General features: G+C 46.5%; 1 protein-coding gene across 3 annotated transcripts; it reads right to left on the bottom strand.

The window, feature by feature from the left end:
- Positions 1-28829: 28829 nt before the first annotated feature.
- LOC103189459 (SH3 and cysteine-rich domain-containing protein 2) lies at positions 28830-71532 on the bottom strand. 3 transcript variants are annotated; one of them, XM_007909868.2, is made up of 11 exons: positions 71296-71532; positions 48544-48847; positions 44334-44431; positions 41342-41423; positions 39652-39764; positions 39059-39134; positions 38808-38869; positions 38111-38208; positions 37593-37644; positions 34984-35121; positions 28830-30383 (listed from the first exon to the last, which is right to left on the bottom strand). In XM_007909868.2, exons 1-11 carry the CDS (start codon positions 71491-71493, stop codon positions 30285-30287), a joined length of 1320 nt encoding a protein of 439 aa, XP_007908059.2. In that variant the 5' UTR covers positions 71494-71532; the 3' UTR covers positions 28830-30284. The 3 variants fall into 3 exon arrangements, with proteins under 3 accessions (XP_007908059.2, XP_007908060.2, XP_042199364.1); XM_007909869.2 differs by lacking the exon at positions 34984-35121; XM_042343430.1 differs by lacking the exon at positions 37593-37644 and having other exon boundaries at positions 30324-30383.
- Positions 71533-72089: the final 557 nt, after the last annotated feature.

Raw genomic sequence — 72089 nt, 5'->3', positions numbered from 1 at the left:
AATTAACGAACACCGTCCTTGAGGACTTAACTTTGCTTACAGACACATTGTACCTGTCGCCCCACATGAGCAGTTAACCCAGGAATTTCTTCTACAGAGACAATTCTGGCCAATAAAGGATACGGGGCAAGGGCGGGTAATTGGAGTTGAGGTACAGATCAGCCATGATCTTATACAATGGTGGAACAGGCTCGAGGGGCTAAATGGCCTATTCCTGTTTCTAAGTTTCTATGATTCTAAGCTGACCATATAAAGTTATTTCCTCGGCTTTTTGTCCGGCGAAGGACTGGCTGACCAGGAGAGGTGCCTGTGGGAAACCAGAGGCTGAGCCAAGGGTGAAAATTGTGGCACTTCCGTCACCTATTCCTGTGTTCAATAGCACAAGAAACGGGTCAAGTGCTAATTAGCTCAAGAAATGGGTTGTGGTTCAATATAGCCCAAGGAATGTGTTATATGTGTTAATTAGCATGAGAAACAGGTCATGGGTTAATCGGCACAAGAAGTGGGCTATGGGTTAATTGGCACAAGAAACAGGTTATTAGTTAATTAGCACAAGGAACGGCCAGCACAGTGATGTGGCAGCACACAGTGAAATGTGTTTTGCTGGCAGTGAAATCCCCGGGGAAGCAATAAACAGAAACTGTTGAACGATTCAATAGAAAATGATGAAAAATATGAAAGGTGTCAAAGTTAATCAGAATCTTTCATGGTTCTTCATCCTCTTGACTGCAGTCCGCTCTCCCCCGATCCCCCCTCCCCCCTCCCGCCTACCCACCTCCCCCCTCCCCCCACCCCCCAACAGGACAGTAGCTCGCTTTACTCTGCAGGCACAGCGCAAATATTATTATTGTATAATAATAACGCAATGCAGAATACACTGACCGTTAATAAGGATATTAATATCTTAAATTACAAGGGAAGAGTTAATTACAAAATATTCAGGTCTCTGGTGCTGACACCTAGAAATCCAATTAAAACCTCGCTGCTCTCTGCTCATATCTCACTCCCTACAAAACAAACCTGCTTTTGTTTTATGTGGAGAGAGAGAGGGAGAGAAGCACTTGAATAATAATAAATCATTGCATTTGACACAGCTCCTTTCACATCATATCAAAGCGCAGGATATACTGTAAAGTGGAGTCACTGTATGTTATCTGTGGTCAAACATGGTAGCCAATTTGTGCCACGATTGTTCTTGTTTGTGTTTTTCTCTGCAGATATCAGACATTTCCGGTTGCAGATAAAGATTCTTTAGAACCAAAATCTACAGGCAGTGTGCGTGTGCCTGTAAACGAGGGCTCTGCGTTTTAGCCCCATCCACACACACTTTTATATTTCTTCTGCTCAGATCTTTATCTAATCCCCTCTTAAAAGCTAATATTTAAAAGCTGTTTTAAAACACACTTTTCAGATTATCTGCCCCGCTCTCTGGAACTCAATCCCTGACTTCCCTCTGACTTGTTCCTTTCCTCACTGGAATAAAGTCTATCTCAAGACCGACCCCTTTGACAACAACTTGCATTTTTAGCCCCCTTCACATGAGGTCGGGTCTCTGAGCGCTTTTTGACTGCACTTTAGGTTATTTTTCACCTCCCCATCAATCTCCCAATCCCATCTGAAGTCCCCTTTCCAACACTTTCAAATGCTTTGAGTTGCCCTGCTGAGGCGAAAGGTGCTGTGTAAATGTAAACTGCTTTGTATTATTATATAATAATACAGAGCCTAACCACATCGTTGAGACTTCTCCAAGGAGTTCACAGGATTTACTGTACAGTGGTGTGGGTGTATTTTGTGGGCATATAATACTGATTCTGCCTCAACCGCAGTTCCAGGTTGGGCATTCCACATCCTAACAACCCTCTCTATACACAAAATTATCTCTCAGGCTTTATTTTTAAAAATAATTCCCTAAAAATTTAAAAGTGCAAATTTTTGTGGGGCTTTGTGAGTTTGAAAATAGAATCATAATAGTTTTTGCATTTGATACAGTGTCCTATCACATCATTGAGGTATCCCAAAGCACTTCACAGAATATATTGTAAAGTAAATTGACTGTATGTTTTTATGGGCGAAACGCAGGAACCAATTGTGTACAGCAGTTTCCCACATCACCAACACAACAATTCATGTGTATACTGTATTGGGCCTTTGGCTTATTTTATTCAAAAGAAATGCTTTAGTTCCTTAAGACAACAATTCATATCTATACAGCACTTTTCATGGGTGCAAGGACGTCCTAAGGTGCTTTAAGAGTTCATATAAGCCCGCGGGCACAGGTTGGCCACCACTGACCTAAATGAATCCTTTATGACATCCACTGGCCGCAGATATTGGGGGGGGGGGGGGGGGGAGAGGGGACAGGAGGGGGAGCTGTCAATCTGCTAGCACTCTCATCTTTGAAACAGAAGATTTACAACAACAACAACAACAAAATTACATGGGGCTTGAACCCGTAAAATGTTACGGGATTTGGAACTCACCATCTAGGCTGCATTTTCAGAGGCGCCAGCCTTCGGATGAGTCATTAAACCAAGCTCCCATCCGTGCCCTGTTTAGGTGGATGTTCAAGATCTGTCAGAAAAGAGAAGGGAGTTTCTCTCTCACAGTGTCTTGGCTGACAATCCCACAGGTGAAATTGATCATTCACGTTCTGGCTGTTTGTGGGATGTTGCTATGTGCAAAATTGCTGGATATACACATGAGGAAGATGGGAATAGAGGATGTGGGAAGGAGTAAGGAGTAAAGCGTAATGGTTAAAGCATTTGCTTCGCAAAGAAGAACTGGGTTCGATTCTAGGGCAGGGCGAAACCTTAGGCAATGTCTTTACTCTGTTTGCCTAGCAGTAAGTGGGAACCCAGTTGTTAGTTGATTGGTGGATTGCTTTCCGGGATTAATAATCCCTCCAAAAAATAATAATTTGGTCACTCAATCCACGACTGTTTGTGGGACATTGCTGCCTCACAAATACACAGTCAATTGACTTCATAGAATATTCTGAGAAGCGCTTTGAGACGTATCAATGACATAATAAGGCACTATATCAAATGCAAGGATTATTATTGTAGGAGCCGGTGTGCCAGGGACCATTAAATCCAGTGGATTAATTCCCCTGAGCATCCAGCAGTTTTCTCCATCCTTCAACTGTGTCTCAGTAACCCTGACAAAATTGAAAATCCCCAGCTAATACAGATGTGGCTATATTAGGGCAGTGTTTTCTCTCTTGGCAACCAAGTGGCAGTCTGACCTTGACCAAGCAGAGCACAGATGGTAGACATGTTGTGGAATCACTGCTCTGTGTGTGTGTGTGTGGGGGGGGGGGTGAAGGCGGAGGGCGGAGGGTGGGGGAGGGCCATGGAGTTTGCTGCCTTTTATATGTTTAAATCCTCTCTGAAAAGGGTTACGATTAAAATCCCCGAGGCTTCGAAGGACCTTCAAGACTATGTTTTACAAGTCACTGTAAAACATGTACATGGCCCCCCAGGGGCACTGCTGTCACTGACTATTTATGAATCAAAGCAAAGCAGGGATAAAAACATAATTGAAATACTATAAAATGTGACTGGACTTTAATCGGTTCTGCTCTGCTGAGAGTCTGGAGATGTTCAACAGGATGGGTGGAGGCAGTAAAAACAAGCAATCTCCCCCACCCACTCACACATTCACACACTCACATACACGCTCACACACATACATAGACTCTGCCCCTACCCCATGCGTGCACACACACACACACACAGACTCTCCCTCTCCACCCGTGGGATTTCTGTTGAGAGGGAATGTGATTTAGATCTTTACAATTCCAAGGTTTCTGATGGGATAAGTTACAAATGGGATAAGCAAATGTGGGATTGCTTTTCCGCGCTGAGGGAGGTCAGGGGAGCACAGAGCACTCTGCCACATTGGGCTGTGATAATCCTCCCAATAGGATGCCTCCCAGCACTTCACAGAGGTTTTATTGTAAAGCGTAGTGACTGTGTATTTTGCAGGCAATTAATTTAATTAATGAACTACCAGTAGTTAGAGCACTCGCCTTGCAAGTGAGACACCTGGGTTCAATTCCAGGCAGAGGGCGAAACCCTGGGCAAGTTTCCTTACTCCAAACGCCTAATAATAATCCCTCCAAAAAAAAAAAAAATTGGTCATTTTCAATCCACGACTGTTTGTGGGACATTGCTGTGCGCAATTGGCTGCCGCGTTTCGCCCACAAATATACAGTCAATTCACTTTACAGTATATTCTGTGAAGCGCTTTGAGACGTCAAGAAGACGTGAAAAGCGCTATATCAAACGCAAGCATTATTATTATTATTAATCTTATCTATGAGGATTGTCAGCCAGGACACTGGAAGTGAGAAACTCCGCTCTTTTTTCCAACAGCTCCACGGGATCTTTAACGTCCACCTGAATAGGCACAGACAGGAAGCTCCAATGCCGCATTTCAAACCAACCCCACCCCCTCACCCCCCCACACCACCCGGCACTGCACTGCACAGCCTGAACTGTGTTTTCCTAGTCCCCAACCCTCTGTCTCGGATGTGAGAGCGCTACCCATGGAGCCAGGCTGTTGAAAGTGGAACCGATAAATACATTTAAAAGGGAACTGGATAAATATTTGACAACAAGCAACATAAAAGGATATGAAAGAACATGATTTAGTGCTTAGCACCTTTCAGACAGGATCATGTCTCAAAGAGCATTTAAAGAGCAGGCAAAAGGGATCTGCATTGGGATGAATGTTCTCATTGGGTGCTGTCATTGCTAGGATTCTATCTTCTGATTCTACCTTCATGTTCGTGTTTGGTCGCTCACTTCATGGCTGTGTGCAGGACGCTGCTGTACACAAGATTGACTGCGTGTTCGGCCACAGAATATACAGTCACTACAGTATACAGTGAATTCTTGTGAAGTGGTTTGAGATGTTTCAACAGCATAATGTAGAGCTGTGTCAAATGCAAGGATTATTATTCTATCGCTAGTATTATTTGTCTTTGCTACAAATTCTGGGATACAAGCGAGTGAGTGATACTGGTCACATGACCAATGCGTGTTTTGCCCACAAAATGTACAGTCAATTCACTTCACAGTAAATTCTGCGAAGCGCTTTGAGACGTCTCAAAGACGTGAATCAAATGCAAGGATTATTATTGTTGTTATTATTATACAGGAGAGCACTTAGCTTCTACTGTGTCGGTCGAACAGCGGGGGCATGGTGTGTGTATGGCAGGTATGTGAAGACTAGTGTGTGTGGGTGGGTGGTGGGTGCAGGGGGCTGGTGTGCGCAGGGGGCTGGTGTGTGCGGGGCTGGTGTGTGCGGGGCTGGTGTGTGCAGGGCTAGTTTGTGTGAGGGGCTGGTGTGTGTGGGGGGGGCTGGTGTGTGTGGGAGCTACTGTGCGCGGGGGAGCTGGTGTGTACAAGGGGCTGGTGTGTGTGTGTGGCGTGTGTGCGGGCGCTGGTGTGTGCGGGGCTGGTGTGAGCGGGGCTGGTGTATGCAGGGCTAGTGTCTGTAAGGGTCTGGTGTGTGTGGGGCGTGTGTGTGGGGGGCTGGTGAGTGCAGGGGACTGGTGTGTGCGGGGGGCTGGTGTGTGCGGAGTGCTGGTGAGTGCAGGGGACTGGTGTGTGCGGGGGGGGCTGGTGTGTGGGGGGCTGGTGTGTGCGGGAGGGCTGGTGTGTGGGGGGCTGGTGTGTGTGGGGGGCTGGTGTGTGCGGGGGGGGCTGGTGTGTGGGGGCCATGTGTGTGGGGGGCTGGTGTGTGCAGGCCTGGCGTGTGCAGGGGACTGGTGTGTGTGGGGGGCTGGTGTGTACGGAGGGCTGGTGTGTGCGGGGAGCTGGTGTGTGTGGGGGGGCTTGTTGTGTGGGGGGGCTGGTGTGTTGGGGCTGGTGTGTATAGGGGATGGTGTGTACGGGGCTGGTGTGTGCAGGGCTGGTGTGTTGGAAGCTGGTGAATGCGGGGCTGGTGTGTGCGTGATGCTGGCGTTGTTCTGACCGGTGTGTGTGTGGGGCTGGTGTGTGTGGGAGAATGGTGTGTGTGTGGGGCTGGTGTGTGTGGGAGAATGGTTTGCACCGGGCTGGTGTGTGCGGTGGTGCTGGCGTGTGTGGGGGGCTGGCATGTGTGAAGGTCTGGTGTATCCGAGGGTCTGGCGTGTGCAGGGGAGTGGTGTGTGGGGGGTATGGTGTGTGCAGGGATGGCATGTGCTGAGGAGATGGCGTCTGAGGGAGGGATGGCATATGTGGGGGGATGGTGTGCGCCAGGCGGATGGCTTGTGTGGGGAATGGCGTTTGGTGGGGGCTTCCGTGTGCGGGGGTGATGGCGTGTGTGGCATGGGGGGCTTGCCAATGCGGTGGATGGCGTGTGTGGGGTTACGGCATGCGCGGTTGATGGCTTATAAGGGGGGATGGTGTGTGCGGGTAGGGATGGCGTGAGCTGCGGTGATTGGTGTGCGCGCGGGACAGGTGGGCTGTTGTGTGCGTGGGCCCTGGCGTGTGTGGAGGGCTAGTGTGTGTGGGGGGAGTGCGGGGAGTGGCGTTTGCGTGGGTTGCTGACATGTGCAGGGTGATGGCACGTGTGGGGGATGGCCTGTGTGGGGGTATGGTGTGTGCAGGGGAATGGCGTGTCCATGGGGATGGCTGTGGGTGGTGTGTGCGGGGGGATGGCATGTGCGTGGGGATGGCGTGTGCGGGACACAAACCGCTGGAGACGACGTGGGTGGCCTCACACTGACAGCAGGGTGGACGTGAAGTGTGAAGGTCACTGAGCGACAGTCAATCCCTGCTCCCTGCCCAACCAAGCACAAGCGAGTGAGCAGCCAAGCCACCCGCCTCTAATGCAAAGAGATGTCTTGTGTCTTTGTATCTCAGCCATTTCTCTCTCTGTCTCTCTCTGTTTCTCTCTCTCTCTCTCCCTCTTTCTCTTGCAACAATACGGTTAGGAAATCTCTCCCTCAATCCCTCTGCCTTGCCTTCTTCTTCTCTAACATGACCAAAAACCTTCGTCTTCGACCGTGTTTACGGTCACCTCCTCCCTCCCCCACTGTTGTTGGTTACTTTTTGTTAGCTGCTCATTTTTTGACAGTGAATCTCAGAGAGAAGGGGTGATACTGGATCTGAGCTGCCTGTGGGCAACATCCCTGTGTATTAATAATAATAATTTTCTTGCATTTGATACAGTGCCTTATCACATCGTTGAGACGTCTCAAAGCGCTTCAAAGAATATACTGTAAATTGGATTGATTGTAAAGTGGCATCAACAACCACAATAACAACAACAACAACAATATCTAGCAGGTCAGACCCCGAGCCAGGCAGATGGTGAATGGATTCCAGTTCCTTTCCTTTTAACATTCTTTCCAGTCGGGCTTACACTCCAGTGTAGTGTTGGGGGGTGGTGGGGAGGGGTGGGGGGGGGGGTTGGGAAGGGGGAGTGGTGGGCAGAGAGGGAGCGCTGCATTGACAAGATGTAGTTCTGCAGATGGGACATTAAACCCGAGGTCCCATCTTTCGGTGCCTTTATGTTTGACCCGAGGGCAAGGCTGAATGTTGGCTGGACATGATTGATTGCAGTACAGTCACTGAGGAGAAAGCTACAGATTATTCCATTTAGCGGCAAAAGCTCATCAGCACATTAATATGACTGTAAATCCATCTGAGAAAGATCTGTACAAGATCAATAATAATAATAATAATCCTTGCATTTGATATAGCGCTTTTCACGTCGGGAGGACGTCCCAAAGCGCTTCACAGAACACACTGTAAAGTGAATTGACTGTATATTTGTGGGCGAACGCGGCAGCCAATTGCGCACAGCAATGTCCCACAAACAGTCATAGATTGAAAATGACCAATTTATTATTGTTGTTGGTTTTGGAGAGATTATTATTAGGCTCTATGCGGAGTAAGGAAACTTGCCCAAGGTTTCGCCCTCTGCCTGGAATTGAACCAAGGTCTCTCACTTGCAAAGCGAGTGCTCTAACCACTGAGCTACATGACTCCACAATGTGCAAGGCAGGTCTAATTATGACACTCAGGGTCCTGTTATTCAATCAAAGATTAGAATATTTACCTACAAACACACAGTCACTACACTTTGCAGTCAAATCCCGTGAAGTGCCTTTAGTAAAACAGTAAAACTTGCGTAAGTCTGATCTCTACAAATAATAATGATGATCCTTGTATTTGATATAGTGCATTATCATGTTTTCGAGACGTCTCAAAGTGCTTCCCAAAATATACTGAAAAGTGTATATTTTGTGGACGAAACCCAGCAACAATTGTGCACAGTTGTGTCCCACGAACAGTCATGTATGAGTAACCAATTGTATTAGTATGTTTTGAAGAAATCGACTAACAACTGGGTTCCTACTTACTGCGAGGTAAACAGAAGCCTGTGGAGTTAGGAAACCTGTCCAACATTTTGCCCTGCCGAGAATCAAACCCAGGTCCCTACTTGCGAGGCGAGCATTCCAACCACTGAGCTATAGGACTTATAAATCATATAATCACCTAAATCGTACAACTGCCCAATTCCCATTCAATAATAATATAATATTAATAATCTTTGCATTTGATATAGCGCTTTTCACGTCGGGAGGACGTCCCAAAGCGCTTCACAGAACACACTGTCAAGTGAATTGACTGTATATTTGTGGGCAAACGCGGCAGCCAATTGCACACAGCAATGTCCCACAAACAGTCGTAGATTGAAAATGACCAATTTATTATTGTTTTTGGTTTTGGAGGGATTGTTATTAGGCTCTGTGTGGAGTAAGGAAACTTGCCCAAGGTTTCGCCCTCTGCCTGGAATTGAACTCAGGTCTCTCACTTGCAAAGCGAGTGCTCTAACCACTGAGCTACAGGACTCCTTATAAATCATATAATCACCTAAATCGTACAACTGCCCAAGTCCCATTCAAGAGTTTATATTCTAGGTAAGTTTGACATAATGCATACTTTGCATAAGTCATGTTAAATGTATGGTCCCAACTGATGCAACTTATGTGAGGTTTACTTTATCAAATGTAAGGGTTATTTATAATGAATATTTGATTGCAGGATATTAGTGGGGCTCTTATTGTCCTGGTGAGGCTGAGCTATGCTTGTTTTGGGCATTAGCCCAGGTCAAGTGTTCATTCTCAATGGGTCCTTTATGTGTGGGATTGTCAACCAGGACACCAGGAGAAACTCTCCTCTCATGTCCAATCGCACCTTTAATGCCCACGGGAACTTGCACAAAGTTTAACATCTGAACAACTGTGCTTAGACAATGTGGTGCTCCCATGCCCCCCCATCCCAACCCCCCCAGCATTGCAGCTTCAGCCTAGACTGTGAGCTTAAAGTCCTCAGCCTTGGTGAGAGGGGTTGGGGTCTCGAACCCATGAACTTCTGACCCAGAGAAAACAGATGTTGCCTACCGAGCTAACTGACAACAAAATATGTGGGAGAAGAGGCCATAATTCTTCTGAGCTCAACAGCAATGATTGTATTCACATAGCGCCCTTCATGCAGAGAGCGTTTAACAGTGGTAGAGCCTGACTCCGAGCTGGGCAGAGAGGAGTGGTGCATGTAAGTACGGTCGAAGAGGAAAGGCTTCAGGTCCAAAAATGAAGAAGGGAAAAGAGGGGGCGAGGCAGAGGGTTTGGGGCAGGGAGTTCCAGAGAGTTGGGGTGTCGTAATTGAAAGTACAGCTGCCTATGGTGGAGTGAAGCACAACACTGCAAAGCATTGAGAAGGTACTGATGGGGGAGCTTCAGTCTGGGCTGAGGCAGCCTTATGGTTGAAGAAGATTTATGTAGAGACACAAACAGCTACGAAGGGCAAATCCGGGAAAATATAGCAGCTTTTTTATTTAACCCAGCCACTTTACCTCCCCCCAACCTCCCCACTTCCCCCTCTCCCCCTCTTTGAAATTAAAGCTATATGATAGGTTCCCTGTATCTCCCAGCGGATCTCAGCTGCCTGTCATTTTCTGCCTGGAGGGAAATCTAGGAGCCGAGGGAGCAAGCGAATGACAAATCTATTTAAATCTAATGCCTGTGTTTCTTTTAATAAAGTTTTGCTAACTTATAACCTTCTAAACGAGTTTCAGAGAGAGAGGTGATGAATGGCTCTGGTGGTCTATGCTTGGCTGGACACAGTTATTCTGGCAATAACCTTGGCCCTTCTCCAGGAGATAGTACCTGAGCCAAGATGTAACCCAGACCCTAACTGCAAGTGTGCAAGTCTTGGAGGGACTTAAACCATGTCACAAATCGCGTTGGCCACAACACAAATTCCTACTTTCAATTTCCCAAATCTCCAAGTGCTACTCTGGTGTGGAGTCTGTCTCTCTGTCTCTCACTTCCACTCTCTAACTGTCTGCCTCTCGCTAATTCTCTCCCCATTTCTCCTTCTCTGTTTCTCACTTACTAATGAAGGAGGGTAAATTCTGAACAAATCTGAATCGGAAACACTACTTCAGTGAGCGAGAAGTAACCAAAGCTCTGACCCTGTGGTTCACTGTGCCGGACATAAGCTAAACCCTGGTCACACCTGCCAGGTTAAGAAGCAAACGCAGCAAACATATTTTCAAGATTCAGAGCAAATGCTCCATTTCTTAACAAACCAAGATGCCTGGAAATTCCATTCTGTCTTACAATTTAAGATAATAATAATAATCCTTTGCATTTGATACTGTGCCTCTTCCTGTCGGGGAGGACTCTCAAAGTTCTCTCTTGGTAAGTATAATAATATAATAATAATAATAATCCTTGCATCTGATATAGCGCTTTTCATGTCAGGAGGACATCCCAAAGCGCTTCACAGAACACACTGTAAAGTGAATTGACTGTATATTTGTGGGCGAACGCGGCAGCCAATTGTGCACAGCAATGTCCCACAAACAGTCGTAGAATGAAAATGACCAATTTATTATTGTTTTTGGTTTTGGAGGGATTATTATTAGGCTCTGTGTGGAGTAAGGAAACTTGCCCAAGGTTTCGCCCTCTGCCTGGAATTGAACTCAGGTCTCTCACTTGCAAAGCGAGTGCTCTAACCACTGAGCTACAGGACTCCACAGTATAGTGACTGTGTGCTTTGTGGGTGAAAATGATGCGTACAGGAATCAACGATTTAATCTTAATTTAGAATTGGCAAAGTGGGCCCCACCCCCACTCTGAAGACTGGATTTAAGAATTCTCTTAAATTGAATTCTGTGCCATTTTAAGACCAAATGGTCTCACAGGATAAAATTGGGTGGAATTTGGTTTCGCTCAGGAAGGTTGAGAAGAATGAGAGAGAATTCGAAACCAATTAAGAAGCAAAAGGTTAGCTAGCGTGAGATTGGGTTTCAAACCTGTGGATTTAGTGTAAGGGCATATAACTGGTAGAAGGCTTTAATGGATACTAGAATTGGAGACATATTAAAGTTCATGTCAGGGGCTCTCAGTTCACAGTCTAGACTGATGCTTAAAGTGCAAAGCTACATCATCAGACATTGCTTCCTTTGCCTTTGAATGAGATGTTAAACTGAGCTCCCTGTCTGTGCCCCTGTTCAGGCAGACGTTAAAGATCCCATGAATCTGTTGGAAAAGAGAAGGGAATTTCTCCCAGTGGACAATCTCAGAAGAAAAATTGTTTCACTCATTTCAACTGGGGGTCCTGGAAGGATGAGGTAAAATGGGTATAAATTGGTCATATAGTCACTACACTTCAGAGTAAACTTTGAGATGTTTCAACACGATAAGGTACTAAATCTAGTGGAAGTATTATTACACAATGTCAATATCATATCCATAATATATAATACAGTGGCAGCCTGGTTCAGTTGGTAGCACTCTTGCTTCTGAGCCAGAAGGTTGTAGTCACTCAATCCACAACTGTTTGTGGGATACTAATATGTGCAATTGGCTGCCACATTTCACTCACAAAATACAGTCATTCATTCTACAGTATATTCTGTGAAGCGCTTTGAGATATCTTAATGATGTGATAAGGCACTATATCAAATGCAAGGATTATTTTATTATTATAAGTGCTTTGAGAGCTCTCAGTCATATGATCCAAGATTATTTGCCCTTGCTGTGAAGTGAGCAATATGGTGTAGCACGGAACCAAAAAAAGCACAAGTTCCAAATATAGCTGGTTGCTTTATTGTTTGATGTTGTGCGAGAGAGAGAGGAGAATGTCTAATAAGGGCTTAAGATTGGCACAAAAGGAAAGGTTGAAATAATGAATTGAATAATGAGTACAGTAGGGGATTTCAAATATTGGTTGTTAACTCCGGAATTGTTTCATGTGGCAAAGGAATCAGTCATCAATTAATCCAGTACTCAGGTCCATGAATAATAGAGTATTTATAAATGTTATTTTATTTTTAGCCCAGATTTTGCAATGTTTCGGTTGCCGTTGTCATCCTGTGTTCCAGCTTCAACAGCTTGTTCACACCAGGGGGTGGGGCGGGATTTGTCTGTCTGTCAGAAACATGTCAGAGCTGTTCTGTTCACTGTGAATCTATCAGGTCCTGAGAGAAAGGGAGAAGTGAAGGGGAAAAAGAGAGGGAGAGAAGGGGAGAGAAAAATGGAGATTAGAGAGAGGGGCAAGCTGCAGGTCATTCAGAACTCTGCAGCTCGTGTACTGTCCCGCACCAGGCTTCGGGACCACATCACTCCCACCCTCGCTCGCCTCCACTGGCTCCCCATCCCCCAGAGGATCGAATTCAAGATCCTCATCCTCACCTACAAGGCCATTCACGGCCTCGCTCCCTCCTACCTCTCCGACCTACTATCCCCCTACTTACCTGCCCGTACCCTCCATTCCGCCGGCTCCGGTCTGCTCCACATCCCCCGCCCCAACCGCCCTACCATCGGTGGCCGGGTCTTCAGCCTCTCAGCCCCGAGGCTCTGGAACTCTATCCCCCAGTGCCTTCGCCGCTTCCTCCCTTTCCTCCTTCAAGGCCGGTCTCAAGACCTTTCTCTTTGACCGAGCCTTCAGCTCCCCTCTCGACTCTCTACCCCCTCCTCGCTCCCTCCCCTCACCCTGACCATTTCCCCCCTGCTCGGGTCCTGACCCAACTGTACAGCGCCTTGGGACGTCCACCCAACGTGAAAGGCGCTCTCTAAATGGAATTGTGTTGTTGTTGTTGAGAGAGAGAAAGAGAGAGCAAAAGGGAGACAAAATGGGAGAGGGAGAGAAAATGGAAGAAAGAGGGAAAGGGGGAGGAAGAAAAAGAGGGTGGCAGAGAAGGGGGAGGGAATGGTTCCTCAGGTAAAATAACAAGATGGGGAGAGCGCAGGGGAATGGCATTGAGTTGGATAGCTTTTTTGAAAGACACCCCTTCTGTGCTGTATAATTCTATGATTCTAAGTTAGAGATAACAAGTTTGATTTGAATGAAGAAGGCCCTTCGGTCCATCTGATTTCACCCACCAGATCAATCCCTGCCCACCCCCCAACCCCGTCTGTCCTCCCATCACAACATTGAGTTGTTTCTTAAATGAGTCCTAGCTTCCTGATCTCAACCACCTTTCCTGGTGTCCTTGTTCCATTCATTAATTGCCCTCTGGGTAAAATAATACTTCCTAATTTCTGTACTTTAGTTGCCATTTTGAACTCCAAACCCATGTGCTCTTACCTTGCTGTCTCAGTGTCTCTGAAAATATTGTTCTGGATTTACTTTCTCTGTTTAGAATATTGTCAACCTCTATAAGATCTCTGAGATGTCTCTCTTCAAGTCAGCAGAGAGCCTTAGCTTGTCTAATTGTTGCTCACAGCTCATTCTAGCCCTGGGGATCATCCAAGTTGCTCTTGGAGGTAGGATAAGGTGAGGGTGTGGAGAGATTTGAAGATTAGAACAAGGATCTTAGAATCAGTCCCTGAGGGAAAGTGGGAGCCAATGGCCACCCACACAACTCATATAGGGGCCAGGATTGGGAATGTTGGCTGGTTTTCTTCTCCCTAACGCTGGAAAGGCCAGGATTAACCTCCCATGAATTCCCATGGGGGCAGAGAATCATCCCACTCCGCTCCTGTTAACCCTGTAGGCTGAAGGCTAGGGTGGGCCTAACTGGACAGACACTGGTTAGACACTAGCAGTTAACCCCAACTGTCTCTGCAGTTCCCAAGCCTTGGCTCTTGCCAACCTGCGCCTAATACTTTCCAGAATTAGTTAACCAGGAGCGTCCCACCAGAGAGAAAGAGTGTGCATTCCATTCCAACAATCTATCTCTGGGATTTCCACGTGTAGATGGGATGCATGGAATTTTCAGCTTGGTTTGGATATTCTTAAGCATTGTGATGGGTTTCCACATGTGTTAGACACCTGGCTGACCAAAACAAAAATGGATCATTGTCCTCACATTTAAATTCTTCCATGATCTTGCCCCAAACTTCTTCACCCTTACCAACCCATCCGTTCCCTTTGCTCAACCAACACTGGCCTACTCCTTGCCCCCACCACCCTAACCCACCCACCATCAGCTATTCCCAGATCCCTCCAACTCCTTCCTTCCTTTCCCTCTTTCAAGATAAATCTCAAAAACATACCTATTTGACCAAGCTTTTTTCACATATCCCCTCCTCAGCCCTTGAGCTCAGCCAGAAATGTCAAGCACTTTGGGACGTAATTGAGTGTAAATTAGATTTAGCATTGTACGGAGCCTTGGCTGCGACCAGCAAACCCAGCACGGAATGGGATTCAAACCAGTGAGCTTCTGGTCAATAAGCTATAGCTGTGTCACTGCCTCATTGCCTGCCTGCCAGTCTGCCTGATTGGCTCCAGTGCAATCAGACCCATTTGGAGCCTGATGAGATGACAGCACAGCCACAATCAGCACAATACATTTCACATTAAGCTTTAACTCAATTTCCCCATCCCATCTCCAGGAGATTGAGAAGCCAGCAATTACCTCAAACATATGTTACATAGCAACATGTCAATTTTAGGAGTGCGAAAGTCAATTATTATTGATGAGAAGCTGCCCGCAGCATTCAGCTCTCTGCTGATTGAGGTTCCACAGGCCCCAGACCTGTCCTGCAATCCGCTGCCCATCGTATCACACGCTCAGCATCACAGTGCTCTCGCATCTCATCATACATGGCATTATTGCATGGCATAGCACACTGAGGACTCAATCAAGTCAACTCAAGTCAATCTGCGAGGAAATGAATTGATCTGGAATATAAAGGCTCATAATTTACACAGAACAAATTAACTTTCTTTCCAGCGCCTTGTTTTTTCTTGGGCACGGGGAAAAGGGAGAATGTAAGGGGAAAGGAAAGTCAGAGGGAGGGAAGCCAAGTTATGTTAACTCTTTGAGTGCTGAAGACTGAAAGTGTTCTGAGGCGCTCCCCTGAATGAGGAGCGTGGTACAATTGGAAGTTGTTGTTTGTTGAAAAGTATTATAATTATCCTTGAATTTGATACAGTGGCTTATCATGTTGCTGAGTGGTCTCAGAGTACTGCACTGGCATTACTGTAAAGTGTAGTGGCTAAGTGTTTTGTGTTGTTTACAGAGAGAATGAAGATTGGGGAGGTGTGTGTGTACCAGGGATTTTGGCAGATGTGTCAGTATTCGGTAAAAGCCTCAAGATGCCCGGGTGGTTAGGAATACATTACACGTTGCCAGTGTGTACCACCTTACTGTGCCAGGTTCTGGCAAGGTAGACTTTGCCTCCTGACATCTCTGCAGCTAGTGAAATGTACAGTCTCTGGTTGCTGGTCACTGTGAAAGGATCAGGGCCCTTCCAGCCTGAGGGGTATTCACAAGACTGAACAATCTGGAGGTTTTCCACATAATTCCAGAGAGTATTAGATGCACATTGACAAGAAGCAAGGTCTGGGAACTTTCAAGGGTGTTGGGGATAAGTACTGGAGTTCAAGCAGCTAAACTTACCTTGTTTATCGTGCCAAGCCCATCCTCCCTATTAGGGCTTCAGCTTGCAGGGTTAACTGGAAGGATCTCTGCCCCCAAGTGATGCCCCTCCAAGTCCTACTGATAATCTGGTGTGTCATCAACAGTGCCCTGGAGTATTACCGACCCACCTGCCTCAGAAACTGAACAAGAGAGTGTGATGGAGAGTGTGAGGTGAGTGAGTGGAGTGGTGGGAAGGTTGTGAGTTTCTCAGTTATGGTGATTAAGCCACATGCCCTCTGAAGTTAAATGCAGCTGTAAAAACTGGGACAGACAGGAGGTCGTTTAGTAACAAATCTTTTGTTATTTGAAAGCCAAATTGAAGGAGGACAAATAGATGACCCACAAGCCAGCTCCGAGTTGAGTGAGCCCGGCCGTAACCACAGGAGAAGCTGTGACTATTAATATTCACCACCAGTCAGAAATAGGCCTAAAGGAAGGTTATTAATCTGTCCTCTCCATCCCAGAAAAAATGTCCTCTGCCAATTAGACATCCTGGTCACCTTCTCTTTCATAAGACTAAAATCTCTTGCATTGTACTATTTATACTGGCCGAACCTCAGCTCGTATTTCAATTCCTTCTTAATTATTAATAAAGAAAATCAATCGCGCTCAAAACCCAATTGCTTTAAGCAGCCAGAATTCTGTCATCCTTGAGATTGACATTACCATTCGGTAGCGCTCTTGCCTCTGAGCCAGAAGGTTGTGGGGTCAAATTCCCACATCAGGAATTGGAATCCAAATTGTCTTGGCTGACACTAGTGCTGGGGAGAGCACCATTGTCAGAGGTGCTGTGCTTCAGGTGAGATGTTAAGCCAAGGTCCTGTCTGCCTGTTAGGTTGCTGTTAAAGATCCCGCGGCACTACTTGATAAGAGAAGAAGTCCCAGCAATTGATTACTCACTCGATGACTGTTTGTGGGATGTTGCTGTGCATAAATCTGCTGCCACATTCACCCACAAAATGCACACTCATTACAACAACAACTTGCATTTTTATAATAGCCTTCACACGGGGAAGGTTTTGGATTGCTTAACCAAGGTGTAGTTTAGCATCGAGCCGGGGAGGAAGGGGAGGTGTCCGAAGGTACGCTTGAAGAGGAAAGTCTTCAGGTGTGATTTGAAGATGGGCAAAGAGGGGACAAGATAGAGGGATTGAGGCAGGAATCCCAGAGATTCTGGTGAAAGCACAGCTGCCAATTGTGGAGTGGAAGGGTCAAGGGATGTGCAGAAGATCTAAGCCAGCTGAGCGAAGGCGGTGTGGTGGTTTGGGGTGTGAGCAGATAGGAGAGGTAGGGAGGTATTGGGATGTAAAGTGATTTGAAAGTGAGAGTGAGGATCTTGAAATCTACCCATTCGATAACAGGGAGCCAGTGAAGCTTGGCATAAACTGGGGTGATCGGGGTGCGGAGGTTGGTATGGGTCAGGACATGGGCGGCGGAGTTTTGAATTATTTGGATCTTATTTGTGTAGCTGAGCAGACTGGCAAGGAGTGCCTTTATTTTATGAGATGAGACTTAATATATATAGGGTGACCAAAAAGTTGTGATACCATTACAATGTCTAATAAGTCTAAAAGGAATGATAATTTTTTAAGATAAAACGACGTTTTGGTCACCCTGGATTATATATTAATATATAATATTTTAATATATCAGGATATAATATATAATATAGTATCTAATAAATTAATATGCATTTAACTACACTTTACGGCTTCACAGTAAAATCCTGTGAGATGCCTCACTGACACGTATGCTCTGAGTCAGTAGATTGTGAGTTCAAACCTCGGTCAGGATTTCGTGCTTTCTTGGCTGCGGTGCCCATTTTGCAAAATGTTGAATTCCGTCAAGTAGTCAATTAGTAATTAATTAAATAGTAATTTGTCAAGCTCCGAGCCATTACCCCTCATGAAAGGTGCTGGGTCTTCTCCGGTCTGCTCCACATCCCCCGCCCCAACCGCCCTACCATCGGTGGCCGGGCCTTCAGCCTCTCAGCCCCGAGACTCTGGAACTCTATCCACCAGTACCTTTGCCTTGCTCCCTCCCTTTCCTCCTTCAAGGCCGGTCTCAACACCTTTCTCTTCAACCGTGCCTTCGGCTCCCCTCTCAACTCTCTACCCCCTCCTCGCTCCCTCCCTTCCCTCCCCTCACCCTGACCATTTCCCTCCTGCTCGGGTCCCGACCCAACTGTCCAGCGCCTTGGGATGTCCTCCCGATGTGAAAGGCGCTCTATAAATGAAATCTTGTTGTTATCTTGTTGTGGCCAATGCAAGTTGTTGTTGTGGTAATTTCTTGAAAGAAAAGCAGCTTCAAACAGGCTTCGACAGGCTAGATAAGGAAAGCTGTTTCCGCTGGTAGGTGTGTCTGTGACCCGTGGTCACAGTCTTAAGATATCTACCAAAAGAAGCAGAGGGGAGGTTAGAAGAAATTTTTTCACTCAGCGAGTTGTTTGAATTTGGAATGATCTGCCTGAAAGGTTAGTGAAGTCCGATTCGATAACAGCTTTTAAGAGAGAACTGGACAGGTATCCGGGGAGGACGGCTTTGTAGGGTTATGGGGAGAAAGCTGGTGATTGGGGTTAGTGAAAGTGACTTGCTCTGTCAAAGAGCCGCACAGACTCGATGGGCCAAATGGCCTCCTTCTGTGCTGTAACATTCTATGAATCTATGAAAAAAAATCAAGTTTGTGTTTCATAATTTACCCCTGGAAACAGTTTCTCCCTGTTTTATCTTATTATCAGGTAAACCCTCATTACTTAGCAAATGATTCTGCAATACGATTTACCTTTTCAAACCCACCGCACATTGATGTGTGACAGATTCAGTCAATCCAGCGAGGTGTTTGTGCGGCAATTACCTGCCGTTGTTCTTTCTAAAGAGGTCAATTCACCGGCAGTAAGTCACAGCAAACTAGCTTACAAAACAGAACAGCACAGTGGTGTCTGTACAACTCTATTCCCCTCCTCTTCCCTGAGCCCTGCTTAAAATAAAGTATTGTATTTCACTCTTCGTGCATGCCTGTCACCCCCCACCCCTCAATGTGATTTGCCTAGGATCGGGTGATGCATGGCTCAGTTTCTGAGTTTATCTAACTGTGAGCTTCAGTGGAGAACCAGAGATAATAATAATCCTTGCATTTCATATAGTGCCTTATCACATCTCCGAGACATCTCAAAGCACTTCACAGAATATACTGTGAAGTGAATTGACTGTATATTTTGTGGCGAAAAGATGGAAAGTTATTCATTCAGGAGTGAAGCCTCCTGTCTACCCCCTCCCAGTTTACGTAATTTTTTAAAAATTTGCCTCAATTTATCTCTCCTTCCCACCACTACCTCCTCCCCTTTCCCCTCTTCTCCCCTCCACTTCCTTCCTCTCCCCCAGCCCCAGCCCCTATCCACCACCCCTTCCAATGTGGCAAACAACATGAAGTGAATGACTGATTTTATCTAAGTCTCATTACGTTTGCAAATGTCCTCTCAATGTGAAAAGCGCTGTATCAAATGTAAGGATTATTATTATAGCAAATACAGAGTGACAGAAAAACTCTGTGAAGCACTTTGTGATGTTTTGACAAGATTTATCAAATGCAAGGATTGTTATTATTATTAATAATAAAAATGTAATATCCCCTCCTCATTTCCCCATATATCTATCATCTCTGCTCCAACACTGTTCTCAAGCAGATTGTTAGCATGAGTTTTTGTGAAGGAGTTAATCAGCCACAGGCTGTGGGGAAGCAATCTTTCTAATCTGTGTTGCTTGAAGCTTAATGATGGAGTTATTGGGTCATCCGCTTTTCCTGTTGAAAGATGGTAATTATAGTCAGTCAGCCTCTTTGGGCTTTTATTAGTGCCCTCGAGACCAGCCAGGTTTTTCACCCTCAGAGAAGCATGGCCCAAAAAGTGTGTGTGAATTTTGCATCCCTCCCTATCCCGGGTATGTTGTTCTTTTCCTGTTCTGCTGGGAGCCACCCAGTAACAACAACAACAAATTACCAGCCGTTTCTCTTTACAGATCTGGAGCCACTCCTAATACTACTGTCAACTGGTGTCTGGGAGGCCCACAGAGCAGGCAGAGGGTAATGCTTTGCTCCTGCTAACATGCCTGTTGACCTCAGGGAGCATTATTGTACATTCTACCACTGTGCGGCATCAGATACAGCTTCTCCTGTGCTCCACTGTGTCATCCCCCTCCCCACCCTGTAGTAAGGATCTATTGATATTGAGGACGAAAATCTCCAGGAACATTGGTGATGGTCGCCGGGGCTTGAGTTCTTGCAATGTAATCCCACTGAGACATGGGAGAAGTTTTGCCCTAGCTCATGTAACCTGATTGGGATCTGGGCCAGGCTTGCTCCGCAGGGTCATGCTGACTAGAAACTGGGTTAAGATTGTCTCAGCTCCTGCCCCATTTGTTGATGTACAGCAGTGTCCAATTACTTGATGGACCAAAGTTACTGACACTGTGCAACACATCTGTTTATTCTCCAGGTGATCCTACTCTCCCACCTCCCATGGTGTGAAAGTTGCAGTTGTGATTTTCAGTGGTTTCTTGGTCCCTCCTCTATTTGGGGACAGACAAGGAGGTGATTCGATATTATAGGGCCAGGAGAGATATGAGCCCCAGCTCGGAGCAGAACAATTGGACAGGAACAGCCAACATTAACAGAAAATAATGATAATTGTCCCATTTGACACAGTGCCATGATGAATCTCAAAGCACTTCACAGAATTTACTGTAAGTCGTAGTGACTGTCTATTTTGTAGGCAAACGCAGCAGCCAATTCACACACAACAAAGTCCAATGTACAGCCATGAAGTGAATGAGCAATTTTATCTGGGGGATTAATAATAATAATCCTTGCATTTGATACAGCACCTTGTCACATCATTGAGATGTCTCAAAGTGTTTCACGGGATATACTGTAAAGTAGTGCAACTGTGTGTATTTTGTGGTCAGGTCTATCAGTCAGCACACTGGGAGAAAGAAATTCTCCCCTCTTTTTGAGTAGTGCTCAAATTTTTAACTTCCACAGACACAAGCAGAAAGCTCAGTTAAAAGTTTCATCCGAAGAATGGTGTCTCTGACAAAGCAGCGCTCCCTGCCCCAGCACTGTACTGGAGCGTCAGCCTGGACTAGGTTCACATTGCCCTAGGAGGGTGTCTAAGAATACCAGCTTTTGAAATGGGTCTCGGTGCCTTGTGAGGCAGTGACATTGTCTTCTGTATATTACTGCAATGCCATCAGGGGAGCTGCTGTCAACAAAAGCGCCTCAAGGCAACCCGGTAACACACAACACTCACTTGCGCAGAGTCCTTACAGCAAGAGCGGAGAATGACACACAGAGAAAGTACATTAATCAGCACCTGATTTCCACTGCACATCCTCACTAATGAGACTTTAAACCAGAATACAGAGTGGCAGCGGAGCTGAAGAGACAGGCGACTCTATTATTTCCAAGCTGGTTTGACATGTATTTCAGAGGAATCTCACAAGGAGCCAGCAATTGAGAAATGCTGAGTGTGCTGAGTGTGGGGAGCAGCCATGTCAATTAGGAACTCAGAAAGCCAAGCCAGAACAATGCTCTCAGATACACTGAGGCAACAGAACAAGAGCACACAGAGTCAGGATGGCAAAGGGAATTTTTTGGAAGTATTTCTTACGCAGAGGGTAATTAATAACTGAAACAGGGTCACCAGGAAGGGTGGTTGAGGCCAGAGTGCTGAGACTCATTTAAGAAACAGCTCGATGCTGTGATGGGAAGTAAGGGTGAGAACTCTGGAAGAATGAGATTGGATGGGCGAAAGGGCCCATTCATTCCACTGTCTCTTGTGAGTCCTTGTAAATGGCAGATTAAAAATACAGACCACAATGTGTAACTATAACAGGCTCAAAATTCCACCTAGCTTTAGCCTGGGGAACCGTTTTGTCTTAAAAATTAAAATGGTACAGAATTGCGTAAAAAAAATCATAGAATCATAGAAAATTGCTGCACAGAAGGAGGCCATTCGGCCCATCCTGCCTGTACTGTCTCTGTAGAAGAGCTACCTAAACAGTTCCACTGTCCCATTCTTTTCCATACCCCTGCAAATTTTTCTTTTTTCAATCCACTTTTAATTTAAAAGCCAGTTTTCTACAGTTTCATAAAAAGAAATGTGCTTCCCAATTAATACAATAATCCATGCATTTCACATAGTGCCTTATAACATTGTTGAGACATCTCAAAGTGCTTCACAGAATATATTGAAAAGTGGATTGACTGTATATTTTGTGTGCAAAACATGGCAGCCAATTGCACACAGCGGTGTCCCACAAACAGTCATGGATTGAGTGACTAATTTTTTTAAGAGATTATTACCGCTGAAAAGTGATCTGCTACTGGACTAACAACTAGGTTCCTACTTACTGCTAGGTAAACAGAGGCGTGTGGAGTTAGGAAACCTGCCTGAGGTTCGCCCCGCCTGCGAATCGAACCTGGACTTGCAAGGTGAGCACGCTAACCACTACGCTACAGGACTCTACAGGACTGCAGACTATTTCTGTCCCTTCTTCAATGTTGAGACTAGACCAGCAAAGAGCAGGTGGAATTGGAAGGCCTGGGTTATTTCCCGCTGAATATTTAATATTCCTGACAGCCACCATTTCAGAAAAGTGTCTGCATAGGAAGGTAAAAACCATTTAATTGAATTTGCATTTGGTTGACTTGACTGTGCATTAATGTCATTTGAGTAGCTGATTTTTATTGAATAAGAGAGCAAACAGTGAAGAGTTAGTTCCTCCTGATCTCCTTGGTACTGAAGCAAATTGAACACAGTGATGAGGGAGCGAGCCAGGAGCATCGGGGTCACAGCGATTTCAACACCCACTTTACCCAATCCACGATAGCAACAGTTCAGTGCACAACAGTCCATCCAATCATCTGTGATTTCTCTCACAATGACAGCAAGAATTTGCTTTTACACAGAACCTTTGACATTGGGAGGAAGTTTCAAAGCGTTCGAGAAAATCCATGAGCTTGAGGTGGGAGGAGGGGAGAGGTGGAGCTGAGGAGAGAGGGGAAAGGTGGCTGAAAGTGAGGTCGAAATGGGTTTTGAAGGCACGGAGACTGGGATTCCAGGATGGAGTTCCAGAGAGTTGAGGCAGAATGGCTGAAAGCTTGCTCATTGTTTTTCTATCCCACTTTCCTGCACATCACTCCCACCCTCGCTCGCCTCCACTGGCTCCCCATCCCCCAGAGGATTGATTTCAAGATCCTCATCCTCACCTACAAGGCCATTCACAGCCTCGCTCCCTCCTACCTCTCCAACCTACTATCCCCCTACCTACCTGCCCGTACCCTCCGTTCCTCTGGCTCCGGTCTGCTCCACGTCCCCCGCCCCAACCGCCCTACCATCGGTGGTCGGCCTTCAGCCTCTCAGCCCCCAGGCTCTGGAACTCCATCCCCCAGTGCCTTCGCCGCTTCCTCCCTTTCCTCCTTCAAGGCCGGTCTCAAAACCTTTCTCTTTAACCGTGCCTTCAGCTCCCCTCTCGACTCTCTTCCCCCTCCTCACTCCCTCCCTTCCTCCCTCACCCTGACCATTTCCCCCCTCCTTGCTCCCTCCCTTCCCTCCCCTCACCCTGACCATTTCCCTCCTCCTCGCTCCCTCCCTTCCCTCCCCCTGACCATTTCCCCCCTGCTCGGGTCATGACCCAACTGTGCAGCGCCTTGGGACGTCCTCCTGACGTGAAAGGCGCTTTATAAATGGAATCTTGTTGTTGTTGTTGTTGTTTCTTCCCCACCCCTCCCTTCCCCCCCACCCCACACACGCGCTTTTTTATATTTCTCCTTTTCAGACATTTACCTAATTTCTTCTGAAAAGCTAATAAAGATTCTGCCCCTATATTGCATGTCCCCATTATAAAGGGACTTCTCCTCATCTCTCCCAGGGACACACAGAGTTGGTTTATATTTTCAACGTTACACTGGAGAATTGGGGTTTGGTCTTATTGAAGCATCCTGGATTTCACAGGCAATTGATGCCTCTGATAGATGATTCAATGAAAGTGTCATCTGTTCATAAACGGCCAATAAGAAGATCAGTGAAATGAGCTACCAGTAAGCTGTCCATCTCAGTACACAGGGATATGAGCAACAACAACATCTTCTGCCTGGCTCAGTTGGTAGCATGCTCGCCACTGTAGGCAGCACTTCACCAACTTGTGACATCCTCCTGAGTCAAAGACGCTATACAAATGTAATTTGTTGTTGTTGTTGAGTCAGAAGATTACAGGTTCAAGCCCCACGTCAGGACATTTTGCTCAAAACCACGTTGACACTCCAGTGCAGTGTTGGTGGGAGGTGGCGGGAGGGAGACGCTACGGTGGATGTTTCTGGGATGTTGCTGTGCTCAATTGCATTTGCCTACAAAATACACAGTCACTACATTTCACAATAAATCCTGTGAAGCACTTTGAGACATCCTCCTGATGTGAAAGGCGATGTATCATATGTAAGGATTATAAATATTAGTTATGAATAACAAACCATTTATATAGCACATTTCACATTACATCACATTGTAACAGAAAAGATCTGTGCACTAAATGGATTTTGCCCTCAGAGAGTCAGAACAAACGAGTTATTTGCACAACACCTGCTACCAATTAGTTGTAGTAATTGACATTCTGCCCATTCCCACTGTCGGAGCAAGTCTCTGCTTCCAGCACAACTGGAGAAAAGCCAACTTGTGTTTCAATGTGACACTCCACCTTTGAAAGGTCACGTGAATCTTGGAATTCTTTTAAATGAAGTGCTCCAGATCGCAAAGCAAGCACCAGGACTTCACTGAGAATAAATAAATAATGATCCTTGTGTTTGAGACAGAGCCTTATCACATCATCTAGTTATCTCGAAAAGCCTCACATGAATTATCATAAATTGCAGTGACTGTATTTGTGGCCACTGGTCAATGAACTTGCAAAACATTGCAAGTTTACATTTATTAAGCATCTTTTATGTTGGGAGGACATCCCAAAAAGCCAAACAGCCTAGTATTTGCTCCTGAAATGGACGTGGGAGCTGAGCGGTAGGGGATAAGGGGGTGAGGGGGAGGAAAGATGGACGAAAGCGTAGTCAAAGAGGAAGGTCTTGAGATGGATTTTGAAGGAGGTAAGAGATAGGTCAAGTCAAAGGGATTCGCGATGAGTTGGGGGGCAGACAGGCTGAAAGCCTGACCAACAATGGTGGGGCGGGCAGGTCAGGGAACCTGAAGCAGGCCAGTGCCTACTGAATGGAGCAAGCGGGCGGGTTGGTAGGGTTTGAGGAGGTCACATAGATAATATGAGGACAAGACTGCGAAGCGATTTAAAGATTAGGATGAGGATCTTGAACTCAATCCTCTGGAGGATGGGGATCCAGTGGAGCTGGGCAAGGATGGGTGTGATAGACTCACGGAGCCTGGTGCATGAGAAGACACAAGGGTAGAGGCACATAGTGTAGCAAGTAGAGTTACTATAGTCTAGCCTGGACATGATGAAAGCATGGAGTAGAGTCTCAGTTCTTCCTGGGGAGAGGTTGTGGTAGATGCAAGCAATATTGCGGAGGTGGGGGAAAGCTGAATGGGTCAAGGCACAAATGTTAGGTATAAAGGACAGTTGATAGTCGAACAAAGTTCTGAACAGCCTCTTCAGTCTTCAATGAGAGAAATTGTGAAGGGGGAAAAAATAATATTGGGTAAAAAACTCTGTACCTTATGTGATGTGCTAATTATCATCCATACTAATTTTCACATTGTAGATTTATTTTACATTACTGCTCCTGGTCTGGCCTCATCTCACTGGGCTGCCATTCCAGGGGTGCTGTTTGTCCTTTGGTCGCACACCCAGCCCCCAACTCCCATAGTGTTCATGTGTGAGCCTTGGCAGTGAGTGTGGGCAGGTTAGTTGACAGCAGAGGGTTCACAGCCGAGCCTAACCTATCCCCAACCAGCTGTCACCTGCGCACACATATCTAACCAGTAGAGGGTGTTGTAGAGGGATCAGGACCGGGAACTCTGGCCTTAATAATAATTAATAATGCTCAATGACATGATACGGTGCTATATCAAATGCAAGGATAATATTATTAATATGACTAGGTGGAATTTCAGGTCTAAAATTTGTCAAATATCACATTTCGGGGGAATTATTTTGTGGAACATCAATATGCACAAATGGGCTGCTGCGTTCACCTATAAATGCAGTCCCTACACTTCGCAGCAAATCCTGTGAAGTGCTTTGAGATATCCTGCCTACATTGTATTAAATGGAAGGATTATTTTCTTCATCCCAGGCCCAGAGGTTATCTTCATATCATGTTACTTCAAATGCATCAGGGAGTCAGTGCTCTTCACCAGACGAGATACACCTTTGCTTTCAACCGTTTAATTAATGTTTTATTGAGGTGAAGGGCACATAGTGAGGTACATTATAATGCTGAAAAGCACAGCAGAGAATGTGAGATAGTAAGCAGAGCTTTGGTCTGTCTGGTTTATAGCAAATCTTCTTGAATAAGAGTACGTCTCTTTGTTTTAAAGCTTTATTGCTTTCTTTTGACCAGCCAGGTTAACCACACGGAAAGTAATCCTTGTTACTTGTGTGCGTGGCAGTGCACCACACTGAGCCAGTACAGAACCTTGGCATCTTGTTTGACTTTCAACTGTTCTTCAAACCGCACATCTGTGCCATGAACCACTCTGCCTTCCCCACCTCTGCAACATTGCCCGGCTCCACCACTGCCTCTTCCCTCAGACCACTGAGATCATCATCCACGCATTCAACATATCTAGGCTGGGTTACGCTAATTCCCTGCTCGTCGGTCTTCCCAACTCTTCCCTCGACTAGCTGCAGATTATTCAGAACTCTGCAGCTCTTGTTCTCTCCCGCACCAGGCTCCGTGACCCTATCATTCCCACCCTCGCCTGGCTCCACTGGTTCTCCATCACGCAGAGGATAGTTAAAAATCCTCATCCTCGTATTTAAAGCCCTGCACGGCCTTGCTCCTCTCTACCAATGCTAACTTTATACTGACCTCTGTGCTCAGCAGGCTCTGGCCTATGCTATGTCCTCCTCCTTGCCGCTCCACCATTGGCGGTTGAGCCTTCAGCCTCTGTCCCCACCTTTTGAACTCTATCCCACTCGTCACCTCCCTTGCCTCCTTCAAGGCCCATCTCAAGACCCTCCTCTACCACCGTGCCTTGTTATCCTCCTACTCTTACCCTCCCTGCCCTCCACCCTTCCTGATCCTAACCTCCAGTTCAGGTGCAAATACTTGACTGTTCAGCAATTGGGTCGCCCTCCCAACATGAAAGAAGCTATACAAGTGTAATATGTTGTTGTTGTTGCTCTGTTTGTTGTTGTTTTAGAAGAGTTGGTTGGGAATGCCATCAAAGACCATCAAAGACATTTTTCCTCTTCTATTTCTTCCTCAGTGTGGACCACATCCAACGCTCTTTGTTAGTAGACTCTAAACCAGTGTCAATACTGGACATATAGATGAGTGATGACTTACTCCAACCTGATATATATTGCATCAAGCCATATCAACCCCCTGCCGAAGCCCAATTGAAAATTCCCTTGTCGGAGACCATTGGATTTAGATTTCAAGGCACTCCAGTGTGTGAAACAGTTGCCTTCGGGGTGGGGGAGAAGCCAAAGGCATTTTAACCCATCTCAGATCCTGGCTCACAATAATGTAAACCATACCAAAGGGTCATCATCGTGAAATTCAGATAAACTGCTCAGAAATCATTGCTTCATGTAGAGGATGGTGAGACTGTAGGCCATAGGATTGCGAATGCAAAGTTGTTCGGGATGTTTAGAAGGGAGGTCAGTATTTGGAAGAAAAAGGGGATTAAGGGCAATAGAGAAAAAGTGTATTAAAAGAGTTCCCATGAAGTAACACACCACCAGAACAGGCTCAATAGGCTGAATGGCCTCCTTCTGTCCCTAACCAATGTAAAGAGAGAGAATCAGTGCTGGCAAGACACCAATATTTCATCTCGTTGTTTTCAAACCATTTTGTTCTGAAATTCAAAGTTTGAGTTGGTGGTGGTGTGGGGTAGGGGATGGTGGTGGGGGGGGGGGGGGGGAAGTCAACTGTTTGTGTTTGACCAGCTAAAACCGCACAGCTTGCCATTGCAAACCCAATGAGTGGTTAGGTATCTTAAGTGTAAGCACTGTGAATTCAATATACCAGGAATCCAACTTTATCTTTTAATATCTGGATAATTTGCAGTTTATTTAAATTCTTAGTTGTTCTTTGACGTTATACAGCTGAAATCCAGCTCATCAAACAAAGTGCAGAAATCTCGCTACCATCCAAATTCTTAAGTATCAGACCAAATGACTGTTATCCTTAATCCCTGACTGTGGATTGGAAAGATATAAATCTCATAGCAGCGAAGAGTGAAGAGCAATGAAGAGAAATTAAAACAATCAAGCTCGAGAGATGATAAGGGCTTGTTTAGCTCCTTCACACGGTTTCCAGTTTATTGCTTCCAGCGCAGTCTGTTGCGTTTCAATACTGAACAACTTGATGTCAGTGTGTCAGCCTGGCTCAGTCACTAATCCTCTCGCCTCCGAGGCAGAAGATTGTGGGTTCAGGTTGCACATCGGCGGCTTTGAGCTCAGTGTCTGGACTGACACTCTGTGGCAACCCTGCACTGTCAGAAACGCCATCCCTTGGATGAGATATTAAACCGAGCTCCTGTCTATGCCCTGTTCAGGGGGACATTAAAGATCTTGTGGCACTACTTAAAAAGAGAAGGGAGTTTCTCTCTCCCAATCTCCTGGCTGACAATCCCCCAGATAAAAAATTGGTGATTCACTTTGTGGCTGTTTGTGGGAAGTTGATAAGCGCAAATTGGTGTTCACCTACAAAGTACACAGTCACTAGACTTTAGAGTAAAACCCTGTTAAGCACTTTGAGACGTTTCAACAACATGATAAGCCGCTGTATCAATTGCAAAGATTATTATTGTATTCTAGTCTAATTTCATCCCCAGTGTTGAGTTTGTGCGGAAAAACGCATGGGACCGTTTCCTTTAACACTAGCCGGGCAGGGGGCGGTGCAATGTACAAAAATACACATATAAATATTTTAACCTTTATTAAACAGGCTGAAATCTTTAATAATCCTCCCCCCCCACTAATTAACTAACTAACAAACAGTGTCTAATTTCTGAATGGATTTCTTAATAAGAAGAGCCATTTGATTTCCCTTGATCTGGTAGAAGATTATGAAAAGTAACTTTTTTCCTCAAGGTTTTGCAGAGTGGTGACATCCTGCTCTGTGTGATGGGAACAGGACATAAAAGGAATACAAAAATAGCAGTCTGGAAAACCAAATTTATCCTTATCCTCATTCCCTCGGGTTTGACAATTTCCATTCCATTAATGACACTGTGATAACAGCAGCAATGATAATCCTTGCATTTGATATCCCTGCCCCCACCCGATGAGATACAGACTCGATTCCCAGAACACAACACAGACACGAAGAGCCCAGCGGTCTCCTTCCGCGCTGACGTCTCAGTTTTCAAAACTCATTTCATTTTCCCAACCCTTAGTCCTTCCTCCCAACAGTCTGGGCTGAACCTGACCCAGGCCTTTAATATCCTACCCCACCAGGCCCCAAATGCCACCCAGTCTTGGCCTGCAAGTCTGTTTTGCCTTTAAATGGAAGAATCGGTCTGAAATTGGAAGCCAGTTCCTGTTTAAGGACTTTGGAAAAACAGTCCCCAAAGTCAGGCTGGGTTTAAGAATCTTACACCATTTTGCACCATTCTCTAACCCCCAAAGGATAAGAGTGAGTGGCATTTCTTGGGGATAAAATTGTCCCCACAATCCCCCCAATCTTCTCCCCAACCAAAAAAAAATAATACAGGAATAAAATCTCGCAGTGTTAAATGTTGATGTTGTCAATGGGGAATGGCTCCAACTTCTGATGATCTCCGAAGTGTGAGATCTATTAAAGTCCAAACAGTGGTGGTTCAGTGAGAAAGACAATTGTCATTGTGAATATTTGTTGCTTTTTAAACATACACATTTTTGTTCTGGCGAAGAGTAAAGGGTGGATATTGTGGTGATGGGTGGAATAGAACTTCTGGCCGCAATGAGTGGTGAAGGGCAGATCTGTAGTCCTGAACGGAGTCACTTGGGCAAGTGTAAGTGTGTGTGTGTGTGTGTGTGTGTGGAGAAGTGGGGAACGAGACACTAATGCACATCAACATCTCAGGTGCCATTTCCCCAGCGACTCTGAACAGTGAGAGGCCGACAGAGGTGAAGAGTGGGTTAGACGTGGATGCGAAGAAACCCCAAAGCTGAAATGCTGGGCGAATCACAGGCGGTGTGAAAGCCATCAGCTTGTGCTGAGGTTAGAAACCAAAGTCAGATTTCATCCAGAATATCTATGGGCACAAGCCCTTTCTTCTTCCCACTGCAAACCCTGATAAAGTGGGTCGTCTCGTCCCCTCGGCCAACACACACCTGCAAACAACAAAGCACGTGATCAGCTGGCTTGAAGGTCTACCTTGAGCAAGAATAATAATAATAATTCAAGCAATTTATCCCGTTTTCGAGACGTCTTAAAGCACTTTACAGAATATACTGTAAAGTGGATTGACTATATTGTGTGGACGAAACGCGGCAGCCAATCGCGCACGGCAGTGTCCCACAAACAGACTTGGACTGAGTGACAAATTATTATTATTATTTTTTTTGGAGATTATTACCCCCACAAAAATAATACCCCAACTGACCAACAACCAGGTTTCTACTTACTGCAAGTTAAACAGAGGCGTGTGGAATAAGAAAACTTGCCTAAGATTTTGCTCTGCTCGGGAATCGAGCCCAGATCCTCTCGCTTGCAAGGTGAGTGTTCTAATCATGATGCTACGGGACCCCACGATGGTCCATTCACAGAGCCCCTGCCTTTGTGTTAAACTTTTAGTGAAAAAATTCTTCCATCCCATCTCTGTTTCGAAGCTGGTTCTTTTTCTAAGCCTTCGTGTTCGTCCACAAAATACAGTCAATCCATTTTACAATATATTCTGTGAAGCGCTCACTCAAAATCCTCCTCCTCTACCGGCCCCCTAAAACCTCTCCCACCTTCATCTCCGATATTTCTACCCTACTAACATCTCTCTTCCTCTGCTCTGATCGCCTCATCATCCTGAACAACTTCAACCTGCACTTCACCCCCTCCTGCTCCATCTCCTCGAACATCTCCTCCCTGCTCTCCTCGCTCAACCTCTCCCTCCACATCAACTCTGCCACTCACAGTCACGGCCACCCACTCGATTTGGTGATCACCCGGGGCCTCAGTGTCTCGGATGTCACCATAACCGACAAGGCTGTCTCCGATCACCACTTCATCTCCTTCACCATCTCCACCCACCTCCTCCACTAGACCCACCACCATCTTCTACCGCCCCTGGAAGAAGTTACCCCCACAATACCTAACCGCTGCCTTGGGAGTCCTCTGAACTCCTCTCCCTCTGGCCTTCAATCCTCACTGACTCCTCTTCTGCTCTCACCCTCCTCCACAACACCCTCTCCTCCACTCGACATTCTTGCCCCCTACTCTCGCTCCTCCCCCTGGTTCACCACCCACCTCCACTCACTGAAAAGCCAGGTGCGGGCCATTGAATGCACCTGCCTCAAATCTGGTCTAACGGTCCACTGACAAATCTGGCTGGACCTCCTCAAAATCTACCGCTCCACTCTAGCCTTGGCCAACTCGTCCTTCTACTCCAGGATAATCCTGGAGGCGAAAAACAACCCCAGGCTTCTGTTCTCTACCACATCCCGACTCCTCCGTCCCCCCCGCCACCCCGCAGAGGTCATCTCCTCCAACCTTCACTGCGAGGAGATGCTGAATTTCCTTGAATCCAAAATCAAGGGAATCCGCTCCGCGGTCACTCCCCCTCCAACTTCCACCCACCCCCACCCCTTCCTCCCACACTCCGACTCCTACCCATCCTCCCCTACACACCTTCGAACCAACTTCCCCACCCTCTGTCACCAAACTCATCCTGTCCCTGAAACCCACCACCTGCTCCCTTGACCCCATCCCCACTCTACTCCTTATATCTCAGCTCCACCTCTTTGCCCCACTTATCACAGACATCATCAACCTGTCCCTCTCCTCTGGCTCTGTTCCCATTTCCCTAAAAACTGCCACCATCACTCCCACTTTGAAAAAACCCTCCCTTGATGCGTCGCAGCTATCAAGCTACCGGCCCATCTCCAACCTCCCCTTCCTGTCCAAGGTCCTTGAAAGAATTGTCGCCTCCCAGCTGCGCTCTTTCCTCTCCACCCATTCATTATTCGAACCCCTTCAGTCGGGTTTCCGTGCTGTCCATAGCACAGAAACCGCCCTGGTCAAGGTCACCAATGACATCCTGACCATCTGTGACCAGGGCTCCATCTGCCTCCTTGTCCTCCTCGACCTATCGGCAGCATTCGATATGGTCGACCACGCTATCCTCCTTCATCGCTTGTCCTCCCACTTCATCCTTCAAGGCCCTGTCCTTGAGTGGTTTAGGTCGTACCTCTCCCACCGTCTTCATTTTGTTTCCACAAACGGCTTTTCCTCCAGCCCCCGCACTGTCTCGTGTGGTGTCCCTTAGGGCTCTGTCCTCGGTCCCCTCCTCGTCACCCTCTATATGCTCCCCCTTGGTGACATCATCCGCTGACATGGGGTTAACTTCCACATGTATGCGGATGACACCCAACTCTACCTTTCCTCCTCTACCCTCAACTCCACGACAACCGATGTCCTGACAGCTGCCTGTCTGACATCGAGTCCTGGACGAGAGACAACTTTCTTCAGCTCAATGTGCGCAAAACTGAGGCCCTCCTGATTGGCTCACGTCAGTGCCTCCGCACCTCAGGCGCTGACAGCATCAGCATCCAAGGCTGCACTCTCCACCTCTCAAAGCCATCAGGAACCTCGGCGTTCTCTTCGACCCTGAGCTGTCCTTTCTTCCTCTTATCCGCGCCACAACTGGCACCGCCTTCCATTTCCTCCGAAACATTGCCAGACTATAGCACTACCTCACCCCTCACGCGGCTGAAACTCTGGTCCACGCCTTTATCACCTCAAGGCTGGACTATGGGATCTCTCTCCTCGCCGGCCTTCCCGGCACCTCCCTCCACACTGCAGGTCATTCAGACCTCTGCAGCTCATGTACTGTCCCGCACCAGACACCGCAACCACATCACTCCCACCCTCACTCGCCTCCACTGGCTCCCCATCCCCCAGAGGATCAAATTCAAAATCCTCATCCTCACCTACAAGGCCATTCACGGCCTCGCTCCCTCCTACCTCTCCGACCTACTATCCCCCTACTTACCTGCCCGTACCCTCCGTTCCTCTGGCTCCGGTCTGCTCCACATCCCCTGCCCCAACTGCCCTACCATCGGTGGCCGGGCCTTCAGCCTCTCAGCCCCTAGGCTCTGGAACTCCATCCCCCAGTGCCTTTTCCGCTTCCTCCCTTTCCTCCTTCAAGGCCGGTCTCAAGACTTTTCTGTTTGACTGTGCCTTCAGCTCCCCTCTCGACTCTCTACCCCCTCCTCGCTCCTTCCCTCCCCCTGACCATTTCCCCCCTGCTCGGGTCCTGACCCAACTGTCCAGTGCCTTGGAACGTCTTTCCGACTTGAAAGGCACTCTATAAATGAAATCTTGTTGTTGTTGCTGTTACGTCGCAATGATGTGATAAGGCGCTATATCAAATGCAACGCCTATTATTATTACTATTTGTTGAAACCCAGCTTCAAATTAAGGCAGAAGGGAGTGTCTCTTTCCCGGTGTCCTGGCCGACAATCTATCCATATCAGATTGGTCATTCACTTCATGACCATGTATTTTGTAGATGAACACTGCAGCCATTTTGTGCATAGCAATGTCCAGCAAACAGCAACCATTTTTTAAAAAGGGGGTGACTTGTTGGCCACACACTGGAAGAAACTCCCTTCACTTTTCCCCAATAGCCGTGGGATCCTTATCACCCGCCTGAACAGGTGCTGACGGGAGCTCTGTACAACATCTCAACTGAAGGATGACCCCTCTGACAATGCAGCGCTCCCCCAACACTGCGCTGGAGTGTCAGCCTGGATTGTGAGCTCAAAGTCCCCGATGAGGGAGCTTGAATCCACAATCCCAATTCAGGAGGCGAGAGCACAAGTGACTGAGCCAGGCTGACACCCTTAGGTGGTAAGGACCAGGATTAACGTCAATACACCGCAGAACCAGACTATGGAGGGATAGAGTGAACACGAGAGATCGTGGGAGTGGGGGGGGGTGGGCAGCTTGAGTATTCAGAGTGGAGCATCTCTGTGTAACACAGGTTGGCTGAATTCCAGCAACATTTACACAAGCAGCAAGCGAGCATCTGCTTCAACTGTTGGCAAGCCCAGAATTGGGACCAAAGTGAGCCGTAAAACAGAGATTGCAGTGCAACTTATGTGGAGCAGCAATAACCTAACAATATCCTAATCCTTGACTGTTCAGCACCTTGGGACATCCTCCTGACGTGAAAGGCGCTTTACAAATGTAATTTTATATTGTATTTTGCAATATGGTTCAGTCCCTCTCCCTTCAGTCACAGTTTACCATCTAACAATGCCTTACACCTCTCCACCCACAGCTCATTATTGACAACTTTAAGGCTGTAATCAATCTTCACAGAGGCTTAAACAGATTATCCTCTACCCTAATTTGCAAGCTTTTTTGGGGGCGATGAAGGAAGGAGGTAAGATGAAGATTAATTTAAGGAGCATTCTCTTCGCTTATCTTCTCAGCTCCCCCATCCCAGTTTATAAACTCTGGATGATCCAAAACTCTGCACACCGATCACTCCTCAGTCCTCGCTAGGCTCCATTGGCTCCCAAGGGAAATTGATTTCAGTCTCATCGCCCTGACCTATGAATCCATCCACTCGCTGGCACCACTTTATCTCTTCAATCTTCTACCCCCATTCATCCTCTCTCCCACTCCCACCCTCAGCAAGACGATTCGAGCTGTCATGGGGGGAGGGGGGGGGGGGGGGAGACACACCATGGTCGTGCTGTCCTCATTGCTCACCTGGAACTCTTTCAGCATCAGCTGTCCCTGCTCTTTGCTCCCCTGAAACGCCCTGTTGCACTGCCAGACTCTCTCCCCGGGTCTGACCCGCTGCACAAAGTTAGCGGGAAAAAATCCGATCCGGTCTCTGATTTTGCCCTGGAACAAAAAAAACACCTTTGTGTTCTTTGTGAAATGAATGCTTATCCTCTCATTACCAGTCTTCAGATTGCACCTGAAGACTTACCCCTTTCTACCCTGCTCAGTTACTAACTATGTCATTGCTCAGCCCTCCGAGACGCTTCCCCATGTGAAGAGTGCTGTGTAAATGCAAGTTGTTGTTGATGCACATTCACCTGGAAATTCCACACGGTCCGAGCCTGAAGATCCCACTTTAACTTAAGATATACTTTGGGCTCAATATTTGTGGAAAATTCCAGTTTCCGTTTGGAAGACGATCTCTTGAAATTTAGAACCATGTTAGGTAACAACAACTTGCATTTATAGGGCGCCCTGCACACATGGTAGTGTCCGAGAGGCAGAGAAGGTTTATATTGATTCTATTTATCTGGTATTAGGGATGTCCAGAATTTGGCAAATTGTCGAATTCAGCCTTAAAGCTGCCATTACGAACTTGTCAAATTGTAGACTCACTAAAATGTTATATAAATGGAGTAAATCTAGACCAAGGTGGAATTTGTGCATCAGCCTTGCTCAGTCGGGTGTGGGTTCAAACCCCACATGAGCTCATAGTTTGGGCTGACACTCCAAAGCAGTGCTGAGGGGAGCACTGCATTGTTGGAGGTGACGTTCTTCGGATGAAATAGTAAACTGAGGCCATGTCTGCCCCCCGTTCAGATGGATGTTAAAAATCCTTTGGCGCTCCTTAAAAAGAGATTCAAAACTGCTGTTTATGAAATGTTGATGTGTGCAAATTGGCTGCCTATAAAATAAACTCATTACTCTTTACAACAAATTAAGACTGAGTTGCTGTATCAAATGCAAGAACTGTTATTTATTTCTTCCCTGAAGACTTACAGACGATGGGTCATTCCACTTGGCGACAAGTGTACCTTCTGCCAATCGGACTTCCCATGGACAGAGGTGGAGGGAGAGGGGTGGGTGGAGGGTGGGATATGGGGAAGAGGAAGCCATCCCTTCAGATTGGACTCCAGTCGTCTCTGGTGAACCAGGGTCTGACACCACAATGTCCACTTGGATGATTCAACCAAGGAGTCCTGTAACGTCGTGATTAGAGTGCTCGCCTCGCAAGCAAGAGGACCCTGGTTCAATTCCGTGGTGGTGTGAAACCTTGGGCAAGTTTCCTTACTCCATACGCCTCTGTTTATCTAACAGTAAGTAGGAACCCAGTTGTCGGTCAATTGCCGGATTGCTTTCCAGGGGTAATAATCCCTCCACACAAAAAAATTATAATTTGGTCACTCAATCCATGACTGCATTTGGGACACTGCTGTGTGCAATCGGCTGCCACATTTCGCCACCAAAATACAATCGATTTACTTTACTATATACCCTGTGAAGAGCTTTGAAAAGTCTCGATGATGTGATAAGGCACCATACCAAATGCAAGAATTATTATCATTATTATTTCTAGTCATCTTAACCCATCAATACAGACCTCTTCAAAAGTAATTGTGCAAAATTTCCCCCCGCCCCTCAACACAGTGTTTCACATTCATCCCATGTAGATCAAAAAGTAAGAGAGGAAAGGTTCCTGTCTTTGCATTGTCACAGAACCTGAATTAATAAGCTCTGTGTAAACATTATTCCGTATTATTCATGCTGGGGACGTATCTCTGACCTGTCTGCACATATCCTGCAGTGAATAATAAGAAATAAATGTCAGGTCATCTCCAAGACTATGCGTCACAACCCCCCAGAAGACTAATTAGGTGTCAGGCTCCACTGAGGCATGGGCCAATTGCTAAGATCCTCACTGCAACCGAGCAGAGATTGTAAACCATGTGCGCTGAGAAATGAATACCACCAGAAAGTGCCTGGATTTGAAATGAATCCCTCCTTTTAAAAAAACGTCAAATTATCTCTTCTCCTTTTCTCGCCCTTTCTCTCGGGCTCTTGACTCTAAGTTAGATGGTTGTGGGTTCAAGCTCCCACGTCGGGACTTGGAATCACATAGTCTAAGCTAATGCTCCAATGCAGCCCTGGGGTGTGTTGTATTGTCCAAGGTTCCGCCCTTTGGATGAGACATTAAACCAAGATTCCATCTGCCTTTTCAGGTGGACATTAAAGATCCCATGGTAATATTTGAAAAGAGAAGGGAGTTTCTCTCTCATGGTGTGCTGGTCGATAATTCCCCCAAATAAAATTGGTTATTCACTTCACGGCTATTTGTGGGATGTTGCTGTGCACAAATTGGCTGCTGCGTTTGCCTACAAAATACACAGTCATACACTTCCCATTAAAATCCTGTGAAGTGCTTCGAGAGATGTGATAAGGCACGATCTCAAAAAAAATCAAGGATTATTATCATGATTTAGGTAATATTTCAGAAAGTCCAATGTTTGGCAATTTGTTTACAAGCTCAGTGAGAGTATGGGATTGATCGTGGCCACAGCTCCTGCCATCCCGACTGGCATGAGGAATCTTACCTTCCACCAATCTTCATTGGCATCGTCTGTGACTACGATCCTGTCTCCCGGCCTAGGAAACAGTGCAGAACAAGGTCAGTAAGGCGTGACAGAACCAGTGATATCTTGGAGTCGAGTCCCGTAACATAATGATTAGCGCACTCGCCTCGCAAGCGAGAGGATCCGGGTTCGATATCCAGGCAGGGTGAAACATTAGACAAGTTTCCTTACTCTACACGCTTCTGTTTACCTAGAAGTAAATAGGAACCCGGTTGATAGTCAATTGGTGGATCGCTTTCTGGTGGTAATAATACCCCCACCCCCTCAAAAAAATTGGTCACTCAATTCATGACAACTTGTGGGACACTGCTGTGTGCAATTGGCTGCCGAGTTTCACTCACAAAATATACAGTCACTAGACTTTACAGTATATTCTGTGAAGCGCTTTGAGACATCTGAACAACATAAGGCATTATATGAAATGCAAGCATTATTATTGTTATTATTACCATGCTCAGAGCGACAAGGCATTTACTCACTGCAGCTCCAGGTCATTGTGCTCCTGTGGTACGAACTTGTAGAGCGCCACGTATGTGTGCATCTGAAGCATGTCCTTCCGTACGGAGAGCTTCCTGACCTACAAAAGGGAAACAGCAGCATTAGTCGGAGGAGGAAAGGCTCTCACAGGCTTTCCGTGTAATGGCTCATTCGTTAGCGATCTCAGCTCTGGGTCAGAAGGCCGTGGGTGTTCAAGCCCCACATTGAGAACTTTGAGACTCACAGTCTAGGCTGGGGGAGGGGAGGGGGAAAGAGTTCTGCATTTTCAGATACACCATCCTTTGAATTAAGCCAAGCTCCCTGTCTGTGCCTGTTCAGGTGGCCATTAAAGCTCCTGTTGGAAAAGGCACTATTGGATAAGAGGAGTTTCTCTCCCAGTGTCTGGGCCAGCAATCCCACAGATACAATTGATAACTTGCTTCAAAGCTGTTTTGCGGGACATTGCTATGTCCAAATTGGCTGCCACATTGATCTACAAATATATAATCATTATGATTGACAGCGATTCCCTGACGTGATGGACATATTGAACAAGGATTGTTATTATGTGAAAGACATATACCAGCCTCAGTACCATGAGAGTTCTGTATTATAAGAGATACCTCCCTCGCTCCTTCATTCCCTCAATCACAGTCACTCATCACAACTCCATCCAATCCAATCATCTAATGCAGGTACCTGAATGGGCAGAGGGCTTTTCTCCTCTGTCGGGACATTTCCATTCTCTGTGGGTTTTGGCACTTCAGCAAAGAAACAGAGTCAGTGTAAGAGTTCAGTGAGTCATACAGAAATGGCTGACATTTGGCCCATTATTTTATGTCGGTGTTTGTTCCTCCAGGAAGCCACCTCTACCATTTCCTTGCTCTCTGTGTTCCCCCAATAACCCCCTTCCCCCCACCGCATCCCCCACCCCCAACACACTCACTCACCACTCTCCTCCTCCCCAACCTCTTCCAAACATGTAGTGGTGAGATCCGGCTCTTCTTCAATGTCTCCATTCTCACCCTGTGTCGAACGAGAGAAAATAAGAGTCACTGAGGCAGTGCATCATTGCCCAATGGCTTGCTAGCTCGCTCGCTCACTTACTCGCTCGCTCACTTACTCATTCTCTCACTCACTCACTAAAGTCCACTTTACTGCTGGTCACTCTCTCTCAATCACTCAGTCACTCTCTGTGATACTCTCTCAGTCACTCTCGCTCTCAGTTACTCAGTCACTCTCTCAATCACTCAGTCACTCACTAAGTCCACTTTACTGCTGGTCACTCTCTCTCAATCACTCAGTCACTCTCTGTGATACTCTCTCAGTCACTCTCGCTCTCAGTTACTCAGTCACTCTCTCAATCACTCAGTCACTCACTAAGTCCACTTTACTGCTGGTCACTCTCTCACTCAGTCACTCTCTTAGTCAGTCACTCAGTCCTGCAGTTAGAAGCTTGTTCTTCCCAGCTCAGTGTCAAACCACACCACTGCTCAGGGGATCAAGGGCACTGTAGAAATGCACGTAGTTGTTGTTACTTTACCAGGTGTTTTGTCGGAGATTCAGACAGACTCCCAAAGCTTGACCTACTCATCTGGGCAAGAGATGTGCCAAACCGCAGGGCTTCGTACACTGGGTCCACTTTACTGCTGGTCGCTTGGATAGAAAGGGAGAAAGTCACTGATGAGAAGGTCCAGACACGGGGCATTTACATGTGTAGGTGGCATCCAAATGTGGAACTTTCGGTCTGGTTTGGAGACTCTTAAGCACGGTGATGGGTTTCCGCTTGTGTCAGATACCTGGCTGATCAAACAATGATGGGTTTTGCGTGTGTCAGACGCCCAGTTGATTAGATTGACGGGTTTTCACGTGTGTCATACACCTGAATGATCACGATGATGGATTTCCGTGTGTGTCAGATACCTGGCTGATCACAGTGATGGGTTTCCGCGCGTGTCAGATATCTGGCTGATCATGGTGATGGGTTTCCGCATGTGTCAGACACAAGTCAGGGTCTGATTATGGGCATAACTGGTCAAAGTGTCCAAACTTGACAAAGAGGAGATAACAAGAGAGAATGGTCCAACTTTTCCAGAAGGACGTGGGACAAGCTGTGAAGAGGTTAATCACTGTTCAGCAAGACACGGACAGATAGTGTCACTGTCTTCTAAATGACACTGATATTCCCAATCACCGTGACCCAGTGTCACAGGGATGGCTATAGACAAGCTCGGGGCTCTTCAGCCTTGAGAAGAGACATTTCAGATAAGGTGCTCTATCAAATGTAAGGATTATTATTATTATCTCAGAAGGGACATTACGGAGGGGTGTAAGATTCTCTTTCATAGAATCCTAGAAATTTACAGCACAGAAGGCTCTCAGAGTGAGCTGCACTTTCAATCTCAAATGGTTTGGAAAAAGTAACAATAATTCTTGCATTTGATATAGGGCCTTATTACGTCTTTGTCTCACAGAATATATTGTAAAGTGAATTGACTGTACATTTTGCGGGTGAAACGCGACAGCCAATTGCGCACAGCAGTATCCCACAAACAGTCATGGATTGAGTGACCAAATTCTTATTTTTTTTAAGTAAACACAGAATGACAGCCCTGGAAGGTGATGTGAGGATGTATCATTTTCTGCCGGCCAGAGTGTTTGGAGAATTGGCCGTTTTTTTTTGGTCAGCCATGTGCCTGACCCATGCGGAAACCGTGCTTAAGAGTATCCAAACCAAACTAAGAATTCCAACTTCCATGTATTCGAATGGAATACGCTGGAGAGATGTATCTTGACTCTATTAGACGCAGATTGGCAAGAGCCAAGGTTTGGATACCCCAGAGTGTGCGTTGAGGTAACTGCTGGAGTCTAACCAGATAAACCCACATAGCTTGCCATTGAAAGAACTGTCTGGGAAGCTTGCCTAATGGTTGTCCAGCTAGGACCACCCTAACCATTAGGGCTTTGATTTGCTGGATTAGTGGGAGATGAGTGGGAAGAGTCCCTGCTGCCAGTGACTGGTCTGCCCTTCCAGGTCCCGTCGATGAGCCAGGCTGGGCTGTGCTGTCATCAGCGGTGCTCTGGAATACTGCAGACCCACTTGGCTCAAGAACCGGACTAGAGATCACAGACCCATAGAGGGTAGACGCGATTCTGATATTCCATTACCAAACATGTCACTTTGGAGGACTGGAGATGAGATGTTTTGTGGGGGCGGAACTCTGCTTACTCACCTATCGGCATGGCCTCCTTAACAAATCTGTATGGTTCGTGGATGAGAAGCGGGGAGCTGAAATTCCGCCGAAATCCCATGGGCTTCGCCATCAGGATGTGAAACAGAGGAGAGCAGTTGTTAAGACAAAGCGCATTTCACTTACATTGATTTCTCAGGATCTTGATCTTAACCTGCAATAAATACGACAACACCACCCAAGACACACACGAACCTCCAGCTAAAGCCACCGAGCACATTGTTACTACACTGTTACTATACTCCCAAATCTCACAGTGACCCAGCGTTACACAGTTGAGGAATAGCGAGACAAGTCTAGGGGAAAGCCTGAGAAGAAACATTTCAGAGGGGATTTTATAGAGGAGTGTAAACCTAAATTGTGTAGGGAAAGTAAATCCACAACAATAGCCTCAGAGGGTGATGTGAATATGCCATTTTCTGCTGGATTGAGAAGCAGAATGCGTCAAAACTTGTAAAAAAGCACCAACAATTATTAATAACCCTTGCATTTGATACAGCTCCTTTATCATGTCGTCAGGATGTCTCAAAGGATTTTATTGTGAAGTGCAGTGACTTTAGGCAAATGCAATGGCCAATCTGTATATGGCAGTGTCCCGCAAACAGCCATGAAGTGAATGACTGATTTTATCTGGTGAATTTTTGGTCAGGACGCTGGGAGAGAGAAATGGCCTTCACTTTTCTAATAATGCCGCTGGATCTTTAACATCCATCTGAACAGGCAGTCAGAGACCTCAGTTTCACGTCTCATCTGAAAGCGTCTCCAACAATGTGCCGCTCTCTCCACCCAGAACTGTGTCAGCCCAGACCGGGAGCTCAGAATCCCGATGTGGGGCTTGAACCCACAATCTTCCGACTTAGAGGCGAGAGCACTACCGACTGAGCTAAGGTGAATCTACACTTACACAGTTTTCCCGTATACAGAACATCTCAAAGCTGAGCCAAATGGCCCGTCTCTGGGCTGCATTGTTCAGCGCTTGTACAAGGCAAGAAGTCAAGGGTGCGAAAGGCAATTTTAGGACAAACATTTTGTTACACAACAGTTTTACTGGGATGCTTGGAACCATGAGATGGGAGAAGGATGGGGTGCGATCTCTGGAAGGATGAGATCAAATGCGATGAAAGTCCTCACCCCGAACCTCTCATATGACTGAGGGAGCTCAATGTCACGCTGGCTACCTATTATCTGTTCAGTACACAATCAAGTGTGATACAGGGTTCTTTGATCAGAGGCCATTATCAGAATTGTTGGACACCAGTAAATCTGTGAATATCTCACTGGATTGATGCCCAGATTCCCACTATTGCTGGGAAAATCATGCCAAAAACACTTTTAGTTAAAGTAGTTTTTTTCAAAAAAAATCTGATTTATTGCTGGATTCCTCCCCAGTGATGTGGAGGCTTCTGTACTCCCTCCCATGCAGGAGAAATTAATAATAATCCTTGTATTTGATATAGCTCCTTATCACGTCATTAAGACGTCTCAAAGCGTTTCACAGGCTATACTATGAATTGACTGTATATATTGTGGGCAAAACATGGCAGACAATTACTGGCCTACTTCACGTCCCCCGCCCTGCCTGCTCCCGCATCGGTGGCAGGCCTTCAGCCTTTTTGCCCCCACCCTCTGGAACTCCATCTCGGAGCCCCACCGCCTCGACTCCTCCCTCCCTTACCTCCTTCGAGGCCAGTCTCAAGACCTTCCTTTTCAACCATGTCTTCGGTCATCTTCACTTCTCCTACACCCTTCCCTTCCACTCTGATCCCAACCCGCAGCTTGGGTTCAAACCTCTCACTGTCAAGCGCCTTGGGACATCCTCCCAACTGAAAGGTGCTATGTACATGCAATTATTTGTTGTCGTTGTCCCAGTGTCCTGACCAACAATCCCCCAAATAAAATTTTGGGCAGTTGCTGTGTGCACGTGAATTGGCTGCAGTGTTTTGAGTTGCAGTTATCTAATGCATGGATTATTGCATTATGATTAGTATATTTCTGGCTCAGCTCTTGATGGGAGGCTTGTGGCAAAGGTTTCAATCTGATGTGATTTACAGCCTTCACAGGGCACATATACGACGGAGGACTGTGTTCCTCACATATTAACATTAGCCACAGCTCTGTGACTGCCACAGATCAAAAACAATTACCTTGAATTGGATAAAAGGGTTCCTTCCCCCATCTCATCCTGCAGTTGTTTAAACTCGGGATCCCATTGACTTTGCCGGGTGTTTTGAACATGTGGAGTGGACTTCTGTTAACCCCTCTTTAAAAATTTTCATATTCTTCACATTTGCACAAGCGTGAAGGTTCCAGGGACGATCTGGATCCGGTTATTTCAGGTCAGATTTTCTCCTCCACCTCTTTGCTCTCCTGAAGTTGTTTAAATCATTCCCCCCCCAAATCCAGGCGACTGATGTCTCCCCCAGATACGTGTGAAACTGTGTGTGTGTAAATGTGTGCATGTTGGGGAGGAATCCACATGTGATCTTCTGCCTACACCCCCATGCCTCTGCCTCCTCCATCACTCAGCTAACACAGGCCTGGTGTGAGTTCCCTGAACCCTGTGCACCACCATTGGTGGCTGTGCCTTCAGCCACTGTCCTCCTAACCTCTGCACTTGCCTGCCTCAGTACATCCTCCCCCTTCTTTATCTGTCTTTAAATCCCACTTAAAGACCTACCTCTTCAACCATCCTAATGGTCATCTCCCCCTCCCCCTCGCTATGTGTCCGCCCATGTGCAGTGCGTCAAGATGCTATCCTGCGTGATGCGCTGTGTAATAATAATAATCCTTGCATTTGATATAGCACTTTATCACGTCTTTGAGGCAACTCAAAGCCCCTCACAGAATATACTGTAAATTGATGTATATTTTGTGGACGAAACACAGCAGCCAATTGTGCACAGCAGTGTCCCACAAACAGTCGCGGATTGAGTGACCAAAATAAGATCTTGTTGTTGTTGCTGTTGTTACTCACCATCTTTCCGGTGCACTGTTGCTGTGCAGCGTCCTCTCCACACTGCGGGTGTGCATTCAATTTGCAAATCTTGCATCTGAATCCTCTCTTGGAGTAACCTGCAAGGAAGGTTTTTATTAAACATAAATAGTAATCTTTGCATTTCATACAGCTCCTCATCACATCGCTGAGACGTTGCAAAGCGCTTCACAGAATATACTGTGAAATGTAGTGACTGTGTATTTTGTGGGCGAAACGTGCCAGCCAGTTACACAAACAGTTGTGGATTAAGTGACCATACACACATATATATATATATATAGAAATGTGTGTAAAAAAATGAAATGCTGGCGATGTGTCCACTTCCTGATCCCATTTGTCAGTGGCAACCATCAAATCAAACAGCTGGGGAGGGGGGTGGTAGGAGGGAAGTCAGCTGGATGCCAGACACATGCACAGGGAAACATACCCATCACCCAAGAGTCTCCAAATCGACCTACAAGCTCCATCCCGGAACCAATCCGTCCCGCCCACTGCCTTGCCTCCTTCAAGGTTCCCATCCCAAGACCCTCCTCTTCATCCATGCCTTTGATCATCATCCCATACCCTCCACCCCTCTCAACTCCAACCCCCAGTTCAGACTAAACCCTTCATTGTCCAGCACCTCAGGATGTCCTGCCGCCATGAAAGACGCTATATTAATGTAATTTATTGTTGTAGTTACAAAGAGTTCCACCCATGTCTGCTTTCCATTTGTCTGGAATGGCCTCTGCAGTCTCTCTCTCCCTGGAGGAACACACCCAGTGCTCATTGAATCCCTGTATGGGGGGGGTGTGTGGTTAAGATCAGATTGGCCAGAGCCAAGGCTTGCGGTGGGGGAAGACTGTTGGAGTTAATCAGCTGATACTTGCTGTTTTTGTTGCTGTTGGGAACACAGGTAAGCTTCCCAGCACTTGTCCAGGGAGAACCTCCTACCAGGTAGCTCTGGTGTGCAGGGTCAGGGAGCCTGAACAACTCTCAGTGGAGTATGGCTCAAGGCACAACTTGATTCAGAACCTCTTAAACGTGGTATTGATAATAACGTGCTCTGATTCGCTATCCTACAGGAAAGGCACTATATAATAATAATCCTTGCATTTGATATAGCGCTTTTCACATCTTCTAGCTGTCTCAAAGTGCTTCACAGAATATACTGTAAACTGAATTAACCGTATATTTGTGGGTGAAATGAGGAAACCAATTGGGCACAGTAGTGTCCCACAAACAGTCGTGGATTGAATGACAAAATTAGTATTATTATTTTTTCAGGGATTATTATCCCTGGAAAAGCGATCCACCAATTGACTAACAACCGAATTCCTACTTACTGCTAGGTAAACAAAGACGTGGAAACTTGCCCAGTATTTCGCCCTGCCGGGAATAGAACCCAGCTTGTACCAGTGGTTGCCACTGAGCTACAGGACTCAACAATGCAAGTTGTTATTGATGATGGGTTTCTTTGTGTTAGATACTCTCTCCAATGAGAGAGCACAGACACCATGGCAGACAAATAGAAACCAGACACCTGGGGATGTCACAGGAGTTGGGTTTGGAAATTTTTGGATGATGGATCTCCAAAACACACTGCAGGAGGCACTTCAATAAGGACTCCTAGGCTCTCACAGACTCTTACTCTCTCTCACATAAATTTACATAGATTGTATGCACAGAAACAGGTTATTCATCCCAACCAGTCTGTGCCAGTGCTTATACTCCACACGAGCCGTCACCCACTCCTTAATCCCTCCCACAACCTTCTATTCCCGTCTCCCTCATGTAAAGGTTTAGCCCACTCTTTTAATACATATATCTGAATCAATCACCGCTACAGGCAGCGAGTTCCACAATCTCACCACCCTCTGCGTGAAGTGGTTCCTCCTAAATTCTCTTTTAGATTCCCTAGTCACTCCCCTAGTGGAGGCCTGTAGCTCAGTGGTTAGAACACTCGCCTTGCAAGCGAGAGATCTGGGTTCAATTCCCAGCAGGGCAAAATATTGGGCAAGTTTCCTTACTCCAGAGGCCTCTGTTTACCTAGCAGTAAGTAATAATAATATAATAATAATAATCCTTGCATTTGATATAGCGCTTTTCACGTCGGGAGGACGTCCCAAAGTGCTTCACAGAACACACTGTAAAGTGAATCGACTGCATATTTGTGGGCGAACGCGGCAGCCAATTGCGCACAGCAGTGTCCCATAAACAGTCGTAGATTGAAAAATGACCAATTTAATTATTGTTTTTGGTTTTTGGAGGGATTATTATTAGGCGTGTGGAGTAAGGAAACTTGCCCAAGGTTTCGCCCTGCCTAGAAATGGTTGTTAATAATAATAATAATAACCTGATTGTTAGATGATTAGTGGATCTGCTTTTCCAGGTGTAATAATTCCTTGCAAAAACTAATAATAAGAAATTGGTCGCTCAATCCATGACTGTTTGTGGGACACTGCTGTGCAGGCTGCCATGTCTCGCCCATAAAATATACAGTCAATTCACTTTAGTAGATTCTGTGAAGCACTTTGAGACGTCTCAAAGACATGATAAGGCACTATATCAAATGCAAGGATTATTATTATCATTATTATTACTTGTGTCCCCTGGTTACAGACTCACCAAACAGTGGGAACAACCTATTTATTGCTAACCTTAGCAAACTCTTTTATAATTTGGAAATCTCTAATCGGTCCCCTCTTCTCTGCGACAGAGTCAACCAGTCGCTCAAATGACCAGGGCTCCCTCTGCCCACTCAGCCTCCTAAACCTCTCCGCTGCGTTCAACAGTCGACCACGCCATCCTCATCCACCACCTCTCCTCCCTCATCCGCCGCCTCTCCTCCCTCATCCGCCGCCTCTCCTCCCTCATTCGCCGCCTCTCCTCCCTCATCCGCCTCAGTGGGACCGGACTAGCCTGGTTTGAGTCCTACCTGACAAAGTGCCTTCAAATATTTCTTCAAATGGTTTCTCCTCCCGCCCTGCCCGGTAACCTGTGGTGTACCCCAGAGCTCCATCCATGGCACCCTCCTCTTCTTCATCTATATGCTCCCTGTTGGCGATGTCATCCGCAGACAGGGGAAACTTCCACATGTATGCAGATGACACAAATCTACTTCACCTCCTCCAGCTGCAACTACAGGTCCGCCAATGTTCTATCAGCTTGTCTGACGGACATCAGGGCCTGGATGAGCACAAACTTCTTGCAATTAAATGTCGACAAGCCATAATCCTTGGCTCCCGTCCATGTCTTCTGTCCTGCGGCTCTGACTTCCTCAAACTCCCAGGCCTATCCTTCAGGCTTACTGAACCAGTGAGTAACCTCGGCATAAGGTTCTTGCTTTCCACATCCGGTCCCTTCCCAGGACCTCCTTCCTCCACCTCCACCGCATTGCCCACCTCTGACTGTACCTTATTCCAGAAGCAGTCAAAACACTTGTCCAGGTGTTCTTCACCTCCTGCCTCGACTATTTAAATGTTCTCTTTGCCAGTCTCCCCAGCTCCACCATGCGCAGAATCCAGCTGATTCAAAACTCGTTGCCCGTATACTCACCCGTACTAAACTCTGTACCCCAATCATACCAATTCTAGCCAGGGTCCACTAGCTCCCGATCATTGAAAAAATCGATTTCAAGATCCTCAGATGTGTTTTCAAATCCTTTCATACCCTGGCTACCTACCTCTCCCACCCCAAAACTCTGGAACACTCTTCCTCCATCCCTCCACCTTGCCCCCTACTCTCCATCTTCAGATTGCGCCTGAAGACCTTCCTCTTCGACCGTACCTACGGAGCCCTCCCCCATGTTCGGCGTTGTGTTCCACCACTGTCAAGTGCTCTGGGACACTACCCTGCCTGAGGAGCATTATATAAATGCAAGTTATTGTTGAAAAATGCCAGGGCTCCCTCTGTCCATCAAGCCAGTTTGTCACAATAGCAGTCACCTGCCAGCCTCTAACTTGTGAACAGCCCTATTTTCCACAGGCTGAAATGTAAAAAATAGAGGTAAGGGTGGGCGGGAAATTAAGGGGAATCTGGAACGCAATGTCCTGTAAGGACTGGTGATTGCTAATTTCTGCTGGGAATGGGCTGTGTGTCACGGGGGAAGCCAGCTGCAACACATAACCATTTAACCTCATGCAATCTCAACAGCTCAACTGCCTGGAGAAATATCCCCCCCACCCCACCCACCTTCAGCAAGACATACCTACGATCATGTGATGGCAGATGTTGCAAAACGTGGGCTTTTTGAAGACATGTTCTTGAAAATTGTGCATCCTCATGGGCTTGGAGGGCATGGAGGGCTTCTGGGAGACCTGTGTGGGGGGTTGCTGCTGGTTGGGGCAGCTCTCGGACGGGTTGGGGGAGGGTGGAGGTGGGGTGGGAGGACTGTTTGGTGGTGGCAGCAACTCGGGAAATTTCACCTCGCTGTTCGAACGCTGGAAGAAGTTCTCAACACTCTTGCTCCTCAGGATTGTCTTGAAGGACAGCGATCTCTTCAGCCTCTGAAGCTACAAAAAGAGAAGAGAGAAAAAAAACAGAAGCCAAGTTTTACTGAGAGTTTAAGGGAGAAAAAGAGTCACTTCAGTGGCGATGACTTGAGTAACTTAGTGGCAGGTGTTTTGAGGGCATTGTAATCCTTGTAATAATTATTAGTCAATTGGCAAATCGCTGGGGGTAATAATCTCACTAAAAAAAATTGAATCCACAAGTGGTTGTGGGACAATGCTGCGTGCAATTGGTTGCCATGTTTCGCCCCCAAAATACACAGTCACTATACTTTACAGTATATCTTGTGAAACGCATCAAGACATCTCAACGATGTGAAAAGGCGTTATATCAAATTCAAGGATTATTATATATTATATAGTTTGAGATGGTTAGTAACAAGATAATAATAATCCTTGTATTTGATATAGCGTTTGATATCACATCATTGAGACATCCCAATGAGCTTTACAGAATATATTGTAAAGTGGATTGATTGTGTATTTTGTGGGTAAAACAGAGTAAGCACACAAATGGGAAGGTTTTCACATAGAGTAGTTAGGATATCGAAGACCCTGCTGGGAGCAGTGGTTGAAACAGAATTGATATTTGCTTTCAAAGGGGAATTAGAGAAATATCTCAAAAGGAGTAACCTACAGGGGTATGGAGGAAAAGGTCAGGTAAATGGGACTGAAAGGATTGCTCTTAAAAACAGACACGATTGGATAAATCACCTTCTATACATTCTAGGGTTCTATCGCTTCTAACCTCAAAGACTGACAAGATTGGTTTGGATGATGAGCCCTTCAGCTCATTCAATCTCAACCCTCCAGAACCCACCCTACTGTTCCTCCTTAAATGAATCAAGCTGTTTTTTTAAATGAGTCCCAGTTTCCTGGCCTCAACCACCCTTCCTGGCTACTTGTTACAGTTGTTGATTATCCTCTGGGCAAAAATAAACTTCCAGGTGTCTGTCCTAAAATTACCCTTTACAACTCTAAACCTGTGTCTTCTTGTTCTACTGTCTTGAAACATCCTAAAGTATTGATGTGGCTTTACTTTCTCAATTCCATTCACCTCTATAAGGTCCTCTCTGAGCATCTTCTCTCAGGACTGAAGAGCCTGAGCTTGTGTGATCACTACTCACAGCTCATTCCTCTAACACTGGGATCAGCCTCATTGCTCTCCTCTGCACTTGTCTCTGGGGAGCCCCTGATGTCATGGACCAGAGCTGAATTTAAGGTGCTGCCTGAGTACATTGTCTCAGGATCTAAACTAGTTTCAACTGATTTAGTAATCCAGCCCAGCATCCTGTTTCCTTGTTTATTGCTGCCTCACACTGTTTTGACATAGTGAGCAACAAGTCAACTAACACCCCTCGATCTCTTTCATCTTACCCCTTGGTAAGCTGTATCCCATTCAGGGAGTATTTGTGCTTGCTATTTTTGGATTCAGTATGTAGTACCTTAAATTTATTGATATTAAACTTCATTTGCCAGTTGTCAGCCCATGTGCACACCCTATTAAGCTTTCTTTGTAGGACCTTTGCTACCTCCTCTGATTCCAGTTCCCCCCAACTTGGTGTCATCTGGAAATGTAGCTATCTTACACTGGGTCTATGAATCCAGGTCATTAATATATAAGGAGGGTCCCAGTACATTACAGACCCTGAGGGTACAGACATCTTGGAGGCTAAACACAACCCTAAAATCCTTTTTTCCACCACTCACTCCCTCCTCCGTGCCCCCCCTCAGGCCTCCTCAATCTTCATATCAAATGCCAAGTGCGAGAAGGTCATGGACTTCTTTTCATCTAAAATTCACAACATCCACCAGGCAGCATCATCCACCTGCCTCTTGTCATCCACCACCACGCCCTCTCTGTCCCCCTCACCCTCCCCATCATCGTTTCCTACCACCACCCCCATCCTACATTCCTTCCTCCCCATCTCTCCCTCCTCCCTCTCACCCACCATCACCTCCATGAAACCCACCCCCTGTTGCCTCAACCCCCTCCCCACTAACTTGCTGGTCACCCAGCTCCCCCTCCTCTGCCCACTACAGGCTGACTTCATCAACCAATCAACTTCGCGCACACCTCTACTCCCACTCCCTCTTTCCGCCCACAGTACAGAGACTGCGCTTGTGAAAGTCACAAACGACATCCTCTCTATCTGTGACCAGGGTTTCCTCTGCCTCCTTGTCCTCCTGGACTTCTCTGCCACATTCGACCCAGTCGATCACGCCATCCTCCTCCACTGCCTCCATCGTCCACCTCAGTGGGACTGCACCCGCCTGATTCAAGTCCTACCTCACAAACTGCCAGCAGTACATCTGCACAAACGGCTTCTCCTCCCGCTCTCACCCGGTTAGCTGCAGGGTACCCCAAGGATCCATCCTTGGCCCCCTCCTCTTTCTGATCTACATGCTCCTTCTTGGGGATGTCATCCGCAGACATGGGGTACATTTTCACATGTATGCTGATGACACCCAACTCTATTTTTCCACCTCCCTTTGCGACCCCATTCCCCTGATGTTCTGTCAGCCTGCCTGTCAGACCTCAGGGGCTGGATGAGCGCAGATTTCCTTCAGCTAAATGTTGACAAGACGGAAGCCATACTCTTTGGCTCTCATCAACGTCTAAAATCTCACAGTTCTCACCTCCTCCATCTACCCAACCTCCCACTAAAACTCTCCAAACCCGTATGCAACCTTGGTGTCAGGTTCAACCCACAATTATCCTTCCTCCCCCACATCCAGTCCCTCACCAGCACCGCCTTCTTCCACCTCCGACGCATCACCCATCTCCTCCAATACCTCACTTCAAAAGCGCTTGAAACTCTGGTCCATGTCTTTGTCACCTCTCGGCTGGACCATTCAAATGCCCTCCTCGCCAGCCTCCCCTCTACGACCATCCATAAAATCCAGATTATTCAAAACTCTGCCGCCCGCATTCTCACCTGCACCAAACTCCACTCCCCGATTACCCCAGTCCTTGCCAGACTGCACTGGCTGTCTGTCCCAGAGAGGATCGATTTCAAGATCCTCACCCTTGTCTTCAAATTCCTCCACTCCTCTGCACCCCCAACCTCTCTGACCTCCTCTCTCTTCAAAACAGTGCCTGTTGCCTTCGTTCCTCTGGGTCTGGCCTCCTCCTTGACCCCCGAGTCTTTCGCTCCACCCTCGGCAGCCATGCCTTCAGCCACTGTGCCCCAAGGCTCTGGAACTCCCTTCCTCACTCCCTTCGCCTCGCCCCTTCTCTTCCTATTTTCAGGTCTCTGCTGAAGACCTTTCTTTTCGACCGCGCCTTTGGTCACCTTCCTCCCCCTGGCTCGGCCCCGGGATCCCATTTGATAACTCTGCCTAATAAAGACCCTCAAATTCTGAATCTACGCATATCTTGCCCTTGTTATCCAATTACCACAGTTTGTAGAGGAGTCTTTCATGAGGTACTTTGTCAAACACCTTTTGGAAATCAAGATAAACATCATATGGCTTCCCACACTCAATCTGGACTATCACCTCCTCAAAAAGTCTAAGATTGGTCAGACAAAACCAACCCTTTCTGAACCCGTGTTGGCTGTCAATTATTAGATTACTCTTATACAGGTGATCTTCCACTTCCCCACCCCACAACTCCCCCAATGATTGAATCCATCATGTTTCCTATTATTGAAGTCAGGCTTCCAGTGGATTGGGAGATGGAGAAGCCAGTTGAGTAGCCTGTCTGAATCCCTTCCCACTCTTGCAGCTCCCTGTCTCACCCGTCTTCTCCCCCCTACCCCCGCCCTACTTTCCCCTTCCTCGGAGTCAGACCCCATCACTTTGAGATGCTATCCTACGTGACAGCTGCTGTGCAAATGCATGTTGTTGCTGACATATAGAAAGTGTGATAAACATCGTAGTTTGCAGTGTAGTTTGAGGGACGGTTCAGCCTCTCATTTTCGAGCTGGGTTAGCGCTGGGTATATTTGCGGCTAAATAAATAAAATAGTCAATGTTTCAGGGGTAAACATGGAGAAGGGCGGGGAGGGGTTAAGTAAGCCTCAGCCCACACAGGGACCAATCAGTGTGTTCACAAGGTCAATTTTTAGCAAAGTGTGAGTTAATTAGCACTGTATGTACTCATTAGCACATATATGGCAGTGTTAACTGATGCAAATCAACAGTTTTTGCTCTTCACCAATGGAAATGTTCTCCCCCATCACCTCCATGTTTGAGAGAATAATTTCTGGTATAATTTCTATAATTTCTAACCCAATGGGTTTTGCAGGCCTTATCAAGCTACCGGCCCATCTCCAACCTCCCCTTCCTATCCAAGGTCCTGGAACGAGTTGTGGCCTCCCAGCTGCGCTCTTTCCTCTCCAACCATTCACTATTCGAACTCCTTCAATCGGGTTTCCGTGCTGCCCATAGCACAGAAACTGCCCTGGTCAAGGTCACCAATGACATCCTGACCATCTGTGACCAGGGCTCCCTCTGCCTCCTCGTCCTCCTCGACCTATCGGCAGCATTCGATACGGTCGACCACGCTATCCTCCTCCACCGCTTGTCCTCCCACCTAAACCTTCAAGGCCCTGTCCTTGAGTGGTTTAGGTCGTACCTCTCCCACCGTCTTCACTTTGTCTCCACAAACGGCTTTTTCTCCGGCCCCCGCACTGTCTCATGCGGTGACCCTCAAGGCTCTGTCCTCGGTCCCCTCCTCTTCACCCTCTATATGCTCCCCCTTGGTGACATCATCCGCAGACATGGAGTTAACTTCCACATGTATGCGGATGACACCCAACTCTACCTTTCCTCCTCTACCCTCAACTCCAAGACCACCGATGTCCTCACAGCTGTCTGTCCGACATCGAGTCCTGGACGAGAGATAACTTTCTTCAGCTCAACGTGCGCAAAACTGAGGCCCTCCTGATTGGCTCACATCAGCGCCTCCGCACCTCTGGCGCTGACAGCATCAGCATCCAAGGCTGCACTCTCCACCTCTCAAAGCCAGTCAGGAACCTCGGGGTTCTGTTCGACCCTGAGCTGTCCTTTCTCCCTCACATCCGCACCACAACTGGCACCGCCTTCCATCACCTCCGGAATGTCGCCAGACTACGGCACTACCTCACCCCTCACGCGGCTGAAACTCTGGTCCACGCCTTTGTCACCTCAAGGCTGGACTATGGGAACTCTCTCCTCGCCGGCCTTCCCGGCCCTCCCTCCACACTGCAGGTCATTCAGAACTCTGCAGCTCGTGTACTGTCCCGCACCAGACACCGCGACCACATCACTCCCACCCTCACCCTCACCCTCACCCTCACTCCCACCCTCGCTCGCCTCCACTGGCTCCCCATCCCCCAGAGGATCGAATTCAAGATCCTCACCCTCACCTACAAGGCCATTCACGGCCTTGCTCCCTCCTACCTCTCCGACCTACTATCCCCCTACCTACCCGCCCGTACCCTCCGTTCCTCTGGCTCCGGTCTGCTCCACATCCACTGCCCCAACCGCCCTACCATCGGTGGCCGGGCTTCAGCCTCTCATCCCCGAGGCTCTGGAACTCTATCCCCCAGTGCCTTCGCCGCTTCCTCCCTTTCCTCCTTCAAGGCCGGTCTCAAGACCTTTCTCTTTGACCGTGCCTTCAGCTCCCCTCTCGACTCTCTACCCCCTCCTCGCTCCCTCCCTTCCCTCCCCTCACCCTGACCATTTCCCCCCAATGCTCGGGTCCTGTCCCAACTGTACAGCGCCTTGGGACGTCCTCCCGACGTGAAAGGCGCTAAATAAATGGAATCTTGTTGTTGTTGTTGTTGTAACAGCTAGCGAGTGTGTGCAATGCACTGAATGTTATAGCGGAGTCACTTTGTTTCAGTCTGTAGTGCTGCGGCTAAATGAAGCATACTGCCACGAAAATATTTTTGAGCTTGCTGACAATTACGAGAACGACAGGGGGAAACAGTGCAAGGCCGTGGTGTTTGACTTGCTTTTGCGAGTTTAAATCAGGCAGGCGATCAATCAGACAAGTGTTTTGCTCGGGTCTGAACTCATTACTTTCTGAGAGTTTATGTTGGGAACCGTGAGCTCCATTTAACACTGGCACCCGGGCCCTCGTCAAGCTAACTGGTGCTGAGATAGAGTCCAACCCATTGCCTGTGTAACAGATGCTCACACAGGGCTCTGTCCAGATAGACTCAAACATGCAAAGATTCATTAATTTGATTTGTGATTCACTGTGTGTGCGGGGAGGGGGGAGAGAAATCCAAGCTAGCTCTAGATTTAGACAGATATATGAGAAAGAGAGGCTTTGAAGGAGTATGGGGACAGCGCAGGGCACTAAACATTCACCAGCAATAAATAATATATCTTTATAATTGACACAATAACAACAACAAGATTAATTTGTATAGCGATTCACGTTCAAAACACTTCACAGAATACACTATAAAGTGTAGTGATTGGGTGCTTTTTTAAGGCATGAAATGAGTGAGTGACTTTATTTGGGGGATAGTCAGCCTGGACACCAAGAGACTCCCACCATCCTCCCAGCTGATGTTATTTCAGCTCAATATGTCGAACGGCACAGGTGGATCAGAACAAAGGTCTTTATGTCCACACTGACTCGGACACAGTAATAATAAAGTGATTTTCGAATGGCCGTGAAACCAATTCCTGAGAACAGCAATGAGGTCTGGGAGTTAGACAGTCTGTCCGTCCCCATCAATGTGTACTTACTCAATGTTTTCAGCCTCAGCAGAATATTACAGGTTTTGTACAAATTGATAGTCAACGTTGGCGGTGGAATTAGAGGGTAAATGGCAGTGGGCCTGGAGAGAGTGGGCAGGGATAGGAGGCTGAGTGTGAGAGAAAGAGAGATACAGAGAATGTGTGTGTGTGAGAGAGAGATACAGAGTATGTGTGTGAGAGATACAGTGCGTGTGAGAGATACCGAGAATGTGTGTGTGAGAGAAAAAGACATAATTTGTAAAGGCAGGCAGGCAATAGGAAGATAGGATAGATTAGACAGACAGACACACAGTCAGAGACAGACAGACAGAGTGTGTGTGTGAAAGAGATAGGGAGAAAGAGAGAAAGAAAGAGAGTAAAAGAAAAGAGAAAAGAAAGAAGAGAGTAAAAGAGAGAAAGCAAGAAGGGAGTTTCTCTCTCCCGGTGTCCTGACCTACAATCCCCCCAGAGGGGGAATTTTCCTTCATGACTGTTTAGGGGACGGCAGAAATTGGCTGCACAAAAATATGGTCACTACACCTTACACATTCTGTGTGACGCTTTGAGATTTTTTGACGATGTGACAGGATGTTGTTTCAAAGATGAAAATTATTATTTATGTGATATATTATAGTGATCCAATGTCTCTCAATGTCACGTGACAGATTATAGAACAAGCCTCCCGACTTTCTGGAAACCTTCTGTTTGTCTTCAGTCTTCTCGGAGCTGGGGCACTAATAGATGGAGAAACAAATGACTGTTTGCACTTCAGAGAGAGACAAATCCCAGAATATTCATATTTAATAGGTATGCACTTTGAGATAAGTGCACCGTAAGGGCTACGTACTAGGAGCCGCTGGATTTTTTGTAAGTAGATGGAGAGAAGCATCAGCCACTTAGCACTGTCCTAAGTTTTTCATAAAAATATCGACTTGAAGCTCATATAGTCTCAACTGATGCTCCAATTCAGCACTGGGGGAAGTGCTGTTTTTGCACTTTCGGAGATGCCGTCCTCTGGATGAGACGTTAAACCAAGCTCCCTGTCTGCCTGTTCAGGTGGACGTTAAAAATCTCACAGCGTTATTCTGAAAGAGAAGTGAGTTTCACTCTCCTGGTGTCCTGGACGATAATCCCCCAGATAAATAATAATAATCCTTGCATTTGATTATCATTTCTTCTAGATGTCTCAAAGCGCTTCACATAATATACTGTAAAGTGAATTGACTGTATGTTTTGTGGCCAAAAAGCAGCAGCCAATTACGCACAGCAGTGTCCCACAAACAGTCATGGATTAAGTGTAGGAGTCCTGCAGCTCAGTGGTTGGAGCACTCGCCTTGAAAGCAAGACACCTGGGTTCAATTTCAGGCAGGGCAAAACCTTGGGCAAGTTTCCATACTCCACACGTCTAATAATAATCCCTCCAAAACAAAACAATTATAAAATGATCATTTTCAATCCATGACTGTTTGTGGGACTCTTCTGTGCACAATTGGCTGCCGTGTTTTGCCCAAAAATATACAGTCAAATCACTTTACAATATATTCTGTGAAGTGCTTTGAGACGTCTAGAAGATGTGAAAGGCGCTATATCAAATGCAAGGATTATTATTATTAAGTGACCAACTTTTTTTAAGGGATTATTACTCCTCGGAAAAGCGATCCGCCAATCGACTAACAAATGGGTTCCTACTTACCTCTAGGTAAACAGAGGAGTGTGGAGTAAGGAAACTTGCCCAACATTTTGCATTACCAGATGAACCCAGGTCCTCTCGCTTGCGAAGTGAGTGCTCAAACCACTAAGTTACAGGACTCCGCAAAAAAAACTGTAAGAGAGCAAGAAAAGAAAGCAAGAAGGGAGTTCCTCTCTCCCAGTGTCCTGACCAACAATCCCCTAGAGAAAAAAAATCAGTCTTTTCCTTGATGTCTGTGGCACAAATTGTGGAGTCCTGTAGCTCAGTGGTTAGAGCACTCGCTTTGCAAGTGAGAGACCTGAGTTCAATTCCAGGCAGAGGGTGAAACCTTGGGCAAGTTTCCTTACTCCACACAGAGCCTAATAATAATCCCTCCAAAACCAAAACAATAATAAATTGGTCATTTTCAATCTACGACTGTTTGTGGGACATTGCTGTGCGCAATTGGCTGCCGCGTTCGCCCACAAATATACAGTCAATTCACTTTACAGTGTGTTCTGTGAAGCGCTTTGGGATGTCCTCCTGACGTGAAAAGCACTATATCAAATGCAAGGATTATTATTATTATTCCACATTCATCCACAAAAATAGTCACTACACCTTACCACAAAATCCTGTGAGGCACTTTGAGATGCCTTGACGACATGGTAAGGCATTGTTTCAAAGGTCATTGATTTCAAAGCTGTTTGTGGTGAGTTAGCCGCTTGTCATTATTATCTCAACAGAGAGAGACAAAAATCAGAAGATCGCTTAGGCTCATCTGATCTCATCCTTGCAGAAACTTGCAGAAGCGTGACTATCCACCCATCACAGCGTCTACCTGGTTCTTCAATGAGTCCCAGTGCTGTTTTTTATTGATTTGTTATTATTAGGTATTTTTATTTGAATGAACAGCTTCAGTGTGAAGGGGGCTGGGGAGACGGCAAGGCAGTGAGATTGAATGGACAACATGCTTCGAGAACCAGTGCAGACTTAATGGGCCAAATGGCCTCCTTCTGCATGGCAAATATCTATAATTCTGTGGAAAACTAATATTTCAAAGCAATTTCGGATTCAATGCGCATCTCCAAACACTGTTTTGTGAGCAAGGGTTGTAACAATAAACAAACAAGGCCCAAATATTCATGAGTTGTGTTTGAATATTTATGAACGAATATTTAAACAGTTCTGATATTAACAAAGGATTAGCGGCTGGATTAATTCTAATGAGAACAAAGTTTTGAATTCTCTGTCTCTGATAATCGCTTGCTATAGGGCAGCTTTACAGGGGAAAAAAAATCTCCAGCAGCAATTCAGAGAGAAGATAATTAGTTACAGGGCATTACAGCCTACTGCTCGGCTAAGCTGCTTGTAATCGATCAGTAGAACGTCTCTCATTCCTCATCAATTCTCTATCGTTTATCTTCAAAACCCTCTTGAAATCTTTGACTGTGGCTTCGGTCACCATACTCAAACTCCACACCCCACCACACCGCCTCCCCCTCTCCCTCCCTTCCTTCCTGATCAGGGATCTCCATCTTTGCTAAGTTGTCCTTCGTGGCTCAGTTGGTAGCGATCTTGCCTCTGACTCAGAGGGTTGTGTGTTATCATGTTGGGGTCTTTGAGCTCACAGTCTAGGCTGCTGCTCCAGTGCGGTGCTGGGGAGCACTGCATTGACAGAGATGCCATCCTTCAGATTAGATGCTAAACCAAGCTCCAAGGTAGTGCCTATTCAGTTGGATGTTAACAATCTTGCTGCACTATTGGAAAAAAGGAGTTTCTCTCTCCCACCAATGTTCTGGCCAACAATCCCCCATCCGCCTGCAAAGTAATAGTCACTATACATTACAGTAAATCCTTTGAGACGTCTTCTAGATATGAACGGCACTTTATCAAATGCAAGATTTGTTATTAATAGTATTAATCATTTGTTCACTTCACGGGATTTTGCTGTGCGCAAATTGGCTACCACCTTCACAACACAAAGTCACTACACTTTACAGTGAAGCCTGTGAAGCACTTGGAGACGTCCTCCTGATGTATCAAACTTTGCGATGTCTCAATGATGTGATAAGCCGCAATATCAAATGCAAGGATTATTGTTATTATTATCGTTATGAGGTTTATTATGATTTATATACAGTAACTGCTGGTCTGGTTTAAGATGTGCACAAGCAAAGTCATTGCAAACATCAGGTACGAAATCTCACACTATTTAACCTGAACCAGAGTGAAAAATCCTGAAGCTTTCAGCCACTGAGTGCCTCCAGTGATTCCTACTTAGTGGAGACAGGGATACCGGGGATTACTCAGTGGAGCAATGGAGTAGGAGGTGTCAGACCAACTGTAAGTGTCATTGTATCTCCTGTGTTGCTACCCCACACACCTCAGTTTCGGTGCTGCCTTGTCAACGTGATAGAAGCACAGTTCATACACAGCATTGGCCCATCAATCGTGCCCGTGCTGGTTCTCTGATCCGGTTACTCTCAATTTCACTGCCTTCTCTCCCCTCCCCTCCCTGGCTAACACACACGCTGTTGAGATGCAATGTGCGCTACGCTGCAGATATAATACTGTGAACCTGGACTGATCACACTGGGAACACTTAGTGTTACATCTTTTGCAAATCAAGACATTCCTCATTAAACAGGCCTGAGAGGACCACTCTGTGAGGTACCTGTAAAGGTGTTTATCATATTAAACTCAGATCAATACTTTAGTATACACCAATAGAGCAGAACAAGAGGATACGGGTTGTAAAGGTCAATTTCAGGACAGACGCCAGGAAGTGTTTCTTTATACAGAGGGTAATTAACGACTGAAAAGGGGTAACCAGGAAGGGTAGCTGAGGCCAGGACACTGAGATAAATTTGAAAAGCAGCTCGATGCTGTGATGGGAGGACCGTAGAGTGGCTGTTCTGGACGAATGAGGTTGGACGAGTCAAAGAGGTTTCTTCATCGGAATCAATCTTGTGATTATGTGAAATCCAGGTGCCTCCTTAGCTCTGACAGTCCGACGTATTTACAGACCTGTGAGTTAAACTAGTGCTTCACTCCATGTGAGATAAATGGTGCCAGATGTTAAGCAAGAAAGCACAACAGTGCCCTTCAATGTAGGGCAGTGTCCCAGAGCGCTGCACAATGACAGGGTCGGGGGCCCAGCCAGGGAGAAAAGGCAGGATTTAAAGCCAGATATCATACAAATCTACAGTTACACATTCCTAATGACATAAAAAGGATGGAGGGTGAATGGGTAGGTAGGGGAAGGTGAAGCGAGGCAGGGGGAGTGCCGGAGATTCAGGGTGTAGTTGCTGACAACCCAACTGGGCATATTTATACCTTGTTCACCTACTCAGTTATCTCCCCACCTATACCCTCACCCCACCACCACCCTCACCCAACCCTGACCCTGCTCGGGCTCACACTCCCTCTCTGTGAAGTGCTTCAAAACATCTGACAATGTGAAAGGTGCTGTGTAAGTACAAGCTGCTGTGCTGATAAATTAGCATTGCGTTTCCATGAACTAACTGTAGCACCCATTCTCTGTTTACATCATTACATGGTAATTATAATGACCTTGTGAAATATCTGAATGTTGTATATGCTATAAAATATTCCGGGGCCTGCAGTGGTAAGAGAGAGAGGGGGGGGGGTGACGGGGGGGGGGGGGGGGGGTGACGGGGGAGTGAGACAAAGAGAGAGAGAGAGGAGAGAGGGAGTCTAATTAATCCATTGCTGTTTGCAGGATGTCGCAGTTTGCAAATTGGCTGCCACATTTGTGCACAAAACACACAGTAAAACTTTACATTACATATTAGTTCACAGTAAAATCCTCTGAAGAGATGTCCTCCTGACGTGATAAGGTGCTGAATCAAATACAAGGATTATTATACTAATAATACAGTTCACCCACACTGACTGTTCAAAGTAATATTCCAGTTACCTTCAAAATATGGGAAAAACAATTACAAAACACGAAGACCGCAATCACAGGAAGATGAAGCTGCTCAGCCCACACGCTAAAAAAAAAATATTTAACTGGCAATATTTTTCCTTCTGTATGTTATAAGAACCTGATTTTTTTATTACAAGAACCTGGCGTGTCAACAACCTCCCACACAAAGGCATTGCGAAACAGTGTAATATTGTCTTGTACAACAAACCTACTACACTGACTGCTGTTTAAACATTGATTGTTCTTCAATACGACCACGATGCTGATCGTCAGATTAGTTCTCAGAAACTGCCTGACATTCCGTCAAGGGGTGTCTCCCTGCTGAGATCCGTTTCCAGGCCCAGTCCCAGAGACCCTCAAACACACAGGGGGAGAGGGTTAGGTACTGCTTTCAGCAATGTCATTTATTCTCCAAGGATCCTAGTCAGCAGCACACTCACCTCTGAGCACAGGAGATCATGCATTTGAGTTCCCACGTCGGGGAATCTGGGCTCACTGTCCAGGCTGACACAATACAAAATTACGTTTGTATCGCACTTTTCACGTTGGGATGACGTCCCAAGGACGACCCGAGAGACTCCAGCACTATTCTTGGGGAAGCACCGTATTGTCAGAGACGCCTTCCTTCGGATGAGATGTTAAACCAAGCTCACATCTGTGCCTGTTCAGGTGGACGTTAAAGATCCCGCACCGCTGTTGGAAAAGAGAAGGGAATTTCTCTCTCCTGATGTCCTAGCCAACAGTCGGCCAGATCAAATTCCTCATTCACTTCATGGCTATTTGTGGTAACAGCATCACAACTTGGCTGCTGGTTGATCCACAAAACTCACAGTCACTACATTTCACAGGAAATCCTGTAAAGTGCTTTGAGAAGCTGTATTAAATATAAATTGTAAGATCTAATAAACTGGTGGAAGAAGCTTAATGAGCTGAATTGCCACCGCTTGCAGGAATGTCAGGACCTAATCTGATAAATACAGCAATAAAAAGCATAAATTTTGCATCACTTGAGAACACCAGTTGATTTTTTTTGTCAAATCGAAATCTGCAAGTCATTTTAAAACTGTTTCAAGCTTGTTCTGTCTTTATTATAGAGCGTGGGGGAATGGTGAGAGGCTTCCAGTTCACTTGGCTTTTGGGCGTGTTACAATGGTATATTTCATCGCTTCCAACATCAGCACATTGTTCACCATAGACCCGAGACCAACATCCAGCAGAACACTGTGTTTTCAAACCACGACTGTCTGAAGGACACTGCTGAGTGCAATTGGCTGCCGAGTTTCACCCACAAAATATACAGTCAATTCACTTTAGAGTATATTCTGTGAAGCACTTGGAAACGTCTCAACGCCATGATAAGGCGCTATATCAAATGCAAAGATTATTATTATATTATTATTATTACAGCACAGGACACAAGTTCTGCCTCTAGCAGTGGATTACAAACAGAGTGGAGTTTACCTTGACAGCGTTGGAGAGATATGGGATTAGCATTAATGTCAGGCTGTTAAAGTGCTTGGGAAGCATTGTAGCCCGCCACTAAACCCCAGAGATCAAAAGTAGCCGAATCTGGCAGTAATTTGAAAAGCCAGCCACTCTCTGGAAAGATGTATTCAGTACAGGATTAATGCATTAGCCACACACACTCCACAGCTCTGCAGTTCACTCAACTCTTCAGAGAATTAAACTTTCCTCCTGCTTGAAAACAAGCCTTCTTTTTATGGTTATATAACCTTCAGGGAAGGGAAGGAAAATGTGTTCACACGTGTGTTAAATTTGTTCCTTTGAATATCGGAAAGGAAATTTCTGTTAAAGATGTCTTTTTGTGTTCACTGAGTGGAAGAGAAAATAAAACTTGCCAGTCAGTTACAGCACAGCGTTACATTCCCTCTACACCCTGCTGACAATGTGTCTCGTTACATTACTGTGTTATTCATGGCACACAATTCATGACATAAAAACAATATGATTAAATCCTGATTAACCTGCTGCACAGGCCTCGAACACAGTCCTACAAGAAAGAAATCACGTGTCAGCCTGGCTCAGTTGGTAATGTTCTCGCCTTGTAAATGCTTTAAAAAGGTTGTGAGTTCAAGTCCCTACATTTTAGGCTCCCCGCTCCAGTGTAGTGCTGAGGAGTGAGGGAGGGTGGGAGGTGGGTGAGAGCGTTGCATTATCAGAGGCACAGAGGTCCCGTTTGTGCCTGTTCAGGTGGATGTTAAAGATCCCATGGCACTACTTAAAGAGAAGGGAGTTTGTCTCTCCCGGTGTCCGGGCCGACAATCCCCCAGATAAAATCACTCATTCGCTTCATGGCTGTTTGTGGGACGTCGCTCTGTGCAAATTGGCTGCCGAGTTCACTTACAAAATACACAGTCACTGCAATTCACCGTAAAATCATGTGAAGCACTTCAAAGCACAGCGTGGACATGATGGGCCGAATGGCGTTCTTCTGTGCTGTTTCCAGTTTGAATCTATAGCTGAGGTACAGGGAGAGACCCTATGCCTAGTTTGCTGATATATCACGTGTTCAGCAAATTAATTAAATCACTGGAGAACATGCAGTGTCACTACCAGACTGATACAATCACGTTACAGGCATCTGAGACACTTACACAGTGTGGAGATCAACTCTTCACTGACTGTACCTCTGCCACCAATACCATTTCTCTAAATGATTCCCATTTTCCAGCTCCCTCCCCATATCCCGGAATGTTTTTGCTGAATCGGGTGCTCATCTATTCCGGCCTCAACTGTTAACAAAGACATTCCACACCCCAATAAGCTAACAGTCTAAGAAATTTCCTCGAACCTCTCCCGGAGCTTACTTTCTTACTACGACAGTCTGCGGAAACTGGGAATGCTTCACCAGGAAATGTTAGATAGAACGTTTTGTTTTGCTGATATTTTCCAGATCCGCATAAGCATACAGATAAGATAAGATGGAATTTGATGATACATTTCACAAGATTGGTTTGGGTGAAGGGAGCGGCTGGGTCGGTAGGGATTGACACATTACCAATCGTTGCAAAGCTACACTTGAAAACCCCCCCTCTCATCATGCGCTACATTGTGGATTAACTTTAGGACCTGATCAAGCTTCTTACGGAATGTCCACATCATCCCACTCAGCTCCTGTTGACCCTGCAAACCAAAGCCCTCATGGTTAGGATGGTCCTAGCTGGACAAGCAGTGGGATAGCTTGCCAGACAGGGATATCAATAGCAAGCTATGCAACTTCTGGTTAGCTCTAGCAGTTTCTCCAATGTCCCCAAGCCTTGGCTCTTGCCAACCTGCACCTAATACTTTCCGGAATTAGGTAAGCAGGCTGAGTCCCTCCGGTGAGAGAGAGCGCATTCCATTCCAACAATCTATCTCTGGGATTTCCTTGTGTACGTGGGATGTACGGGATTCTCAGCTTGGTTTAGAGACTCTTACGCATGGTGATGGATTTCCACATGTGTCAGACACACACCTGACCAAATTCTTTTTTTTTAGTAAAATGACTGAAGGTGTGTGGGGGGGGAGGCGTTAGGGGAGGGGGGAAGGGATCAATGTAAAATAAACCCCTTTGATTTATAAAAGAAGGAATCAGGAGAAGCCAAAGAACAGGCATTGGTGAGGGGTCTGAGCCTTCCCGGACAGGTGGGGAGACTCTATGGGGCGATGATGTTGAAATGGCAATGACTCTGATCCACGACCAGGCTGTGGCTCCAGCGCCCGGCCTGGCCTCAGACTGACAGCTCCAGGAATCGGCCACGTTTACCGCTTGGAATGGCAGTCACATTGAATTGCTTCCACTTGAGATGTAGTCAGACAGCGACAAGATCACACAGACATCGGCCGGCCTGCAATCCAGCGCCTACCATTCCAGCAGCTGGAATATTCTTCCTGCACTGTGTATGAGGGCGGGCACCATGGTGGTGGGACCTGGGACGGGAAGAGGGAAAGAGGGGAGAGAAACTTCTAGAAGTTGATTTGTTGTTGAGGGCAAAGAGAGATGAAGCTTTGTCCATGGGAGTCAGTGAATAGATGGCGACACAGGAATAAGACAGTCGTAAGGAAAGCTTAGGAGAATTTTTTTTCCACAGAGAGGTCTTGGGTTGTGGAACCCCCTGTTGTTAAGAGGCAGGATCCATTGTGGATTTCAAAAGGAAAGTAGACAGATGTATGAGGGATAGAGGGAGAGGGCAGGGCAGTGGACTTGCTCTTTGGTCCTGCCTCGATGGGTGGAATGATTTCCATCTGTGCTGTAAACAGAGGTGGAGTGGGTAAATGGGAAAATCGGGGAATTTCGAGTGCTCCCCAGAGATTGACTCCTGGTATTTGCCATCCCACAGCCCGACATCTAGGTGAGTGACTGCTTGGACCAGCCAATCAGAGCCCGTCCTCCCTGATGAGTGACTGCTACTATAGCCTCTAACCACGAAGCTACAGGACTCCATCATTATAAATTACCCCTCCCCCACCCAGGATCCCCTCCCTGATCCAAATGAATGACTCAATCCAAAATTTGTGTTCAAATCATTCTTGTTTTCCTAAAGAATACACAGTCACTACACTTCACAGTAAAATCCTCTGAAGTACTTTAAGACATCCTCCCGATGTGAAAGGCGATGTGATGTCAAATGGTAAGGATTATTATTATTAGGAGTATTTTAACAGATATTTGAATTATTTTGAGCAGTTGCTTCTAACACTTCATTAAATACAAGGATTTTCAATGTAATTAATATTATGAATTATTATAAGTTATAAATTACTGCGATGAGTTATTATTAATTATTAGTATGTTTAGCGCTTTGCATTTCTCCAACTTAAAAATCCTGTTCCCCAGTTCCTTCTGGTTCATAACATTGAGAGTCACTGCAGAAACAGGCATGACAAATGGAAGCTAGCAAGCGTCAGTTCCTTTGGAAGGTGTTTAAAAACGGTCTGACAGCGCAGCTCATTCTTCAAATAGAGCTGGCTCATGACTGAGCCTCTGCTGGGAGACAGGCACTGGGGTAATGGTGTGCAGTGTGGCTCCAGGCAGCATTGAAGGGCATCTCTGTGTTACAGCGATGCAGTGCAGTAAATGCTCCATGAACCTTTTTAGAAAGGAAATGTGCAGAAGCAGGTAAAGAGCAACTGGACTGTGAGTGACAGATCTCAAACCTCCCGAAAATATAATAATATAATAAAAATCCTTGCATTTGATATAGCATTTTATCACGTTGTTAAGACATCTCAAAGCACTTTACAGGATTTATCAAAGAGTGTAGTGACTGTTTTTGTAGGGGAACAAAAAAAAATCTCCTTCATCCCTATCCCCAAAACAGCCCCCCCCCCCCCCCCCCCCACCCACACTCATAGTCTGGCTCTAAAAAGCACTCTGAAACATCACACGACATATTAGCCGAAGGATGCAGTATAAACACACGTGGCTGTTGTTTGGATTGTTTATGCTTCTTGGAGGATTTTCAGCATCAAAGAGCTCGTCAGCAGTTGACATTCATCTCCCTCTTTCTCTCATTAATCAGTCAAGCCCTCGTTTCTCTACTCAGTTAACATTAATGACTGACTGCGTTGCTGCTATATTTTCACCTTGTTTCACTCAGATTGCAGCACTGAGCCTGGGGGACAGGGATGGGTGGTGTCAGCAGCAGTTCCCAACACCACACGCCTTTGCCCACTGTAAATGGAGACTGAGTGACCACAATACAGAGACAGGCTCTGGCTGGAAATTCATACAGTGATGGCATGGTCAGGTGTCCATTAACCTCTGTAAACCTTGGCAGGACCAACAAGATGCAGTCAGGCTGGCTCAGTTGGTAGCACTCTTGCCGCTGAGTCAGAAGATTGTGGATTCAAGCCCCCACATGAGGACTTTGAGCTCATAATCCAGGCTGCCACTGCAGTGCTGGGAGGAAGTGTAGCTTTGTCAGAGGTGCCATGCTTCAGATAAGACGTTAAAACCGAGTTCCCATCTGAACCTGTCCAAGTGAAAGTTAAAGATCCGTGGCACCGTTCGAAAAGAGAGGAAGTTTCAATCTCCTGGTGTCTTGGTCGACAATCCCCCAGATAAAATTGATCATTCACTTCACTGATGTTTGTGGAAATTGCTAAGTGCAAATGAGCTGCCACGTTTGCCCACAAACCACTAAGACCTTAAAGTAGACATATTAGATCTCAATAGGTCTAATCCTTTGCATTGAATTTTGCTTTGAAGCTTTGAGACATCTACCTGGCTGTGAAAGCTTCTGCATCAAATGCAAGGATTATCATTATTAATAATAATAGCAAAGGTGACTAAGTCAAGTCAAGGGACCCGCCACGTCTCCGGATGCCATTCTTATTGCCCCTTGTGGTTCCAGGCCAGGGCACTATCGCAACTACATCAGTGGGATAATTACCACATCACATGGCGCATTTTGCACCTTTAGCCAGTCAGTATCCACATCGCGATACTCAGTGCTCGGTTGTGGTTAGTGAAATGTTGCTTCTTGACCAAAAGTGACCAAATGTCACTGGGGGAAACTCCTTTCTCGTATTTCATTTCTCATCATGTCATGGGACCTTTAACGACCCCTCAGAGTAGAGCCATGCTGCTATAGGCTTGTGTAAGATGTATTACAGTAATGCATAGATGTTATAATACAAGCGACATGCCATTGTCACAATGAAGACAACCCGATCGCTGCTAAACAATTAATGTTCACACAACACTTTCAGGTTGGCAGTACGTCCCAATGCTGACTGGGAGCCCAAACTGGGCCCACAAAACACACAATCACTACACTTTATGGTAACTGTGAAGTGCTTTGAGACATCTCAAAGATGTAATAAGGTGCTATATCAAATGCAAGGATCATTATTATTATTATTAAAAGTGGCTGGAAAAGATGTCTGATAGTTCAGCTCTTTACACTACAAAGCACTACCTTACACTCCTGAGCACTTTTTGTGCCAAAAATACCATCTACTTCACCAACTGAGCAGTGATGACCACCAGCTCCGTCCCTACCATAAACAACCTCCAAAACAGCAAGTTGTTCCTTCAACCATTACAGCCCATCATAGAATGGGGAGAGAGGAAAAAATGATGTTTCATTAGTTTGTTCTTGCTGTAGGTGTTTGTGTTAGAATCAAATGTTCAGCCCTAAATAACAAGCTCAAACCAGAGATGACAATGTTCTTTGTCATTTTCACAAATTCAGTCTGGATTAAGAAGGCCCTTTGGCCCATTCAATCTCACCCCTCCAGAACACCCCCACTGACCAGCCTCCCATTAACAGCATCAAGCTGCTTTTTAAGTGAGTCTTAGTGTCCTGATCTCAACCACCCTTCCTGGCAACCTGCACCACAGTTAATTACCCTCTGCATAAATCAATGCTTCCTGATGTCTGTCCTGAAATTGCCCTAAACAACTCTAAACCTGTATCCACTTGTTCTACTGTCTTGGTGCATCCTGAAGTATTGATGTGGATTTACTATCTCAATTCCATTTACAATGTTACACATCTCTATAAGGTCCCCTCTGAGTCGCCTTATCTCAAGACAGAAGAGCCCAAGCTTGTGTAATTAATGCTCCTAGATCACGTCCCACAGGCCATGGACTTCGCTCACAGCTCACTCTCAGCTACAATGATACATGCATGAATAATTTATAACTTCTTTTTCACAAATATGGAAATTCATTCCAAACAGCCAATTACTTTACCGGAGACAGATTTCAGAGACCCGCGTGGTGACCCAGACAAATTCCCATTTTGAAAAAGCATCAGCTCAGATTTTCAAAATGGACCCGGCAATTGGAGAGTCATGTGATAATCACATACTCACGTCATGCGATTAGCCTGCTCAGAGCAGAGCACCCAACAAAAACTACATGTAACCGGAGTCAGAGCGAGCTCTGATGGATGGTCTATCATCCCGTACCGTCACCATGTAAATAATATCCCTACATCTGATTTCGTGTCAGGAGGACGACTCAAAAGTGCTCCACAAGATATACAGTAAAGTGTGTTTTGCAACAGTCAATTCGTGCACAGCAATGTCCCCACAAATAGCCATCAAACCAATTTTATCTGGGAGATTGTTGGCCAGGACACTAGGAGAAACTCGCTTTGATCTTCAAATCATGCCATGGGATCTTTAATGTCCATTTGAACATGCATATGGGGCCTCGGTTTAAGGTCACATCCAAAGGATGACAAAAATACAACACACCCCCGGCGCTGCATTGGAGTGTCAGTGTAGACTATGTAATTCCAAGTCCTGACATGGGGCTTGAACCCATAACCTTCTAACTCAAGAGGCGAGAGCGCTACCACTGAGCCAGGCTGGCACACAAATACAGTCACTATACATGACAGAAAAACTCTCCAAAGCTGTTTGAGGCATTGATGTAACAAGGCATTGTATCAAGTACAAGGATTATTAATTACTCTTATTACTAATTACAATCAATTGCATCTTTTTAATGCTGTGTTTTGCGTTGTCTGGTACAGCTAAGAACCATCAGAGACTTTTTAAATTATAAAATAAAAGCCGTGTATTTTCAGGGATCTATTTTCCCCCCCGTCACAAAGCAGGAGGAAATCAAAGCAAAGGGGAGGGGGAATGCAACACAACACCCCCCCCCCCCCCCCCCCACCAGGTAAATTCAAGCTTTACTTTGGATCATCTCCTTTAATGGCATTTGCAAACTAATTCCTAGTAACAGCAGTGCAGCGAGACTGGATGGACACATCATCACGGACTGGGGGGGATCTGTTTTTTTTAAAACTTTTTTTTTAAAAACCAATTTCAACCAAAGCAAGTGAACATCAGTCAAAATTGATAAACTATTTTAATAGTCCTCGTGCACAGTGTGTTTGGGTGATTTACCAACACAGTGCGTTTGGGTGTAATGTCTTTCCACTGTCAACTCTTCAGGCAATTCACGAACATTGTTGTCCATATGAAGGGTGTGTTATACCGCTCTGTACCCTAACCCTTATTCTGCTGTGTTCTTCGCAGAACTATCCTGAAGTCCCTAAAACTGTGACAATCGGAGAACTGTACCCATTGAGTATCTCTGGAACTCCATCCTGGATTCCCTCCAACTCGCTCCCCCCCCCTCCCTCCCTCCCTCCCTCCCCTCGTTCAAGGCATGGCTCAAAGCGTACCTCGTTGACCTCACTTTCGGTCATCTTTCCCTCAGTCCCCCCACCCTCCCCACCCACTCCCTGAGCTCAGGTGCCCAGACAGCCATGTCAGAGAGCTCGGAGATGTTCCGGGGTGAAAGGCGCTCTATAAATGCAAATTGCGTTGGCATTGCTGCATATTGTATTGTATCAGCCTGGACTGGACTGCCCGGGGTGTGGAGATGGCTTTAATACAAACCATCTAAATAACATCCAGCCCCAACTCCACAGCATCAGGGAAGGGGGACTAGCACGGACCATCTGGGCAGATGGCTGGTTTTATTCTCCCTCTCATATTAATACGAATTGGGAGTGAAGTTCTGGTCAGTTGAAGGGATTGCTGCCCCTGCCCAGACTGGGCTGCTTCCCTGGAATGATGTGCAGCCCTGCCCAATTCTCAGAGAGAGAGAGAGAGAGAGAGAAAGAGAAAATAACCTGCAGTGTGCATATATATAGCCATCCAAAACACTCGTCATAAGCCTTGCAAACTACGCACGTTACTTTCTGTCACATCTCATCCCCCAGTGTGAATTTCCGCAGCTCCCTTTACGATGCTGAATATGGCACATCGTTCCTGTAAATCCTCCAAAAATAACGAAAGCGTCTTATTAAAGTGGCCACTGAACTTACTGCCATCTGAAAAGGAACTACAGTCATTGTGTGCAGAACCATTGCTCGAAGCAAAAAAAAAAGTCAGTCACAATTTAAATCCACTTCCACGCCGAGTGATCAACAACACCTCAGGATAATTCGAAGCATTTCACCACACGTGCCCCCACCCTCTCACTGATGTACCCCCACATCCATACACAATTGCAGCAGTTACCAAAAAAAAAGAGCAGATATGAGCTTTAAAGCGTAAAGCAATTTACGTTGTGCAGGTCTGTAAGCAGACCGGGGGCAAGTATTATTATGATCATAATTTATTATTATTATTATTATTATTATTTTTAGTGCCATGAAACGTTTCTCACCTTGGTTTCCTGTTGGCTGGACACGGATCCAGGTGACCTCTGGAGCTCTGTGCTCTGGGGCTCGCTGTCGGTCTCGCTGTTCTCTGTCATGGTGTGTGTGTGGTGGTGGTGGGGTGTAATCCCAGCGCTGTGTGTGTGTGTGTGTGTGTGTGGGTGTGGGGCAGAGAGCGGGACAGGTTCCTGGTGCTCTCTCGCCATCAGAGCCGCGCCGCGACACTCGGCACAACTTGGGCTCCACTGCGGTGTAGCCGACCCGCGCCTCTCACCGCTCATTGGCTGCCCCGCGGGGAAGCGTTACACTGATGGGCGGGGCTCCGCCAGAGCGGCCTCTGATTGGCTGCTCTCGCAGCAGGGCGGGGGATTTCAATCAATGTGGGCGGGGCCATGCTGTTGGAGGGAGGGAGGAGAAGGGAGGCGCTCCTCACCCTCACCTGTCCCCTCACCTGTCCCCTCACCATCACCCGTCCCCTCACCTGTCCCCTCACCCTCACCTGTCCCTTCCCATCACCTGTCCCCTCACCCTCATCTGTCCCCTCACCCTCATCTATCCCCTCACCATCACCTGTCCCTTCCCATCACCTGTCCCCTCACCCTCACCTGTCCCCTCACCATCACCTGTCCCTTCCCATCACCTGTCCCTCACCCTCATCTGTCCCCTCACCATCACCTGTCCCTTCCCATCACCTGTCCCCTCACCCTCACCTGTCCCCTCACCATCACCTGTCCCTTCCCATCACCTGTCCCCTCCCATCACCTGTCCCCTCCCATCACCTGTCCCCTCACCCTCACCTGTC

The sequence above is a fragment of the Callorhinchus milii genome, unplaced genomic scaffold, assembly GCF_018977255.1.
Source record: "Callorhinchus milii isolate IMCB2004 unplaced genomic scaffold, IMCB_Cmil_1.0 Scaffold23, whole genome shotgun sequence".
Taxonomy (NCBI): Eukaryota; Metazoa; Chordata; class Chondrichthyes; order Chimaeriformes; family Callorhinchidae; genus Callorhinchus; species Callorhinchus milii.
Note: the sequence above shows the minus strand (reverse complement) of the source record. Positions and strands in the feature narration are given on the sequence as shown.

Bases quoted from the DNA above. Each gene is read 5' to 3' on its own strand.
- LOC103189459 (XM_007909868.2), bottom strand. From the start codon at position 71,493: ATGGCGAGAGAGCACCAGGAACCTGTCCCGCTCTCTGCCCCACACCCA. The intron at 41,424-44,333 runs GTGAGTAACAAC...CTGATGGCGAAG, and splicing joins AACAGTGCACCGGAAAGATG to CCCATGGGATTTCGGCGGAA. The intron at 39,765-41,341 runs GTGAGTAAGCAG...TTTCTATCCAAG, and splicing joins TAAGGAGGCCATGCCGATAG to CGACCAGCAGTAAAGTGGAC.